The 72,089-nt window shown below is 43.2% G+C and overlaps 2 protein-coding genes across 2 annotated transcripts; one reads left to right on the top strand and one right to left on the bottom strand.

Annotated features, from left to right (window-relative positions):
• Window positions 1–3,557: 3,557 nt before the first annotated feature.
• LOC138247164 (olfactory receptor 5V1-like) lies at window positions 3,558–4,553 on the top strand. The gene has a single exon (XM_069201904.1). It carries the CDS (start codon window positions 3,558–3,560, stop codon window positions 4,482–4,484), a length of 927 nt encoding a protein of 308 aa, XP_069058005.1. The 3' UTR covers window positions 4,485–4,553.
• A 32,326-nt stretch (window positions 4,554–36,879) lies between these two features.
• Window positions 36,880–58,242, bottom strand: LOC138247163 (uncharacterized). Its single transcript, XM_069201903.1, has 3 exons — window positions 58,142–58,242; window positions 44,754–45,092; window positions 36,880–37,539 (listed from the first exon to the last, which is right to left on the bottom strand). The coding sequence occupies exons 1-3, from the start codon at window positions 58,200–58,202 to the stop codon at window positions 37,205–37,207; spliced, it is 735 nt and encodes a 244-aa protein (XP_069058004.1). The 5' UTR covers window positions 58,203–58,242; the 3' UTR covers window positions 36,880–37,204.
• Window positions 58,243–72,089: the final 13,847 nt, after the last annotated feature.

Raw genomic sequence — 72,089 nt, 5'->3', positions numbered from 1 at the left:
CCAGCTCTCCACTCCATGACGCCTGTGGACTCCGAAGGGGCTTGGGGGTAGATCGTCCCTGTTCTGTGGGAGGCTGGCGGCAGACCCACATCCTCCGCTGGGTTTTCTTGGTGGCTCCAGGGTCCTAGGGGATGCAGGTAATGCTGGAGTTTGTAGCTCAGGATGGGAGCTTTCGTGGGACAAGTCTAGACGGCCATCTTGGTAAGTCCCCCTTCCGATATTGGATGTTAAAGATGACAAGCCATCAGGTAATAGTTGAATCTATAAATACTTGCATAGTAGAGAATGTTAGCTTTGGTCAAAATGACTTGTTTTTAACTATATTTGGACAGAACATCCAATACAAGATATACTCATAAATATCAGCTACCTCATGCTGTCTGTGTTTTGTCTTCCCTATCTCTCCTAGAATCTAATTCGCTCTGTTACAAGTGGTTAATTATTTGAGAGAGCGAGAAAAAGATGTTTCATTTTCTTGGCCTTCCCACAGAACCGGTCAATATCCAACCCTTGCTCCGGTAGAAAATTCACCTCAAATCCTTCCAAAGTCTTTTATATTCCTCTCAGGGGGGAGGTGACTCTTTCCACAAAAGAGCAGGGGTGGACAGTTCAAAGCCCCATGCAAGAATTTCTTTGTGTATTTATATTTCCACTTTATGCTTTCTGATTGTCAAAATTGCTTTCAGAATCCATTGTTCCACAATATGGTCTTTGATGTTTTATTCTGTAATACTATTAAGTGACAAGGGTTCCTCTGTGACACTCAAACTTTACTTTTGCAACTGAAAAATTCCCTCTATGATCTCTTTCCACCATTTGTGTCCTGGAGAGCGTGATAGAAGCAGATGCTTCAGTGCTTTTCTGTTTCTGATCAGAGCTTGAGAGATGTAAATGGTTCAAAAGGTAATCCTCACTAGGGTTCTTGAAAGGCAAAGATTGTTTTCCTGTATTCTCAGGCCCTTTGTGTTGTAATATTCCAAGCCCTGCTCTAACCACACTTTGAGTACTGCAAGTGATTCAGACAAATAATACCTGCTAATTACCAGACACACTAAAGTCTACACCACCCCAGACAGGTTTCAGCAGATGAAACCTGCTGGAATTTAATAAGTGAACAAGGCCCTGTCTTTAGTGGGACGTGCCAATTTTAGAACAATAAGCACCAAAACCTGCAAATAAAAAATAGGAGAAAACTATCACACCAAATAAATAGAGAACCACAAAGTGTTTTGTTTTATCCAGTGTGATAATTATTGCCAAAGTGTTCCATTTAGCGCTGTGCAGTAAGGGAGTGTGTAAGAATAATCATCAGATCTGCATCAATCCATCTCTTAACACCTCTCCAAATTTGTATTTGGACTGGGGGGACTGCTGTGTTTCAAACAGCAGAAACAAGCTTGCTCCACCCTTAAAAGCACCCTTTGCCACAAGAAAGATTCCTCAGGACCACTGGCTGAAAGGCAAAGAAAAAACTGCCCAATTTGTTTACTGCCAGATCACTGTCCCAGAAAGGATAAAAAAACAATTCACCCCACATGCCTAGAGAAAACTGTTGTGATCTGCAGCCTACCTGTTTGAGTTTGTCAGGCATTTAAGCTTCAATCTTTGAAGTTACTCATGTGGAGTCTGGTCAATGGGTAGGAAAACTAGAGAATGGTCACAGAACATTAGTTCAAATTGGAAAAAATTCTTAGAATCTTTGAAGAAGTTACTAAACATCAGTGGCCAAACAAAAACTACAGTGTCCATAGAGCCTGAACTCTCATGTTATTTGGAAATAACATTATCCGTTTTGAATTATAAAATTATAAGTTTATTTATGGTAAAAAGTGTACTTGCTAGGCATTCAGAATACTTTGGTGTTGCTTCAGGCTGCTGCTTAATGAATTTGAGAAAACTTAAAGATTGTATTTATTGTATTAAACTAGTTTGCAAACTGAGACAATTGAGATAAGAATGATAAGGACTATGTAATAATGGAAATAAACCCCCAAGTATTTGAATTATTGCAGTTAAATTGTATTGAACTATTCTTTCATCACACTCATTCTTGTCTTCAAGACTTGAAATGTTCATGCTCTATATAACATGTTTACGTTATTGATAATTTCAGGAAAAGTGATTGATGTGTATTGTAATACCATAATTTTGATGAGTGTTCATATAATTAGGTTCACTTAAAAGACAGCCTGATAGCTGTAAAGAAGCACACCAGTGTCTGAAAGTGTAGTCACTGCAACAAGCAGTCATTTGGCAACAAAGGCAGAGGGTTTGAATCAGACCTGTTGTAACATATGTCAAAACATGTTTATATTTCTCTTTGAGGAATGTTTGATGTTCCACTAACACACAGAATTTAGACATATTCTGAATGAATAGTGTTTTCTGCAAATTAGCTTAGGAATAGAGTAGTAATCACAGATTCTAAATGTCATACCTTGTTGTAGTTCATGTATCGCAAAATGATATGCGTGAGTGGTTATAGTCTGCATCTCTGTATTCTCTTGCATTCCTTTACTCTTTCCTCAGAACTGCTTTTAGCAAGCATATTACTGTTATGTGTGATTGGTTGTTAATAAGGAAAGGCATGAAAATAGTCATTGCTCCATTGTATGTGGACTACAAGGTTGGTTCCTTTTGACAAAAAAAATGCAAAATTCTTTTAGCAAGTCTGTCATGCTGTTTTGAGATCGTGGGCCAGCCAGCATTTTTTTTTCAGGAGAACTCCCATGTCTGCAGGGGAGCTACTGTTGATATTTCACCTCCAATCTATATGATTCAAACTATTCCTCACTGACGAGGCCTCATAAGGCTGAAGCCAGTCTGGGGTTGCATGTGTTCCCACCTGTTAGGGGCCTTGTGTTGCAGTTGGAATCGGACTGTACCCATGAGGAGTAGGCTCAGCACTGATTTGCATAAGGCGGACACTTTCTAAAGCTTCACAGTAGATGAATGTTGATGGGTTGGAACGCTAGCCAGAGTGATTGTCATTGAATTTAACTGTTTGCAAGCATTCCTTTTACCACGTTTTAGTATTTATTTTTACGCTCTAAGTAACCAGGGGATGTCCAGACATATGTCCTTTCATGTTGTACCACGGGATCTAAGCTACCCTGTAGTGAACTTTCTTGTGAAATAAAAATATGTCATTAATATACTCCCTGACTTACTGTGGGTAGCCTTCTGTTCATACCCATGTTGTGTGCTAGGAATGTTTTTTGTCTGTTGTACAAGTGTCAATAGCATCATTTAAAATATATTACACAAACAACCAACACAATAATCTGAAATATATCTAAATTAAAGGTAGTCATTGCCACTATGAAAAATAAAGGAGAAACCATAACAAAAACTACTGCATCAGAATTGTCATACAGCTGCATATATACGTGTTGATAAATTGATAGATTTTGTTTAATTAGAAATAAAAGAACTGTGATTTCCAGCCATACACATCTCCTCTTCTACCCACCTCTATGCATGCCCCATATTAACACAGCTCGCCTTTTCCTTTGCAGTCTTGGTATCCGAAACAGAGAAACTGCACCACACGGTAAATGGAAAAGGAAAATCAAACGTCCGGGAATGAGTTTAACATCACTGGTTTTTATGATTTTCCACATCTTCGACTTCCACTTTTTTGTGCCTTTTTGCTAATTTACTTGTCAACACTGGTGGGAAATCTTCTTATCATGGCAATTGTCTATTCCAACAAGCGATTGCACACACCAATGTATTTTTTTGTTACAAACTTAGCCTTCCTCGATATCACTTACACTACACTCATTTTCCCGAAAATGCTTGCACAGTTTTTTCTGCCGGGAGCACTCATTTCTCTAGCTGGATGCCTAATACAGATGTATTTTTTCATGGCTATGGTGTCTACAGAGTTCCTCCTTCTAGGAGTCATGGCATATGATCGGTATGTGGCCATCTGCCATCCCTTACGGTACGTGACCATCATGAATGAAGTCGTGTGCATCAGACTGGCTGTGGGAACATGGATGGCTGGCATGATAGACCCAGTACCACACACTGTGCTGCTGTCTGGACTCTCCTTCTGTGGTTCTCACACCATCAACCACTTCTTCTGTGACGTGGCAGCTGTAATGAAGCTTTCTTGTAGCAGCACTCGTGCTATTGAGGGAATGAGCTACCTTATTGGTATTGTAATTGGAATGGTGCCTTTTGTTTTGACTATAATATCTTACATCAACATCATCTCAACCATCCTGCAAATCAGGTCTACAAAAGGGAGGCTCAAGACATTTTCAACATGTGGCTCTCACATTACTGCAGTCATTTTATTCTACGTTGGTATCATCTCAACGTACATGCGTCCAACATCAACATTTAGTATGAAAGAAAACAAAGTTGCATCCTTGTCATATGTGGCTTTAACCCCTCTATGTAACCCCATTATATACAGCCTGAAAAACAAAGAGTTTAAAAACACCCTTAGGAAGTCAAAGAATACTACATAGTTGATGAGACTCTGAGAGGTGGAATTTGAATCTTATGGTTTGAAAACATATAGAATAGAACATAGCAACGTATAGTACTCCTCAAGGGTTGCTCAGGGTAACACAATAGCATTATGGATTAATCTTAAAAATGCAATATTGTCTTCAGAATCCCTCTTTTTAATTAATTCTATTATTATTTTGGAGGAACATCTTTTTTTTTTTTTTTTGGTCTTTTGTAATAATGTTTTGTGTTTTTTTTTGTTTCTTAAATAATCATTGCTATGCTGAGTTCATGATCTAAGGCATGATCTATTACAATTTTAAAATATTTATTTATCAATGGAATATGTGAACCTCATTAATTCATTAGTTTAATTAGTTATATTTCTTACTGTATGCATTTCCCTTTTCAGATTAACATTGCATATATAAAGATACTTGTGTGTCATTGTTATTTTGTATATTGCTTCTGATCTACATAACAAAATATATTCCAACAAACTTGGGTTGTCCTACTTTTCACTGAGATGCAAAGCCATTGTACTTGGTGCACTACCTTATTAGTAAATTATCCCACAGTTTTAAGAGAAGAGGTGACACACCGGGCATTTGTGATGTCCAAACTTTAATCCTTTAGTAATTTAAACACAGTAGGAAGTCACAAGAAGTGAGTCTTTTTCACAGCTGATAAAGTCCTTTCTTTGTTTCGGAAAAACATATTGGAAGCGCAAATTACCAAAAAGATGTGTTGCAGCAATAGTAATTAAAACATGCATTACTAAATGGCGTCTTCAGTGCATATAAAGAAACAATTTATAGAAAATCAGGGGTGAGTAGAAAATGTCATTTCACTTGTGAAATCAGAGTGGTTTGTGTCACTCAATGTTACTCTTTAATGCGGAGTTCTGACCAAAGTTCCGCTAATCGCCACATGGCAGAATTTCACTTTTGTTTGATCAATGCAGTGACAACGGGAACAATGTGGGGCTCCAGCAAGCAAGCTGGCTAACGCAAGTGAAACTTGGAATCCTCTAATGCGGTTTCCAGTTGCTAGGAAGCCTTCCGGTACCATTTTCCAACACAGAAGGTCATGAGTGGTTGCTCTCAGAGGGCTGTTTCTCAAGTAGATTCACTATACAAGAAGCAGCAAAATCAACTCGAAATTGGATTTACTCGAACAGACAGTTCAGGTAGTTTTTTAGTGCACAACACTTCTTTTTAGTTTACTTGTTTTGATAGGAAGGAAATAGCACAGGGAGTCCAACTTCCTTTTCCTGTCTAGAAGGCTCCACTCAGCGCATTGTCTATCCCATGGTCACTTTTGAGGTAAAAGAATCACTTGCACCTTTGTCTGCGATCCCTGCTGTATATACCGTTGGATTTTCAAGGATTTTTTTTTGTGAGATCAAGTAAGTTAAATAAATTTAGGATCAGTTTGTTGTTTGAGGGCATGCACCAGTATCTCTTACCTTTTGTGTTTTTCTTCCATTTTGTATTTTGATTGTGGGTGTCCAGAAGTTGTAGTAGGGGGCAATTTTTAATTAACTTAACTTTAAGTAAATATTTTTTTCCCAAGGGGAAATGTTTGCAAAGGTTTGCGAGGGCTGAGGGCCTTGTTCTAAAACTTTTAAAGTCATTTTTCTCCATTTTCTTGTGTGTTGTTTGAGAATTTTACACTGTTGTTTTTCAAATGTTTACTGTGAGGGCCTAGTCTGCCCACACCACAGACCAATGCCAGCCACCTATTATTACTAGGCATTGGTTGTATATATACATTACACAACTGTTGTTTATGTGGTATATGTTTTTTAAACATCTCTTCATTTAGAAATTGCTTTGGATTAAATGCAAAATGTGTTTTTCTTGTATTTTATGCTTATCTGCAAAGTGTTAAACTATTTTGGTGGGTACTTTTTGATGTCTTCTTGAGATGCTTGTGGTGGGTGAATTTTTCAAGTTAACAGATAATTTTGTGCCTGATTATGGCTTTGGCGGGCCGTCTTGTGGCCCACCAAAGCCGTGGAGGGGAAGCTGCCATCTGTCTGCATGACTCATCCCCATAATATGATGTTCCTGCCGGTAGGACTGGCGGGAACATCTATAGCGGCATTGGTCTCAGCTCCTCATGGAGCTTAGGTCAATGCCCTTTCATTAGGGGGCCTGCAGAACCCAGGAAATGTGCACTGTCTGCTGGAGCAGACAGTCGCATTTCGTGGGTTCTACTATGGAGACTAATTTGCTGTTCACAACATGGTTGTGGACAGTGCAGGGGCACCCCAGCGGATCACTTTTTGCCTTTCCTCCAGCATTTCTATGGCGGGGAACTAGCCATGGAAAAGCTGGAGGAAAGGCAACTCCAAATCAGCATGGTGGTGCTGAATTCAGCACTGCCGTGGCTGATTTGAAGGAGAGCCAGCACCACCTCATCTGGACCTATGGACCTGGCAGTGGTGGTGGTCCCTTGATGGACCTACCGTCAGATTTCTAATCTGTCCATCCTCCACCATGGCAGAGGCCAGACCACCATACTTCAAATTAGGCCCTTATTCTTGTTTTTGTCCTTTGTGTATTAATGGTAGTGTTTTCTTCTTTGTTTGCCAAGACTCCTTCCTTTGCTGGACAAGTGGCCACATTTTTGTGTGGCCATTGGGCCTGTGCGTTTGCCACTGGCTATCACGGTGGCCATTTTATTTTGTGTAGTCAGTGTGCTTTGCTTTTGGCATTGACCTGAAAGTGGTCTTTGTTACTCATGCCTTCCCTCTTGGTGGCCATGTGGCCGGCAAACATTTTGTGTAGTCAGTGTGCTTTTGCCATAGGCCTGCATTTTTTCTTTGTTGTCCATGCCTACACGCTTCATAGCCATGTGGCCAGTGACTTTTGTAATCAGCGTACTTTGCTTTTTTTATAGGTCTCCATGTGTTCTTTGTTGTCTATGCCTTTGCCCTTGGTGGCCATGTGGCCAGTGGCCATTTTGTAGTCAGCCTGCTTTGCTTTTGCCATTTGGTCTTCATGTGCAGTTTGCTGTCCAAGCTTTTGCCCTTCATGGCCATGTGGCCAGTGGCAATTTTTTTGTGAGTATACTTTGCTTCTGCCATAGCCCGGGATGTGTTCTTTGTTGTACGTGCCTACACCCTTGGTGGCCATGCCACATGGCGAGCATTTTGTGTAGCCAGAGTGATTTGCCTTTGTCTCAGGCCTGCATGTGTTCTTTATTGTCTATGCCTTCGCCTTTGGTGGCCATGTGGCCGTTGAACATTTTGTGTAATCGGTGTGCTTTTGCCATAGGCCTACATGTGTTCTTTGTTGTCCATGTCTTCACCTTTGGTGGCCATGTGGGTGGGTAGCCATTTTGAAGTCCGTATGTTTTGCTTTTGCCAGAGGCCTGCATGCATTCTTTGGTGTCCATGCCCCACCCTTGGTGGCTATGTGGCAGGACGAACATTTTGTGGAGCAAGTGTGCTTTGCATTTGCCGTAGGCCTGCATGTGTTCTTTGTTGTCAATGCATTCTTGAATGTTATTCTAAACATGATGCTGGTGACTATTTTGTAGTCAGTGTGCTTTGCTTTTGCCATAGGCCTGCATGTGTTCTGTGTTGTCCATGCCTCCTTGCTTATTGTTCTGAAAATGTGTCCGATGGACCTTTTGCGTAGCCAGTGTGTAAATCCTTTTCTTCTACTTTTTTCTAGCCATTTTCTAGCCATTTTCTAGGGCCATTACTCAAACAGCCTTATGTAGACAACACCACTTTCATTACTTTTAAGTGTTTTACCGCACTAATAAAAAGCAGGGGTTCCTATCTAATCATTAGGATCCTCTTGTACACTGAATTCATGTGGCACATATATATTAGAGCCTGAATTGTATGCCTTAGTTTTGGTGGTAATCCTTGAGTTTACAGTCTTGAAATTGTCATCATGGATGAAACATGTGTCAGCTGCTTTCTGCCTGTGGAATATATACTTGATATTGAATCACTGAATTTCATCTTTCTCATCATTAAATGGATTGGATCTACGTTTTGAAGTTTAATGCTAACGACTTTGTTGTGCTCCAGGTGTTTCTTACATGTTACTGTTATGTGTGAGTTCTTCTCATATACAGTGGTCACTATTCTGGTAGTGTAGTGTTTTCAATTGTTGAGCCCCTTACCTGGTATATGTTACAATTACCTTATTTTGTGGGACGTGCCGTATTTCTTGTAGAACTGCCACCATACGCATTAGTTTTAATGTTTTTGTTCACTTTTGCTTTTTCCATAATGTGAGTTTAATGTTCTTGAGAATGACTATAGAATGTATGTGCTGTTTTTTAATGCATTTTCTATTTTCCCCTGCAGCACCGTGCCTTTCATAGGATTTCTTGTAGTCTGTAGGAGACACAAGCAATCATTTGTTTCTCAATTATTAAGGATTATTCCTTTTTCTCCTGGCCTGACCTGGCCTGCACCCGCCGCCTGCCACACGCAATAGATGCAAAGAAGCAACCATTTTTTAAAGGATTATTTCATTCCCCCCGCACCCTCCCCCTGCCACAGGAGTCTTACAGGTCTTAGAGGCACATAAAGTAAACCTTTTAATCTGCATGTTATTGAAATGTTATGTTATTATGGTTTGGAATGGATACACTATTGTTGATTATTTGAGATGTGATCTTACTAAATTATATTGTCTGTAGATTCCAACTGCAAATGCCGCATTTCACTGAATCTTTTTCTTGTTTGTTTCCTTTTAGGAGCAGGAGAGACATCATCACACACAGTACAGCCAGACAGAAGGCCATCAGCAGTATACTTTGTCTGCTTCCTCATGGCAACTGCCAGTGCTAAAAAGAATCTGAGGATGGTCTCAATGAAGGTTGTTCCTGCCAAGAAAGTGGCCAGTGAGGAAGGGAAGAAGGATGTTGCCACCACTGGTGTGCTGGCCTCCACTTTTTTCAGAACACGTGGTGTACCTGTTGCACCCTCCTCTGGGCAGCAAAAGGCTGGAAGAAACACTCTTGCATTATCACCAGCACACCCCAACCATGTGCTAAGCCCAAGGCCATGTCTTTCACCAATGAAGCCAGTGCAGTCATGGTGATGAGCAGTGATTCTCAACTGGATTTGTCTTAGCTGCAAACTAGTAAACAGTCAGTGCATGAAAGTGGTCAACAGATGCAGCCAGCAACTGTTCTTCCTGAAGTAGAAGCAGAACAGGAGGGTGATATTGCTCTTCAATCATTGGCTTCACAATCTCCAACAGGAAAAAGAAAGAGTACTCCGTCATTTTCTCCAAACCTCCCTTCTGATGACCTGGACATGGATTGGATCCCGTTCATGCCCAAGACCCACATCGAGAGACAAAGGAAAATGAAATTTCCTGAAATCCTTAGAATTATATTAAGTGCTCAGAGGGATGTGATTCCACAATGTTAGTAATATAGTCAAGTCCATGGCAGATGGTGGATACTTCAGGGTCATTTGTTTGGCACATTGCATGAACCTGATACTGCAGGTCTTTCTCATAAAAGATATAATCAGTAACATACTGGCCAGCTGCCAATGAATCTGCACTCATTTCAGTCAATATTATAAAGTCTGAAGCAGTTGAGGATCATTCAGCATGCTAATAGTCTATCGGTTAATGCCCTTATACAGGAGGTGCCATCAGACTGGAACTCGACCTATTACATATTGAAACATCTGTTTGAGCAGTACAGACCGATCACTGAGTATGTCCTTCAAAGAGGAGGCAATGCAACTGGGAAAATCATCACCATGGTGATGGACAAATGGGGGTTAGTCAACTGCCTGATACAAGCTTTTCTTCCTTTTGAGATATTCACATGGGAAGTCAGCAAGGAGGACTGTACAATGAGCCAAGCAAATCAGTTGTTGCATCTGCTACAGGACCAGTTAAAAAAGGTTTTGCAAAAGTTAACTCCCAGAGCTTAATTCTTCAATTAGCTGGTAAAACAAGGCTGCAAAGAGAGACTGTGTCCTCCAAAAGAGTAGATATGTGCTACAATGCTTGATCCACTGTACAAAAACATAGTGGTCACTTTCATTCCTTTTTCAGGAGGGGATGTTTTTACAGTACAAGGCTTGTATTGTTCACCAAGTGAGAGCACTGGAAGAAGAATATCTGGAAATTAGAGGCCCGGGCAGAAGTTCTGAAATGCAGCCTTCAACCTCCAGAGAGGGAGTGCTGTTGTCTCATAGCCATCCACATCATTACCATCAATGCCTGCAACAGAAGAATCTGCCCCAACCTACGCAAGGGCTTGGTTTCGAGTGGTGGGGCTCAAGTCAAGTGCAGAGCCAAAGAGAACAGAGGTTTAGCAAGTGGCAGCACCAATGATCATTCAGAAGATGCTTCAAGACTATCTCAATGACCCAAAAAAGGTCTACCTGGATCAAAACTCATTGGTCTGTTGGTATGGGAAGATATCACAGTGGCTAGAGCTCAGGAGGCTGGCAATAAAATATCTGGCTTGTCCGGTTGCCAGTATGTTTTCTGAGCACTTGTTCAGTGCAGCCAGCCCTGTTGCCACAGTCTGAAGGACCAATCTCTCAACTTAAAATGTAGAGAGACTAACCATGATAAAAATGAACCAACACTTCATACCACATGATTGCACTATTCCTCATATAGCACAGGAGGAGGATAAGAGCAAGAGATCAGACTGAATGTTAGCTGATGAACTTGTGGGGGAACCCCCTAGGTTTAAGGATTAACTCTACTTTTCTGACTAAGAACGCCACAACAGAACTTTCATTTATTATCAGCAAACAATTTTGTAAAAAAAATGAAGGGGTAATATACAAGAACATTTATATATTTGGTATCTAGCTTATGCAGTCCCATTTATTCACATGTATGGAGATGACCAGGGTGCACAGAAGAAGTCTCCCCCATTTACTGAAAGACTTGAAGACAATGCCTCCCACCCCTATCCTTTTTAGTTTTCATTCCCTAGCTGGGCTGCATTTGACCAATAAAGTTCATTATTAGTATAAGACAGCCAGGACTTGTTGCTTCCATTGGAAACAAGAAGATAAAACAGATAAATGTGCAGTGCTCCACAATTAGAACAGATAACTCTGCAACAATGAGTGATATATTGAGTGGCTGAAGAGTCATGTGGTAGTTGGGAGGGTGGTCTAAGTAATTTGTAAACTTTATTTGTAATGTTTACGGCCAAATAGATGACTCTTCCTGAATGATTGCCTTGCATTCACATTTCACTATAATTAATTATATGGTCCTCTCCAGTCCTTACTTTTACTACTTTTTTACGGGTTCTTCAAAGACCAGTCAGTTTAGTCTACAAAACTACACAAATTGCTCAAATTCTTTTTCTCGTCTTGTGTCTCAAAACTACAGGCAGGTCTATCTCATTCAGTCGGAGGTGGCTCTGAATTGCATCGATATGGGGCTACCCCAACAGTCAGAGGAAGGAGGTTACAAACAATTCCTATGGGAAACTAACAACATGACTCAAAGAGGCCTACTCCTGTGGATAGGCGAGAGGTCCATTGACTTGGAAAATGCTGAGTAGTGTGCTGGCTCAAATGGCAATCAAACTCTCAGTAAGCAGTTGCGGTGGTCTGGATAGACTGTCAGTGGATATGTGCCACATGATGGATGCACACAATGGTGTAATTGATCAACCAGGTACATGCAGCTACTGGGGTTGGTGGTAAAAGATTGTTCTTACTTTTGAGTTAATTACACATGATTGTACCAGCCTATACTCTGCCCTTTTAAGCCTCATCCACCATGAAGATTACCTTCTGCTTGACTCTACAATGTTGACATTTAGGGGCATATCTATAAAACAAATCATGCAGCCAGCACGTCACCTTGCTTGCTGTGTTGCATAATGGCACAGAGCAGGAATGCGCCATATTTAACATAATACAGTGCATCCCTGCCTTTTCTCATTGCTAGCACACAATGTGCTGCTAGTGCCTACGCAGGTGTCATGGTGCAAAGGTATCTGCGTTGTAAGCAAGATCATTTTTGTGCAGGAAAGTGCACCTTCCTGCACAAAAACAATCCTCTGAGGCATTTCCTCTTTCTGCAGCACACATAAGCAGAGGAAGTAACGAGGAAAGATATTTCTCCTTGTTACGCCTCACCTGGGGAGACATACTATTTTGATGCATTCCAAGGTCTACCAATAATAGTAAATCTGGGAATGCACCAGAATCCATGTGTGGGACCACCCACACTCCACCCATAGAACACCTTCCCAAGCAGAGTAATGCAACGCAGCGATTTACGCTGCATTGCGTCACTCTAGATTTATCAAGCCACACAAGGCCACGCAAGGTGGCCTTGAGTGTTATGATAAATCTAACTTAGGAGTTGCGTGCTCTTGCCTCCCATTGCGTAGTGTGAGTATGATGTGATTTAATAAATATGCAACTTACTTTTTTGTATTGCACAGGCCTTCTGCTGCACGAAAGCAACATAATACTCCTGCTCACTGGACCGGTTCAGTTCTGCACCCAAGACGGACATCCAGAGAAAAAAAATGCAGATGTACAATCCATTTTGACATTTATGCCTACAGTATCATTTATTATTTCTTAACAATAACATTTTGTAGAACTGTGTGGGTCCTCTCTGTATTGTATTCTTTAAACCGTAGGTAACATAAAACCGTATGTAACATAAGATAACTTGAGACTATGGGGCTGAAGGACTGTTTACAATGCATATGGTAACTGAACTGTGTCAGCCATTCCACATCATATGTGATGATTTTCTGCTTATCGACTTGATGAATGTTGTGCTTGTTGTTTTCTCACCTTTTCACAAATTCCCCTTTCCCATCCTTTCGATAAAGCTCTAATCCTCTTCTCCGAGGTTGTGTGATTTATTGAGGTGTGACTCAATAATTTACACCATAAATAGATCACACACTTGTCAGGGTGATGTCTTGAACACAACACCAACTTACTGTTACAGGATCTTCAAAATAATAGTCCACACCAGCTCTACTACCCATACCCCGGCATGAAAGTGATATTGTCATCATAGTGCAGAGTCTTACTTTGAACACTGTCTGACCCAGGTAGCGCTAGCATACATTATGGCCTGAGTCATAAAGGTAAAGTAAAGTTACACTTAGTGAGTAGTGACTAATTACTAATATTAACAGTAACCTCTTTAAAAATGATAGGCGTTACTTACTACTCATAAAGTAACTATTCGTAAAGTTAAGTTACTGATGGAAGCATTACTAGGAGTAAACTTACTATGCAAGAGGAACACAACACCAAAAATGTGACTTACTTTATCTTTGTAAATCAGACCTTGTGTTGCTTACAAAATCGACAAAATATGCTGTAACACTCATCTGAATTGTGACTCACTTTTTGTGTTGTTGTAGTTTGAATTTTCTCTCAATAAATTAAATAGTTACCAGCTCCCCAGATTGCTTGGAAGTATTACTGCTAGTTGTTATTTGCATGACGTTTTTGTCATATGGTCTCGGTCTTGGATTACCCACATACTCTATGTTTTCTTTCAGTCTAGTTGCTTGTGATGGGTAAACTTTTAGAATAACCCTCCAGTTGGAGTTCACCTCGTAAGCATCACTCCGAATGGGTGGGAGTGGGACCTCACTTTGAGAATGTCCTCCCGGTAAGCGCTAGCCCACTACTACCACCAGCATTACAAAGGCCCTGTAGGAAGTCCTGTAATAAGGTATGGGAAGCTTGAGAGGGGTAGCAGTCATCACTTAATCTATTGAGGCAAAAACAAAGAAGTGAACTAGTTAAGAACATATTACTGAAGTTGTTCTTGGGAAGCAGAGATAGCTAAGATTAAGATTCTTCTGTATGTTTTTAGCATAGCCCACTAGCGGTCAGTAGTTACATAGGGTAGGACAAGCGCATTAAATAACTACTATAAACTTTGATAGGTGGTTGGGTGGAGGCATGCTGGTGGGTCTGCTACTATGCAGCATATTTAAGGAAGCTGTGATAGCATGATAATTTATAAAGTTATTATTATTAATTCCAATGGTCTGCTCTCCTGTGACTGCCTCTTCAGTTCTGCCCTAACTCCAAACTTAAGGACAGATTAGATACTCCCTCACAAATTACGTTTAACCGATATCCCATCTGTTGTTAGTAGTGCACAGATTATGAACAATTTTCTGTAATACAGCAAACAGATATATTTTAATTGGCATTTTTATCACAGAGTATCCCGTCTGCCGATCTCTTTCCAGGCACTTAGCTCGACATTACACCTTAGCCTCTATCACAAATTCCTTTCAACAAATACCTTCATTGGGCAGTGGAGAAAATGATTCTACTGGAAGGTATGTTAAAAGGATTATGCTAGGTAGAGGTTTAGCTTGAGTGGTTGGTTGTCACTGATCATGTGCTACACTTTTGCTTAGTCACATTGGTTGACAACTTGACCGAAGAAAAAAATTAGAACAGTTGTAAATCTGTCATGGAAACCATGAATTATAAGTCACTTGGGCAGAAAAATGTGACACATACTGAAATGGAATTTACATTTTTTGCTAGGCTGGGACTGAGTGAAAGAATAATGAATGAAGTACTAGTAGTAAGTGACTGAGTGGTCGCTGGAAAACACACCTTGTGTTTGGTGTGTATACATTTCAAACTTCATAATGCGAAGCTGTCAACAAAAGCAGATGCACATTTCACCGCTTACACTGCAGATCCAAATTAAACCATGCTGAATTTTTAGGTGGCAAAATGCTGTAGGCAGGGAAGTGAGGGGTGGGATATCAGCCTCACTTAACAAATAGAGGCCCTCATTATAACCCTGGCGGTCGGCAGAGAAGTGGCGGTATTACAGCCAACAGGCTGGTGCAAAAAATATGGAATTATGACCATGGCGGTTACCGCCATGGTCATCCGCCACTTCTCCATTCCGACCGCCAGAGCGGAGATGACTGCTGGGCTGGGGACTTCAGTCTCCAGCCCGGCGGCCGCCACAAGACCGCCAGCGGTATCACGACCCGGCTGACCGCCATGGATTTCATGGGGTTGGGAACCGCCATGAAATCCATGGCGGAAAGCACTATCATTGCCAGGGAATTCCTTCCCTGGCACTGATAGGTGTCTCCCCCACCCCCCACCCCCACCCCGAGTCCTCCCCCACTCCCCCACCCCCTTACCAACCCCCAAAGTTGTCAGGACCCCCTTTCCCACCCCTACCTCCAACATTGCTACACAGACACACACCGTACACGCATGCATACACCACCAACACACATACCAACAAACATGCCAACAGACACACACACAGTCATACACGCACACCCACATACAGACATACACGCACACATCCATACAGACATACATACAGACAGACATGCACGCATTTCTGAACACACTACACCCCCGCATGCATACACGCACTCACACATCCCCTCTACATACTCACACGCACACCTCCATGCATGCACACAACACACAACACCCTCCTCCCTAACGGACGATCAACTTACCTGGTCCGTTGATCCTCCGGGAGGGGACAGGATCAATGGGGGCTGCTCCACTGCCAGCACCCCGTCACCAGAACACCGCCACGCCGAACCGCGGAATGTGATTCAGTGGGCGGTGTTCTGATGACGGGCGGTGGAGGTGGATCAACCTCCACTTCCCCGCTGACCGCCAGTATGGCTACTGGAGGCTCTCCATCTAAAAAAGGACGCAGGGCTGGCAGCAGTCATAATTCGCAGAGTGGAAAACCACCTGCGCTGGCAGTCTTCAGCACGGCAGACCCTTGGCGGTCTTTTAAAAAGACCGCCAAGGTTGTAATGACCACCATAGTGTTGTCAGTAAGACAGCAAGGTCACTTTTCACTTGTACCTGCCACCGCTGGGACTGCTTTCCCTCCGACTGCCTGGGCCTTCCCATCCCTGGCTGGCTGCTGGCTCTGGCTACAGTCCAGTGGTCTGTGCACCTAGAGCAAAAACAAAAAGCACCCATTTTTGATACTAGGTTGTAAGATGGATGGGTGGAAATATAGCTTCAGAGGCCTGGTTGATTTCTGAATCTCAGCCTTTATTTGGCTACAACAACAAAATTATGACAAGATTTCACAGGTAAGTCTGGTCCCTTCTGGTATCGATCTAATGTCTCTGGTATCCCCCTTTTAAACATGTCTGGCATGATGGCTTTGTCTCTCTTCTATCTCTTTGAAGGATTTTCCCCAGTTGGGTGCCACCACCAATCCCCTTAGAAAAAAGGAGCACATACAATGTGGTAAGTATATTGTTTTTATATAAGTGTGGTCTCCCTCACCATAACACCTGTGGTTTCCTGTTGGTTCTGGATCACTTCTTCTGTGAGAGTTGACAAAAGCAGAAAATAGTGTTTGGGGTCAGGGGTAGGAGTATGGCATTGAGAGGAAGGAGTGCTACATGCACGCAGTGTTGAAGGGAAAAAATAATAATAAACATAGGAGTAATGCTACTTTGTATATTTTGAGAATGCCCGGTTAACTTAAATCTCCTTCAGTTCAAGTCTCCCACTGCCCTTTTCATTTAAACACCATACTTGTATGCAAATCTCATTGTGTCCCACCTCCCCCTGCTCATGTGTGCTAACCACAACTCTCCCGAGTTGTGTCAGGCTCTAGTGCTTCACCTGGTGATGTCCACACCACATTTCCATCACCTCCTCATTCTCTGCCTTAGTCTCAGCTTCTTCATCCTGGGAGGTAGTGCAGGTGGCGCTTCTTCTCTTTCTCCACCTCGTTTCCAGCTCTGTGCTCTGATTCTGCTTGTTGCTCCACGTGGGGCTCTTTCTCCATCTCTTTCTCCACACATGGCTTCTCCAGCAGCAAGCCAGGGAGTGGGACCTCTTCAACCAGCTGACTTGTTCCTCTTTTTAGGTGCTCGAGTCCACCAAACGTCTCCTGAAAGGGCAAGACCTTTGTTACTGTCAGTGATCTGGCACTTGTTTGCTTCCTGTTGTGTAATGATTTGTTCTTCATTCCTTTCAGGTGTTCCTGACTGCAGGTCGCTGAGGAGGGAAGATGGGAGGTCAAGTCTGGACTACCAGGAAAAGAGGGGGGCATGGGAGGGGGTCTCTTCACACAGGTAAACCACCTAAGTGATTATTATGCACAAAGTACAACAGCAATAACTCACTAAAGTTCAGTTAGTTATCTTTCAGTATCTTCTATCAAAACTATCGCTTTTGAAAGTTTGTTGTTTGACACCATGTTAAAAAAGTCAGGAGTCAAGTCAACTAAAAACTTTTTTCTCCAAATATAGAGATAAGGCAACGAAAGGATAAGAGTGAAAGGCAATGAAACGGTGGAAGAAAATGGTCAATGACAGACACAAATCTGAACATTTTTGTAACTTTAATAAAAGCTGTATTTTACTTAGTGGGACTGTATTGGTGGGAGGTCTTATTCTTTTGTTGTGCAGCATTTCAAATTGCTCAGCCCTTCGCTCCACTGCAGCCTTGGCTGATTGAGGTGCAAGGGCTTGCTGTAACCCTTAGTTCCTGGTTGCTCCCAATCGGGTGCCATTTTTGGAGGTATGCGGGCTAGTCTTCAGGCAGGCTTTGCATATTTTAGACGCATGCTGACACGGACACTCCACCAACACAGACTCTCCACATATTTGTAATTTAAATTATTGCTGCCTTTTACTCAGTGGAGCTGGGTTTTGGGGATGCTTACTCTTTAGTTGTTCTGCATTTCACATTGCTCAGTCCTATAGTCCATCGCAACCTCAGCTGATTGTATCTCTCACCTCCTGGTTGCTCCCCATTTGGGCACCATTTTTGTAGGTTACTGGGCTTGTCTGTGGGTTGGCTTCACCTATTTTAGATGCATGACAGCACGGACACATAGAGGACGCACGCAATAGGTGCTCCACTAGCACTCTGAAGGCACACCTAAGGCAAGCCAGTCTACACCTGTCAATACATTGATGGGGCCAGGGGCCAGGGATGTTGCCTGTTCCTGCCCAGATTACCCCAAATCCACCTTAGTGTGTCACTCTCGGATGCCCCTCCTACAGCTCCGTCCAAAAAGGAAGGATATTGATTGCACTAGGGTCAATTTCATAATAAGAAATTCTTTACCTGCCCCTGTTGTATCTTTAAATTTAACCTGCTGGTAGGCATTTCTACTAGGCCTTGTTTGATAGGGAACCTCAAAGTGAGAGATGTTAAACCTACTAGCTTCCCCCAAATTACTTGTGCGCCACTTAAAGCACGCTCTCAGTGGAAATATAAAACTGAAATATATGAGCTCATTACATCTCTCCATCTTGACCGACTTTTTGTCACTGAAACCTGGGCCTCAGACATCTCAAGCGCAGATCTGGTAGCCGCTGTTCCAGCAGGCTATCTCATATACCAGAAAGACTGTCTTGGATGCAGAGGAGGTGGCCTGGTGATTATTTATAAAATACTCATTTAATTGCACTTTAGAGGTGGTTACGCTGCACACTTCAGGAGTCATGGAAATGACGTCTTTTAGATTGAAAAGCACAGCCAAACCTGTATTCACAGGTCTTTAAATGTATTGTCTTCCGGGCCCACACAATGATTTCCTTGAAGCTTGGTTTCAAGTGCTTGAGCCCTTTCTGGTCCATTAGAATTTTGCCATGCTTGGCAACTTCACTTTTCATTTAGAAATCCATCTAAGAAGGACTTGATATCCTTAACAGAATCAAAGCAGAACTTTTCTCAGGTGGTGAAAGCCCCCACTCACATAGCCGGGCACAGTTAGAATGGCTCCCACATAGATATTCAATGAAGCCACTCTGCTCAGCTGGGTCAGCTGGGTGGCTCAATATGTAGTTACCTTTAAAGTGAGCGGCCGTTTACTAATGGCTAAGGGGGTGGGCTTGAGACAGTCTAAGCCTAAGTATGTCCTTGGTAGGAACTGGAGGTGAATCACTTCAAAAGGCCTTGAAAAGGCACTTAACTCGCCACATGGTTCTGCAGGTACCTTGCTTGTTCTCTCAGCTGAAGGATGTCAAAATTGGATAGGGGCTTCCCTTGACATTGTTGGTACTTTGAGAAGTAAGTGCTGCACCAGATCCAAACCTTCTGTGCCCTGGTTCACAGGCAATCTTAGAAATTTGTGGCAGGTGTTACATAGACAAGAACAGAAATAGCAATTGCATTGCTTCCTTATTGTTAAATCGACCATGCTAAATCTACCTTCTATACAGTTATAATAAGAAAGGCAGGTAGTTTCTCTAAGGGACCCTATAGACTTGTCAAATAACTTTGTCAGCCTTCCACTTCTGGCCTCAATGACCATTTTTTTTAAATAACTTTATTTATTGTTTTTTTTTCACTTTTGGTATCAGTCATGATTTAACAATACAACAATATCAGAAGTATAACAATTAGTGCATATCGATAATTCGAACAAGGGATGGTCTCATAGGTATGGTCATGGGTGAAGGGCAATACAAACATCCAAGGTCACATTGCCGACTGAGCAGGGCCCCTTGCGCTTCACGGCACTCCGATGCCCAGGCAACCCATCGACCCACATTGAAAGGGTCCATCTAGGAACATTGTTAGTCATCAAAGATCACAGTGTCAAAAACATAGTGGTGCCCAGCATCACGCCCCTTCACGAGGGCCGTCCAAAGAATCATGTTCATCCTCCTCTGTAAAATTATAGAGAAGATACCCCCACAACGTGATTGCCTCTGAGCCCCCCGTCCCTACAGGCATTACACAAATGTACCTCTTCTGCTACTACCCATTCAAGGAGATCCCTCTGCCATGAGACACTTTAGGACTCCGGGTGCTCATCCAACAAATGGCCAGCATCAATGCCAGTTGGGCCATCCTGTGATGTATCTGTCGTCCCCTGGGCTTAGGCACCACTCCCAAAAGGCAGGCCAGCCGGGCCAAGGGTATCGCAATGCCAGTCCCTGCTGCTGTCTTTGGCACTACAACTTCCCAGGATCCCTGAACCCCCGCGCAGGTCCAGGCTAGATGCATAAAACTAGCACTTAGCTCCCCATATCTCATACACTGCGCATCCCTGTCTGGAGTTATTCTATTGAGGCACCTACGGGTCACATATGTACGTTGCAAGAAACTAAAATGGAGCAATTTAAATCTGTGATTACAGGACACTTTCTTCACCAGCATGCATGCTTGCGCTCAATCTGTGTCTGTTACCGGCTCCCCCAACTCCCTCGCCCACGCACCTCGTGAAACACACGTGTAGCACCTTGTTACCTCTGACAGCCTTTTAGAATAATGAAATGAGATGTGCTCCCTCTCCCCATCAGAGCAGACCACTCAACACTTGGGATGGCTGCAGGGCAGCCGGGAACCCAACCTAAACATCCTGCGCCACACTTTCCAGCAGGACATACTGTAATAACTGGCATTGCCCCATCTCAAAGGTTTCCTGGGCCTCCCTGGGGTACAGGTCACCACTGGTCTGACAGCATCCGGCTCTCCAACGTTCAAAACCCCTAAATGGGGTGAGGTCCCAAATGCGCAGCTCTCTGTTTAATGGTGCCCTGCCTAACACTTTACCCACAAAAGCCTAACAGCTTGAGGCGATCTGCTTCACCAAATGGAAAATCTTCTCCTTATATCTCCTTCCCTGAATCAATAGTTGTGCCAATGTATCACCACCCAATGTACCTAGGAAAAGCCTCTTCTCCCAGTTGCCTGACACTGTCAGCCATCGTGCAGCATGTTGTAAATTGGCCCCATAATAGTAGTGTTGCACACCGGGTAGGGCAAGACCGCCATCTTCCAAATCGCATTTAAGAACCGACAAAGCCACTCTTCTACGGCATCCGGCCCAGACCAGGGAGATAAGTTTGTCTAACTTCCGAAAAAAGGGAGAGCGGAGTGTAAACATGGCATTCTGAGCCAGATAAAGGCAACGTGGGAGAAAAACCATCTTTACCACAGCAGCCCTAGGGGAGTCGACTCCAGAATGCCACGGCCACTTCAAGCTTTGTTATAACGACTTTGTCTTTATTGAAGCGTCTACATGTGTCCTCTGTATCGGCCACCCATATCCCCAGATATCTTAAGCCTTCTAATTCCCAGTGGAGGCTGAGCTCAGGCAATCGATCAATAGGAACCCCCACCAGACTGCCCAATGGAAACAGGAGCGACTTCCCAATACTGACCCGGAGGCCCGAAACTGCGCCAGAGGTCTCAGGGAGCCCCATGAAGACTGGTACTGCCTGGACAGGTGTATGGACATATTGCAACGCATCATCCACATACAGAGAGATCCATCTCCTTACGCATGAGGATTGCCAAGGGCTCAATGGCAAGGGTGAACAGCAGTGGCGAGAGAGGGCATCTCTGTCTGGTACCCCTCCCGACCTCCCACTCCCCTGAGAGGTCTCTCCCGATTCGAACAGAAACCGAAGGCCTGGTATACAAGAGGCTCACCCAGCCACAAAAAACAGGACCAAATCCCTGCGGTACAGCCATGAGGTATGGCCACTCCACCATATCAAACGCCTTTTCCAAGTCAAGTGATACTAAAGCCAATTCAGAGGCACTGTCCATTGTCTCATGCAATACATGGGTGAGTCTACGGATATTAAGAGTGGTGCTGAGTGGCGGCATAAAGCCACACTGGTATTCATGTACTAGTGTGTGGACAACTGTTGATAACCGTGATGCCAATACTTTGCATAGTATTTTAACATCAGTATTAGGCATCATGAGAGGCCTGTATGAAGACGGGTTGGTACCATCTCTCCCAGGTATGGGCAACAGGCAAATAATACCCTCCCTCATTGTGCGTGGCAGTATCCCACAGTCCCGAGCCTCACAAAGGACCTCTACTAATTTCCCTCTCAGAGTGACAGAATAGGCTCTATAAAACTCTGCAGGCAAGCCATCTCCGCCCGGGGCTTTGGATCTGCTGAGGGCCTAGATTGCTACTCCCAACTCCTCCATGTCTATCTCACCCTCCAGTTCCTGCAAAGCCCGTGGGCAGTCTTGGTAACCCCACTCTATTTAAATATTCCTCAATCCTCCCCGGTGGACTCACTGCACAGGCACTATACACTCCATGGAGATGCTCCACGAATACCCCCGGGACATCTTGACGATTAGTTACAAGATCCCCATCAGATGTATGGGCCTGCAGAACAGGGGGGAATTCCTGCTCCCGTCGTAGTATCCATGCCAGGAGCTTTCCTGATTTGTCCCCCTCTCTATGAAGCCGCTGGTGATGCACTCTAAGCATGCACCTTTCTAGTGAGTCCCATGTCGACTTCACTTCCCGTTGCACCTGAAGAAGCTCTTGTTGCACCTCCTATGATGTCTCCCCAGAGCCCTGCAGAATGGCCAATCTGCATTCCCTTGCCCCCAAAGTAGCCTCCAGTTGGTGCTGCACTTCTTATGTCGCACTCATACAAGCCCCATGCACGACAGCCTTAAGGGCCTCCCAGCCTAATGCTTTGGTGGTAGCAGAGCTCCAATTAGCCTCCAGATAATCCGCAAGGGTACCTGCTAGAGCATCATGGCATGCCGGATCCATAAAAAAATCTGGGGGAATGCACCAGCTGCGTACACGTTGCATAAGTGGACCCCATTGCAACCCCATTAACACCAGCGCATGATCAGAAAGGAACCGCCCCAAATGTGTCAACTCCACCAAGGATTGTAGATCAATGCCACTCACTAATATGGAAGCCAAAGGACTATAAGTGTTATGTGTCAGTGAATGGTATGTATATTGGTGGCCCTCCGGATGCAGATCCCGCCAGCTAGCCCTGAACCCCAGATTATGCATAACTGCTATGAGTGAGGCCTAAATCAGTGGTTTGGTGCCCAGTCGGGGCGAGTGCCGGTTCAACTGGCCATCCAGGATACAATTGTAGTCTCTCGCCCAAATCATCGGTGTCCAATAACTCTTGTATACACATAAAGAATAATTTATCGTCCACATTGGGTGCGTAGGTATTAAGCAGTATAACCTCTCTGTTGTCTAACATCCAGTGGGCCAGTACAAAGTGTACCTCTAAATCTGCCTCGTTATATATGAGTCTGAAGGGTACCCCAGGTGCGATTCAGATAGCAACTCCCTGCGCATAAGAGGAGTAAGTGGCAGAAAACAATTTCCCCTCCACTTCTTCCCTAACCGCTAAACCTCCTCTCCCACAAGATGGGCAATTTGTATCTTATTTGTATCTTATTGCGATGAAGGAACAAATGTACCCTGTAACGTTTAGATTAGCCCTTTAAACCCCGGACATTCCAGGTTAAGATATTCATATGTTCAGCCATGTCAACCTGCTATCTTCACTCAGCCCTAAAAGTCCGTTCCGCCCACCTGACCAGCTGCCCTCCCATGCCCTTCCAGCTATCTGGTGTGTGTATGAATTCACGTATGCACTGTATGAACACAGACCCTTTTTAAAAAAAGGAGCAATATTGAACAATTCAAAACCCCCAACACCACCCACCCTGGATAGCAGTATAACAATTGAAACAACAACCCCTGCTCATCCATAAAATACCATGTGGTCAAGACCCACAGCCTAACCCCAACTCTCTGAAACATGGTCTACCATGTCTTAATCCTTTACTTTAATCAGTGCAGTAAAAAAACAAAAATGACCTGTTTCGACCAACCGCGTCAGTTTTATTGTTACTGCACTGATTAAAGTAAAGGATTAAGACTCAACAGAGTGCGTTGCCATTATCTTTGTGCTCTTGATATATATATATATATATATATATATATATATATATATATATACCGATATATATACACATTATAATCAGCCATCACAAACGTCACTTACTTGTGATAATGCTGCTTGAATAAAAAATATTCGAATTTTCAGAAAAAAAAAATATTACTCATGAGCATTGCAACCTTGACATCTAGCAGGCCAATCAGGTCCTGTTCCCAGTCTAGGATGTTGGCTGAGGGTGCTTCAGCAGCAGGTGGGTTCACTGGATCCCTTTGCTGTATACACACACTGCTGTACTCGCCCCCAAAGCAGCACACACTCCTACAGGGCGTAAACCTTACTGGGGATGCTGCCTGCTGCCAACATTCTCGGGAGGTGGGGCTGCACCCACAAGATTAGTGTGCCCACCTCTGCCTCACTGAAAATAGGGGGGGAGGAGGTTTGTGAGGTTTGCAACCCTGCTCGCCTACATCGCCACAGGGGGTGTCTACTTCTACCATAGTGGAGTAAATGTCCATAACTGGAACTCACGACCACACAGTGCAAGGTGTTGTAATGAATGATGTCATTCCAGATGTTGCAGTCATGTTATCAATGATGTCATAAAACATCATGAGTGATGTAATATGTGAGGTAAATAGGCAGTTCCTGGTGAGCGCACAAGGTATAGTTACTTTAGGGCACCAATCATAGTTACTTGAGACAAATATAACTGGTGAATTTCAGTAGTTTTGTTAATTTAAAATGGTGTGTCTTAAATGACATTTTCAATTAACTATAATGCTCCTTCAACCTTTACATTTTTCAATGAAAGTTTTTTTTAGTTTATATAAGATGTTATTTTAATTCCTAACTATAGTGACATTTTAACCTTTGGTTTTATTCAGTGAATTTCTATGTTTAAAAAAAAATGTGAACTAAGATGTTCTTTGCTATGTATAGCATGTGGTCGGGTACCCACCTCTGTGCCCCCCAGGGCCTTCATGACCAGGCCATGCTCCTAACCGCTGCAGCCGAACACAAAGTGAAGTTGCAAGCAGGGCAGGCCTGTGGCAAAACCCTCTGCCCAACCCTCAGCAGACATCCTACCCCCTGCTTGCAGCCAAACCCTGTGGCAGTGCACGGCCGACTATGTCATGGAACAATATGAAGGGTGTCATTTTAAGTAAGGCAGACTAACTGACTTTGTCAAAGGGTTAGCACACAAAAATATAAAAGGCAGGGGTCAGTATATCAACATATATAAAACCTACCTACTGCCTTTCTCAAAAAGTCGCAAATAACTGTAATCATATGGATAGTTTATAAATTCACACATTAAAATGTTTAATTCATTGTCTTGAAATATTTTTAACAAAGCATTATTTTTTTTTTTTTTAAATCAAAATGTCTTTGATTCTTTTTTTAACATTTTTCAGCCCATAGAACCAACCAAAGTGGGCCCAGCACTCCAGCACTCCAGCTGAAGAGCATGCGGCTCGAACTCAGAGTGCTTTAAAAGCATGTGTTCAATGACCCAGGAAACCTATTAGTTTTTTATGTTACTGAGTAGTTGCTGCACTTTTTCAGCCCCCACAAATTAAACAATTGGTGTGTATCCCTACCCCTTCTAGGGACACCACCACAAACAAAAATATATAATGAAAAAAGCACTAGGGCATTAGGGAGTTGGTACCATGGTGCAAACCTGGGGCACCCACAACATATTCAAATATTGTGATTGTAAGAATGCCCATACCAGGTTCTGGCAGAAGCCACCATTTGTTTCACAGTATCTGCCCTGGTTTTCAAATGGGGCACCTACAACAGCTTTGATCAGTGGGAGCTGCGGATGGAGCCCTAAGGACCCCAAGGACTTGGTTGGCTCCCTAACCAGCACCAATACTAGGTCTCCGCAGAGTGGCGATTCTTTTCACAGTGCGCAGCCCAGTGCCCATCTAGGGCACCCAATCAGCTGTGAATGTTCCAGGCTGCTGATGGATCGCCAAGGCCTGTGCCAGTTCCAAACCAGCACCCATTGTAGTGCTGGCAGGAGCTGGCTCTTTAACCTTCCTCCCTCTCTAGTGAGAGAAGCATTTTTCTCTTCTCTCAGCCAGGCAGGAGCAAAGCTATTTTCCCAGCTTAGTATGGTATGTGCAGAGTATGCCTGCACTTTCCCAGGCAAGAAACTGCAGTGTTCTGGGGGATGGTGTCCCTGGGATACTGCAACAGTCATTGGACCTCGGAGTATGGGGTCCCTAAGGCTGATGTTCACCCAGGGAGGGGAGTTTGTGTGACCCCTCCCCTAAATTAAAATCACAGCTCCTGGTTTAGGGTCCCACAGGGCTCAAGAAGGCTTTGGAAGGGGGCATCCCCTAAAAACACATGAATCCACTGAAGGTTGGAGTCCATGGGACCTCAAGAAGCCTCATGGGAGTGGGCACCTGCTTGCCTCTACTAAACGTAGAATCAGCCCAAGGGGATGGTGTCCCCAGAACCTCAATAAGGCTCGGGGTAGGCCCACTCTCCCTCCCCCTCCCCAATAATTTACTAATCGGTTTCAGGGATGGGGTACCCAGGGTATCAAGAAGGCTTAGGGAAGGGTGGCACATGCCCCCAGCAATAAAATTAAATGCATCAACCCACTGACACAGGGCCCACCCAAACAGGGCTTCATTTTTAAAAGTAAGAAAGACTCTGTTTTTTTCCAGCACCTCAGTTCTGCAGATCCTCCGTGGAGCTGCAGTGCTGCTTAAAGAAAAATAAGATTTTGGCCCAATGGGTGGTTCATCTGGGACAATGAGACAAGACATAGATTTTATTTAGTTTTTCTACAGGATAGGGGACTGAGTTCTCAAGTCCTAAAATAGATGCTGCCACACCTTTATTAATCTTGTGGCAGCCAATCAGATCTTATCTTGAGATCTGTCACCTCTGTAGACCCCCCATGGCTTGGTCCTTATGAATAAAGTTAAAACAAAACACAAGAAAAATCCCATACCAATTTAGGAAAACAGAGTAAAGTTTCATACATTTTTGACAGCAAAATCGGAGATACCCAATTTTATAGATTACGTAAAACTAGTGCTTAAAAGCATAAAGCGGCAACAGTGGTTTTCTTGTCACACTGCACCAGGATGAAGATACAAGTGCAGGCCAACCACAATGGAGAGTGGGCCAGATGCAGGGCCCAAGTTAGCCACTGATAATGGTATCTTTATTGCTTGATGCAGGGGTTTCTGCTGTGCAGCAGCTGTTTCAAGGGGTCATAAGGGGCCCTGCTTGAGATGTGTCACGCATTGATTCGGTCGAGGGATGCAGGGTTCTGCATCAAGTTGTGTCTCGCCAGTTTCAATGAGAACCTGCAAGGGCTAAGATAAGAGGTCCACATCACACTACTTTGGTTCCAGTGAGGAGCTGCGAAGGGTGCATTGCATTGGGTTGCGCCACACTGCTTCAGTTCTGATGGGAGTAAAAGCTGGGCTGGTTGAGCACCTTTAGTTCCACTACCAAGGGTCAAGGACTTGGGAGGCACCACTCGGGGGAGCGTCAGGCTTCACAGCAGGCAGAGCCCAGGTGCAGGGTTCAAGATGATTAGAGTATTTTCTGTCCCTGAGTCTCTGATCAGGAGGCCAGCCAACTACTCCTAAGAGTCACTTTGGTGGTCCTGGGTTCAAGGTGCAGGTCCAGTCCTTTTTACAGGCAGTAGGGCAGCATAGCAGTCCTTCTTCCAGCAGAGCAGCAGAGCAGTCCTTCTCCTTTGTCTTCCACAGATACAGAGGTAATCTGAATAGTGCGTGCGAGAGTCCTACTTTTATACCTAGTTTCGTCTTTGAAATAGAAGATTTTAGAGGTTCCCCTTTCAAAAGTGCTCTGAATCTCCTGACTCCCCGCCCTGACCAAGTCTATCGGCAGGGCCCGAAGGCTAGCATGAAGTTCCTTGTGTGAAAGCAGGGCATAGTCTATTATCATTTTTTGAGTCTTTATCATAATTGTACATGTTTGTTGTATTTTGATGGCTTGTACTATAGCATGTTGGGTACAAGGCACAACACTAGCTTATCTCTAGCTCAACTTTTCCTATTAGTTTTATGCTTGCCCACCACTATTCCTGAATCCATACAGGATTACTTTACTGCATTCTGCAAGGTGCCAATACAATATTATTTTTACTAGCTTATTGGTTATTTGTATAGAACTTTCTATACCCCCTTGTGAGGTCTAAGGGTGCTACTCGGTGGTCCAGTTGCATTAAATTATATTGTGCTTCATATATTTGGGAGAGTGTTCAAGTGATTCAGATTTGCATCATGTTTCTGGCACCATTTGCTGTAAATAGTTCAAAGGGTGTTTTTTGTGGTTTCACCTATATGGACATGTTGATGAAGTGTGTGATGCTTGATCAGGGGTGAATGCACTGTCAGCTGAGTGTCCCACATATGTGCATCAGTGGGGGTTGATCATGGTGTACAGAGCTGGCTCAGTAGCATCCATAGGAGCAAAACTGTTGGAGGTGCTGCCACTCTGTAAGTGATCATTATGTGGAGTCCACCACGAGTAATGCACTCTTAAATCACTAAGGAGAATAATATGGAGTTCACCAAAAGACACAGAGGAGCAACCTTGAATGGGCCCTTCAAAACCATCATTGAGTATTATCTGGATTCCACTCGGGACTGACAGAGGAGCAACCCAGTGGAGGTGCTGTTAAACCACCATTGAGCAACACATGATATTTAGCAATGAGAGACAAAGAAGTAACAGGTTTGTACCAAGTATGATTATAATCATTCCTTACATGAGCAACAGAAAAACAATCCATTGGAGACATTATTAAATCATCAGGTAGGTTTATATGGAGACTGCCCAGGACTGACAGAGGGGCAACACATTTGAGAGATTGTTAAAACACCAAAGCAATTATGTATGTGAATGAAGAGTACGTCAGAGAGGGGCAAGAGAAAAAGAAAGAACCTATGATTCAGAGCCTAGGCCCCACCTGGCCTCTATAGGTGCACATGGGAAATACTCCACAGAAAAATACCCTTAAACTTCCACTTCCTCGCTGCTGTCCCTGGCTGGGTACCCCCATAGGAGAGGATCAAGATGCAGAGGCAGAGGATGGATGGAAGGGTTGAAGCCAGAAGGCATAGAGAAGTTCCAGGCTGCACTGGAGGGAACAATTGCGTAGTTCAAAAGGGGAAAATAAAAGGAGAGATGGGTAAACTAGGATACAGATTAAAAACTAACCCAGAATGAAAGGAAAATGGAGAAAAAGAAGAAAGTAAGAAAGAGTAGAAAGTGAAGTGAAGGGAAAGGAAGAACAAGAGAAAGAACCTAATACTAAAGAGAGAGAAAATAGGGAAAAGAAGGATGAAAGAAACACATGTAAGAACATTAGGAATGGTTAAGAAACTTTAAAGAGCTGTTATATGTTATAGTCTCTTTCCCAGGCAGCAAATGTGGCTTTTTCCCTTTAGGATGTCAAAAAGGTGGCTTGGTGTAAGAAAGTGAGTCATTAGTTGGGAAGGATATGGACCTTCCCTTCTACTGCAAGCCTTATACCCTGATGTAACACTTGACTATCTCAGGGTATCGCTGCAGAGCAGTCCAAGGCCTCCTTGGGGGAGGTGATGTGGACTAATACCACAGTCCTTTGGCACGCAACAAACAGCACACAATAAATCATTGTCCAGCCACTGCTTTTATTTATAAATAGAAAAAGTACTTTATTAAGAACATGCTAATCAATACTATGAATCAATGTGCAAACATGTACATGGTATCAGATGGAAATATCTCTAGTTGACAACACAGCAATCCCTGGACCCCACCACCACAATCCCCTCCTACAGATGTCAAACACAATACCTAAGGGTGTAGTCATTATAAATTAGGCATTATGGTTTTGTTACAACACAACAATAATAAAAGCAGAAATATGTACTAAAAACACAATGCAAAAAACATAACAAAATCTCAGGATGGTACCATCTTACAGTAGCAGTCATTACCATGGAGAATAATTCATTAGTAATGTTATCACTGCCAAAAAAGCATACACTGAGTATACAGTGTGCACAGGTCCTTTTCTACTTTTACCCTGCTGCAAAGCAGCCTCAAAACATAATAATCAAGGGACCCACTCAATAGAGCCCTGCAACTGCAAAACACAAACTTATAATGCTTGGAAGCAATGAGAGTCTTTTCTTGTATCATCAATGTGGACCTTAGGGAGATGTAGGGTGCCAAGATATGCTTTTATGGGACTTTAAGGAGTCTAACACTTCCAAACTGGCACTGCTGTGCCCCTGCTTTTCAGGGCAACATGCTAAGTTTTCAAATTAGCCTTCTGGAGCATGCTTTTGGACTATTTCCTTCCGAAGCCGCCATGCATTGTGGGCAAATGCCTTTTTGTTTTTTTTATCCTTTTATTCAGGTACCCAGTCCCAAATATACACCTGTAGCAGTGTTCCTTGCTAAGCCATGGAGAAGCCACAAATCCCTTGCTATCCTTGCAGGATACCACCTCTCTGCCTTAAGAGCCAGTGAACTTTGCCTTCTCCTGTCTGCAGGAGATCCACAAATGTTTTGCCTCTCCTGCTCCTGCGGAAGATGACCAGTTCACTGCATTGGCCCAGGAGAGCTCCCTGTGTCTGGGGCACAACACTCCAGAGACTTGGCCCCTGTCAATCAGACTACAGTCGTGCTCCATATTTCCCTTCCTACTGCGTTAGTGTCCAAGAAATAGGGGGCCCTAAGGGACAACTCTTTAAATGAGGGTGGCTCCAAACACATCCCTAGGGCATTTCTCTCCTCAGAGCCTTGACCATGCCTGTGGATTTCTTAATTTTTTAAAAACTGGAAACCACAAACAGGAACTCCTCCCAGAGGCACCCCTGGGGGAACAAGCAGTCATCGCCTCCTGCGGTTGCTTGTTTTGTGGTCTGGTGGCTGTAAGACACCCACTAGACAAGCTCTCGACAGACAGCTACAACAACTGCACAATTCTCTGTCCCCTTGGGCCACTTTGGATGAACGTGGGCTGTTTTTTGCATCTGGTGGAAAGCTGTAGCCACCAGGATGATTCTTGTCAGGCTTCTGGGACTGCACAACCTTTTAGCTTTCTAAAAGCTGTTTCCTTCAGTGCACTCACTCCAATGAGGAAGGGCTCAGGGACTGCTGTCCTGTCCGTTAGCTCTTGGTTAAGGACCTGGCCTCTGTCCAGTTCCTGGTGTGTTGGCCTCAGCCCAGGGTCACCTCAAGGGATACTTACCACCCTCAAGAAAGAAAACTCTCTCTTCCTGCACTCTTCAGGTCCCACTGCCTTCTGTAGCTATATGTAGGCCACTTGTGTTAGCAGGAGCTTGGAAACCACCCTTTGATGACTGTTATCCACCTACAGAGCTATCCTCAAAGGTTCAGGAGGGGTCCCTTCTCCTCCAGAGTCTCACAGCAGGTCTAATGCTCTACTATTCCCCAGAAGGGGGAGGGAGCAACTCCACTAGCCCGAGAGAAGTAGAGACCAATTCAGTCCAAGCCCAGAACGTCACACAACTCCAAAAAGAGGTTCGATCGACTTCAGGGTCCAGACAAATCCAACTTCTCACCCTTCTCTTCCTTGTGCAGAGCTTTTTAAATGGGGTGATAAGTTCCAGAAGAGATTCACCTCTGCCCATTAGTAGGATAACACCTTATCTTTCCACCCCTGTCACAACCCACTTGCACAGCATTTTGGGCCACTCCAATATCACAATGTGAAAAGCTGTGCTGAAAGACTTTCCCTGAGAGCCTAAACACACACTCTGCCAGACTACTTCCCTCCACAACTTCAGAGTAGAGCCCCGTCATGTGATTAGCTCAAGAAATCTGGATACACTCTTTTGTTCTACTTGGGATGAGCCCTCCCAGCCCTTGTGACATGTGAAAAGTGAATCAGCAAATTCTGATTTCCCCCCATGACCTTCTACCAGGATCAGATTAAATTACTAACAAATGGTCCTCTTGTGTGGGGATGACTTTTGTCCCCAGCAGGCCAGGAAAGTAATCAAATTGGACAAGCAGGGTAATCCAAAACCAGAAATCTAATTAGGGAGCTGGCTCAGAGATTTATGAAGAAGCTGAATTGTGAAAAGAAGTGCAGCAATAATTAAACCTACATCATATCTGCATTTGTGATCCTTGTTTACCATAAATTAGTGCATCAACCTAATTTCTATGCCTAACTATATAACATGTTTTTGTTTTTATGCACTGCTAAATATTTAACATTTCCTGACATCTCATATCTCTTCGTCAGTATTTATGTCTATCTGTAGTTTCTGGGCTCTCTCCTGTTTATGGTCAAGTACTGTGTGATTTCTCATAATCTTATTTTATGGTCTTCCATTTAATATGGAAATCAAGAAAGGCTAAAGAGCAGAGTTACTCTTGTGATCTAGTAGCCCTTAGTATTACTTGCCTTAAAGCTTGTGAGCCATAGATATAGAGCCTCAGGCACATGAGCGATGATGTGAGGAATGAATACCACTATTCACAGTATTTAATAATGAAGGAATGTACTCATTTTGGACTTGTATGTGTTTGTTCAATTAGAGGAGCACAGTGTTGTGATTCAAAAGTTACAATTCATCACTGAGAAATGATATATCAGTAGCCAATCATTTTCAGGACATTTTACTCTTTTAAACTAAAATGTAGCAGAGTATCCCCAATGCAGCCAGCCTTATGACTGTATTTCTCTTTCTATTGAATCTGTCACAAGGCCAACCCAGGCATTCATCATTGTGAGAATCATAATTTGTGTATTGCTAAAGTCAGTAATATTAACACCAGATATTTATAGCACTCTGGATTTGAAATAGCAAAACTGCCATATTCGGTGCAGTTTTATTAAGCATGAAAAAAGCAGAATGTTTTGACTTGCACACAAAATCATCCACACAAATATTGACATAGATGAAATATACATACAACTACACAGACATAGGAAAATATCACAGACATCCATGCGCATAGAACAGCGGGCAAACATGAGCCCGTGCATCCAGACTTACACAAACATGTAAACCACCTGATACGCAGTCACCTGCACACAGAGATTGTAAGAGGTGTTGTGTTAATTGCTTGATTAGTGTTTAGGAAAAGGGAACACTAGTGCTAGACGTGACAAACATTTGGAAAGAAGGGTATGGGGGGGTGGAAGGTACCTAATGAAGGACACACTGGTCTTCAAAATGGAAGATAGAATTACTTGTTAAACAACATGGTGTGTCTACTTGCCAAAGAAGAAGGAAGAAGGAAAGGAAAATAGACCCAGGTGTAGGAAAACAGAACCAAGTGAGGTTTGGTAGTGGAACTCAATGGGGTGGGGACTTACAATCTAAAGAATCTGGGGCCAATAGATATTTAGAATAATAGACTGTGGTTGTCACAGTACACTTAAAAAAGAGGGCGAGGTAGTGAGTGATTGGCGCTCCTATTCCAAAAAATCTGGCTTTATATAAGTATATCACCACGGTGCACAGAACTCAGGTATCCACCCTCCAAAATTACCTACACGATATACCCAAATGGGATATCTGACAATAAACTAAAGAGTAATGGCACACATGAAGTATTTAAATCTTAAAAAACCAATGTTAAAAAGTTTTTTAAGTCAATGTAATCCAAATATTACTATTATCTGGTATAGCACAAAACAGTAGTCTTTATATGAGTTTATTAAACCTTTATCCAAAATATTTCTCTCTCTAAAAATCCACAACACTATAGAAACTGTTCACAATCCTGAGTCAAATTCTATTAAAATGCCTATACATTATCCAATGCACACTAAAGAAAACAATAAATCTCAGTATTGTCCAACTTAATTATTCATATTCACAATTTCATAGTTAGTCCAATTATCCCATTTGTATAACCATAATTTCCAGCTTGCGTGTCCGTCGTCAACACGTGTTTCATCCGGGGGAGTACCCCTGGGATTTCCTCAGGACTTTCTTGTCATTAAAGTTTCATCAAAACTCCCTAAAACAATATTGTCAAATATTATAAATACATTTCGGCTATACAGTATCTATTTCTAACCTAATCTATTTAATCATGTGATATCTCTTAACGTGAGCCTAAGTGAAAACGTTTGTTTAATTTTAACCCCCTTAAAGTGTAAACTGTCTGATAGTGCATATAAAGCAGATAAGTGCAGCCACCTTGTAAGTTAGATTGAGGTAAAACGTTATTGATGATAGTGTATATCTTGCTCCTTATTATCTGAGAAAGACCCCCCTGTGCTTCCTTATACCCCCAGTGGTTAGAGGTGTATCCCCTTAATCCATTGAATTTTACCTTACTAGCTCCGTTGTCACTTATTCCTTTAGTGTTTCATAGTATCTCTTGAGTTTCGAAGAGTATAATCTGGTTATATGTATAATACGAAATAACAAATACATCAGTATTTCATCGATTTAAGTTATTTTCATAGCAAATTATAGTGTTCATTTCAAACTCGTGGGGCGCTTACCATTTCCTTGTTCCCTTGACAAAATTTTGAATCGTCTCTCTCTGGTTCTCACAGTAGTCTAGGAACCCATGTCCACTAACAAACACAACCAAGCAAGCCATAGGTAACACACATTCATGCACACATTCGCAGTCAATCTCAACATAAAGGCAAGGCAGTACACAAGAATGCATATATAGGTAAAGGGAATGAACAGATAGAAGAAAAAAAGGTTTATAGGTTTAGGTCCACATAATCCTTAGACACATTTCTGACAAAAACAAATGTATGGTAGAGGAAAGATTTATGTCAATGATTAATCAATCTCTCTTTGTGTAATTATTTTTATAATATTTTCTTAAAGGTGTATATTTATGGCTATGTATGTAGAATTGTGACTGGTTTTATGAAACATATTTAGAACATTTGGAGAACATCAAGAGAGTGGTCATCAGCGCTGATGTTGGGAAGACAGCATAATATGGGGCACATCACAAATACTTAAAACAAAATTAATCGACTTCTATTTTCTTGAGTATTTTTTTTCTTGAAGTTTCTATTTATATTATTTCATTCTGGTACACTGTCCATGTTTTCATTACCTTACTGCTTTCTTTATAGGTCTGGCGAAGGCAAGACGTGCTGTTTTTAATACTATATTTATATATACATATATATATATATATATATAGATCCATACATAGCTTTATGGATATATATCTATCTATATATATAGATATATATCTATATATATCTATTTTTTTTTATATATTTATATATATTATACCTATTTGCTTACAGGAGCCTTCAGTCTCCTCTATTGACAGCTTGTTCCTGCAGTGTCATTCCCATTTCTCTTCCTTCCACCCTACCATACATCATGGGGCACTGGATCGCCTACTTCAGCCATTGGCATACCTGACTCTGAATGATGGAATTCGACTCTTGCACAATGTGCACTTGTGCACAATATGTATTCCCCTTCAGTCACAGGAACTATGGCCCATATTTATACTTTTTGACGCAAACCAGCACCAGCGCTGGTTTGCGTCAAAAGTTTTACTGCCGGCTAACGCTATTCCTACGCGCCTTGCGGGCACCTTGTTTAAGGAATGACATTAGCTGGCGCTGCGGACTGGTCTGAGTAAAAAAAAATACTCAAACCAGGCAGCGCCGTCGTAGGGGAAAATGGTGAAAGTCAGGTTTGAGGCAAAAATCATGTCTCAAACCAGACTTGCGCCATTTTTTGAGGCACAACCCCCATTGAAATGACTCCTGTCTTAGCTAAGACAGGAGTCATTCCCCCTTGCCCAATGGCCATGCCCAGGGGACTTATGTCCGGGACTTATGTCCCCTGGGCATGGCAATTGGGTTACAGTGGCATGTAGGGGGGCCCAAATTAGCCCCCCTATGCCACTTTAAAAAAAATTTAAAAAATACTTACCTCAACTTACCTGTACTTACCTGGGATGGGTCCCCACCATCCATGGGTGTCCTCCAGGGGTGGGCGAGGGTGGCAGGAGGTGTCCGTGGGGGCAGGGAAGGGCACCTTTGGACTCCTTCCATGGTCAGAGACCATGGACATGAGCCCACAGGTCCCTTAACGCCTGCCCTGACCCAGGCTTTGCGCTGTTTTTTAAGGCCTTTCCCCTCCTGTGCATCAAAATGACGCTGGAGTATAAATAAGGCGCACAGGCCTTAAAGTCATTTTTTGGGCGGGAACGCCTACCATGCATGTCATTAATGCAAGGCAGCTTCCCGCATCCCAAAAATTACTCACACGGAGGAATTTTTACGTCCACAGGCTCAGGCGTCAAAGTTTAAATATGGTGCATGGTTTGCGCCAAATGTGCGTCAAACTTTTTGACGCACATTCGGCGCAAACAGAGTATAAATATGCCCCTCTGTGTGCTATGTGTGCTTTTACATAAAAACGTTATTAAAATATTCAGCTACTCCTCTGTTGCCTTGTTCCTTTCATATCACTTTTTTCTACACACTAGGGCCCATATTTATACTTTTTTAGCACCGCACTTGCTTCATTTTCTGATGCAAAAGCGGCGCAAACTTGCAAAATACAATTGTATTTTGCATGTTTGGTTGTTTTTGCGTCAAAAAGTGGCGCAAATGCGGCGCTAAAAAAGTATAAATAGGGGACTAAATGTCTGCATTTAGTAATTATCTCTTTCAGTTTTTTTCTTTCTTCACAAAGCTCATAGGGCACAACCAATCACTCTGAAAACAAATAATATGCCCAAAAATGCACAGAGGGTTATGAGATCATGCCTTCAAAATACAATGTTTATTGTGTTTAACTTCATGACATAACTAATAATCATATCAAGATATCAACTTCAAGAATATTAGAGAAATGCACTTATCTGGTCACTGCCCTCCCCTACCATATCCCTGTTTCCTAGCTTTACCTTTTTCTTCCCCTTATCTTTCACAGCCACATTTTCTCCTTCCTTTTCCTCCTTCATTCTTTTCCATTGATTCTCCAGCAAGTCGTTTCTTGTGCTAGTCACTACCAATTCTGTTACTACCACTATTGTGTTCTTCTGTGAGTGCTGGTTCCCCTTATGCTTAATCCTGATTTGGCGAAGATTCTTCTACTGCATGTCCCTCTTCTGGTGCGGGTGCCTGTACAGCATATTGCTGATTTGGCGATGGTTTTTCAACTGCATATCCCTCCTTTGGAGATGGTGTCTGTGTTGTATTTTGCTCCTTGGGTGATGGTTTCTGTCCATCATATTCCTCATTTGGCGGTTGTTTCTGTACTGCATGTTCCTCTTTAGGCACTGGTTCCTGTTCTTCAAGTTTCACTTTGGGTCTCTTTGCTCCTCCAAGATATGTCCCTTTACCTTCTGTATCATCCTTGTCAAATCCTCGCTCTTCCTCCTCCATCAATCTGCGGTCTTCTGAAATAAAGAATAGAGCAATCAATTAACAGGATAGGGCTCACATATACCACCTTTATGAAGCTAGCCAGCCTTGTGCTCTGGTGCTTGATCACATGCTCCTACTGAGCCTGCATGTACATTCCCTCATTCACACACCTGTTGTCTGTAACAGACCCAGCAATTCAGCAAGTCCCATCACGTTAATGTATTGTAAGCACAATCTCAACAAAAATAATATAGCTACAACCTCCTTAACCTAACACATCTAGACTATGGCCCTCATTACAACCCTGGCGGTTGGAGGAGAAATGGCGGTAATAACGACAACAGGCCGGCAAAAAAAAAAATGGCATTACAAGCATGGCGGTGACCGCCATGCTAAACCGCAACTTCTCCACTCTGACTGCCAGGGTGGTAACGACCGCTGGGCTGGAGACTTCAGTCTCCAGACCAGCGCCTGTCACAACACCGCAGGCGGTATCACGACCCCGCATACCGCCATGGATTTCGTGAGGTTCTGTACCGCCACGAAATCCATGTTGGTAGGCACCATCAGTGCCAGGGAATTCCTTCCCTGGCACTGATAGGGGTCTCCCCTACTCCCCTCCCCCTCCCCAGAGTCCTCCACCAACACCCCGACCCCCCTACTACCCCTTAAAGGTGGCAGGACCCCCCCTCTCCAGCCCCCCAACATCAAAACACACCCCCACCCTACACGCATACAGACACCACCATTACACATACCGGCACACATACCAACAAACTTACAAACAGACACACACAGTCATACACGCACACATACACACAGACATACAAACAGACAGACATGCACACATTTTCAAAAGCACAACACCCCCCCACATGCATACACGCACTCACACACCCACTCTACACACTCACATGCACACCCCCATGCACGCACACAACACCCCCCAAATCCCCTTCCCTAACGGACGATCACCTTACCTTGTCCGGTGATCCTCCGGGAGGGGACGGGATCCATTGGGGCTGCTCCGCCGCCAGCTCCCCATCACCAGAACACCGCCACACCGCATCATGGGATGTGATTCGGTGGGCGGTGTTCTGATGACGTGGCTGTGGAGGTGGAGCACCCTCCACTCCCCGCCAACCTCCAGTATGGCTGCTGGCGGCTCTCCATCCAAAAAAGGACGGAGGGCTGCCAGCAGTCATAATACGCTGTGCGGAAAACCACCTGCACTGGTGGTCTTCAGCACAGCGGTACCACGGCGGTCTTCCAAAAAGACCGCTGAGGTAAAAATGAGAGCCTATGAGTGCATCATGAAACAATATCAAACTGTAACAGCGGCGGCTACTCCCCTATGGCAGAGGAGCGCCGCTCCCCGCCAGCAGCTAAAAATATTAAAATAAAAACCATAATAAACAACGTTCATTAATGTGTTTTTTTTCAAGGGGAGGGGCTATAGGGGAGTCGAGCACTGAGGGGAGTCTGCATGGAATCTGGCTCAGAAGATGGTGCAACCCCTGCTGTGGTATTAGTATTTGTTTTTTGGGTGAGTGTTGTGTTTCAGTACTGCTGTTTTATTTTACTTTTCCAATAGGGATACTTGCAACAATCAATAAGTTCTGTGTAGTGACTTTGTCTTTACACAGAGGTACATAGATCCTCGGCCAGGATTACAAATTGTACATACACGATTCTACTGGGAGCTAAATACAAGCCAAGAAAAAATTCTAAAACCATTCCCATGATGCTCTGAATAAACAACTCTAACAAGTGGGGCAGACAGCTCCTGTCTGTCACAGGCAGCACCGTATACAATACTTCACAGAGCAAATCCTTTTATGATTCAGGTGACTTTTATGTTAATCCCATTTGCAATGCTAATCTTTATCGCTTTCCTCCCTTTCTGTGTTTGTACTGCCCACAAGAGCTTTTTGGTTTTGCCATTGATAGCTTTGTCATTGGTCCTGCTCCAAATGCAACACTGCATCTAAGAAGACACAGCCCCAGTAAACATCTGCTTGCTGCATCTCAGTGCCACCTTGTTGTCACTAGACAAATTGAAGCAGAAATGTGGAAGATACAACCTTATCGTAACATTGACGACTAATGTAAACAAGCATTGGCAATGGCAAATGGTTTTGCGTGTACATAGAAAGTAAGTGAGACTGACTGGCATTGCCAATCCGTGTGCTAAAATTGAGGTCAAGAAGTTAATATTACTGAATAATCTTTTTAATATGTTGTGTAACGTATGTAGGTTTCATGGGCAGTTCTGAAGGGGAACTCAGTTGCTGTAGTTCAGGATGAAGTACAGTAATCATGAGCATTTTTCTCATCACTTTTTTTCTCTTCCATCTGCAAACTCGTACTGTCTAACGTGCCACGTAACACATATGTGGCACATGACGCTGTACTTAGAAAGCTCAAAGTAATTTTTTAGGCTCAGGGGCCTCCTTCAAACCTTGTATAACTACACTTAAAAGATGGCAGTAGGGTGACCACCTAAAATTTAGTGCAGCAGCTCAAATGTCTATCCTCCAGAGGCAGCACCTCCAATGGTCACACAAGCCCTCATAGCATTTATGAATTTATTTTTATAGCTTTTTTATTTCATCATATTTCTGGTCTTATTGCACTTACGCAAACCTACAATATAAGATCATGTGCTGATAATACATGTGCGACATACAGTATTGTGTGAAGATGTACTAAACACTGGTTGTGAAATACTAGTCGCAATTAGCGACCAGTATTTTTGGCATCCAGGGCCAGATGTAGGAAACGTTTAGCGACTCGCAAACGGCAAAAATTGCCGTTTGCGAGTCGCTAAACGCGTTTCCCAATGCAGAAATGCATATTGCGAGTCGGTACCGACTCGCAATATGCATTTCGGAATCGCAAATAGGAAGGGGTGTTCCCTTCCTATTTGCGAGTCTGAGTGGTATGCAATACCATTTGCGACCTCGTACGCGGTCGCAAATGGTGTCGCAGTTACCATCCACTTCAAGTGGATGGTAAAACACTCGCAAATTGGAAGGGGTCCCCAAGGGACCCCTTCCACTTTGTGAATGGACCCAAAACAATTTTTTCAGGGTAGGTAGTGGTCCAAGGGACCACTACCTGCCCTGAAAAAAAACCGAAACTAAAGGTTTCGTTTTTTTTTTTAAGTGCAGCTCGTTTTCCTTTAAGGAAAACGGGCTACACTTAAAAAAAACTGCTTTATTGAAAGCAGTCACGAACATGGAGGTCTGCTGACGACAGCAGGCCTCCATGTTTGCGAATGCCTATACTCGCTATGGGGCCGCAATTTGCGACCCACCTCATGAATATTGATGAGGTGGGTCATTGCGACCCCATAGCGAGTCGCAGTCGGTGTCTGGGACGCCGTACTGCATACCAATTTGCGAGTCGCATGGACTCGCACTTTGCAACTCGCAAATTTTGTATTTGCTACATCTGGCCCCCAGTGTATTGCTTTGCGAACCAAACTATGTACTAATACATTAGACTGCAAAATACTAAAGTATACTGGGTCACACCCTGAATATTAATGAAGTAGGTCACAAATTGTGAGCGACTACTTTTCGCCGCCATCACAGGGATAGTGGCTTCTCTGTGACTGCTTTTACATACAGCGCTCATTCTCGAAAATGCATCCCAGTTTCCTTAAGGGAAAAAGGTATACGTTAAAAAACGAAAAAAAGATTCAAATGTTTTTTAAAAAGTAAGCAGTGGTCCAAATACCAATTTGGTATGGTTTCCTTAACCTATTCACTAATTCCTAAAAAAAAATCTGAATTGTGAAATTGACTTAGTACATCTGCTAAAGGGGCATTTCATTTACCAAATCATTTGCCGAACCAGAGGGTTTGCGAACGCTAAAATCCTTTGTACATCTGGCACTAAGGGGGTCATTTTGACCTTGGCGGACGGCGGAGGCCGTCCGCCAAGGTACCGCCGCTGAATGACCGCACCGCGGTCAAAAGAGCGCGGCGGCCATTCAGACATTTCCTCTGGGCCGGCGGGCGCTCTCCAAAAGAGCGCCCGCCGGCCCAGAGGAAATGCCCCTGCAATGAGGACGCCGGCTCAGAATTGAGCCGGCGGAGTTGCAGGGGTGCGACGGGTGCAGTTTGCACCCGTCGCGTATTTCAGTGTCTGCTTAGCAGACACTGAAATACTTTGCGGGGCCCTCTTACGGGGGCCCCTGCCGTGCCCATGCCATTGGCATGGGCACGGCAGGGGCCCCCAGGGGCCCCGTGGCACCCCCTACCGCCATCCTGTTCCTGGCGGGAGACCCGCCAGGAACAGGATGGCGGTAGGGGGTGTCAGAATCCACATGGCTGCGGAGCGCGCTCCGCAGCCATGGAGGATTCACAAGGGCAGTGGTAAACCGGCGGGAGACCGCCGGTTTACCCTTTCTGGCCGCGGCTGAACCGCCGCGGTCAGAATGCCCTCGGGAGCACCGCCAGCCTGTTGGCGGTGCTCCAGTGGTCGGTGACCCTGGCGGTCACCGGCCGCCAGGGTCAGAATGACCCCCTAAGTTCTTTATCTCATACATGCATGGTATGGAGATGGAGATTGAGAGGGAAATCCTTTTTCTTCAGTACTGCAGGTTTTTGTTTATGTTTTAGTAAGCAATCTTGTGCAAGTTGCACACCCATGCATAAAGTACTTTAATCCTGCTGCTTAAAACAAAACAGGCATTAAAGCCAATACATCTGGCTTTAATGCAGGAGCACATAGAGAATATCCACATGAATACACCAATGCCTGATGTTTTTGGGCTTTCCCCTTTTTTATGTATTAGAGCAAAAACGGCGTATGCGGTTTGCATGTAAGACTTGCATGCACCATTTTGCCAAAATTACTTTCTATTTTTCAGTTTCTACTACAAGCAGGTGGCAAGTGTAAGCTGGAGCCATAAGCAACATTTTCACTCAGCTCTAAATTGGAGTGTGTGCTAAACCAGGCGAAGGACAATTTAGCCATTGAAGCACTGTTTGAGGTCCTTGAAGGCTGGCCACCTGACATTACTTGACTGTTATCTGTGAGGTGTGTAAGTTTCGTCGTGTGCTTCGTGGTAAAGTATGTTTTTCTGATGCAGTTGGTCAGTGCTCCCATGGCTGACTGTGGGGTATATTTATCAAGATTTCATGAAATGAAGGGCAGCAAGAGTGGTTGCTGTGTTGCGCTGCATGAAAGGGAGACAGCTGAACTGTGCTATGTGTACAAAGATATGGTGCAGTTCAGCACACTTGTGGCTGTCTAGCACCAACGCAGGCACCCTTGCACTAAAAAAAGGAATAACGAGGAGAAATAAACATATTTCTCCTCACTACGCGATGGTCAGGGTCTTGTACTATTCTGGCACAATTCCAGGTTTACTGCCTGTAGTACAACTGGGATTGCATCTTATTCCACGGGTGGATGCACAGGAAAGTCCATGCTCCCCAAATGGAACAACCACTATGAAATAAAACTCAAGTCAGCTGCGTGGCTTTGTAAATCTTATTTAAGCCATTTCCTTAGTAAATCTGGTCCTGCATTTTTAAGCATGCATCTGTACAGGCAGCCATTGGGGGTTATATTGATTTAGAGACTTTTACACCCGGGTGGTTGATATTTGAATGTCAGCTGCAGGTGTTCTTTGTGTGGTTCCTCAATGGTATGTAGGGATCAAGCTTATGAATGTACCCTGGACCTGTTTCACAAAACTCCTCAGGCATGTCACAGTCAATGACTGCTGGCTCTCAATACATGGGATACACATTGGTCCTATTTGTAGCATGTTCAGAGCCAGGCTTCTGCTAGAAGGAACATCTATTGCCAAGCTTTCTTATCTGCACCGTAGGACCAATAATTCAGGCTTCAAATTCACATCTATCCTTGATGCTCAATGAACATTGCACAAAACAATTATCCTACATTCCGGAAGGAATCTGTATACGAAATAAGGATGCTACCACATTAAACTTCTTCCTGCAACCTACTCATCACTAAAATTCTTCTTCACAAACAATGGCGGTGGTTTATCCCAGGCCTAGCATTGGGTATCTTCAGTGCTCTTCCTTGAGGTATTCAGCTTAGGGAAAACCAATGGGATGTTTTTCAATTATTTCTCAACTTTTCTAACTTCCTCTTCTTGTCCATTGGCCCCCTTCTCCTACCCAGAGTTCCAACCAGTACCCTTCTGGACTAATCACTGTCCCTGGAAGGCAATTTCTCTGCCAGGAGATATGGTTGTGAAATGAGAGTTTGCTCAGTGCCAGAAATAAGTCCAATGCCTCGGCTTCTCCCATTTATGGCTGAGCACAGTCTACCGTGGGGTGTGCATAGAGCTCAGATTAAAAAAAATGAAGCTGAAGCAAAACTGGAAAACATTTTACTCAAGCAATAGCATACCCGTAGTTTATTTGGTGTTACATGTTAATTTGTCAACACAAGATCTTTGTTAGCAGAGAAGCTTAATAACATTTACATATTACACTTTCATTCACCAAATATGGAAAAAATATCTGCAAGTTGAATAGACATGTCAAAGGGTATGCCATTCCTCTTTGCTTTTGGACAGTGCATTGTTCATCATTCAGTCAATGTCATCAGGGCAAGGTTGCCCATTTTAACAATGAATTAGTGCCATATGTTAGACACCAAAGATCATTGTTGCATGGGAAGTTGATATGAGGGACCAACGTGAGAGTAAATAATGGATCGAAAGGGACATTCATAGCAGGTGAAGGTAAGCTGATAAGTAGGAGTATTGTGTGAGATGGGGACACAAGACGCACAACATGAAGGAAAGGGGACAAGGGCACCACAGAACTAGCAATACTGCTTTCCATCACAAACAACCGGGATGCACAGTGAGTACTTTTAAGATATGAAAATGACCAAGCCCCCAAAGCGATCTGTGTCCCTCGCTGAGGTTGGTGAAGATACATCTTGAGGGGCCAGAATAGAGCTTTATGTGGGATGCTTGTAACTGGGGGTCCTTCCATTCTCTGCTCAAGGCTCTGGTCTACAAGGAGGCACAGTGGATTGCCTGGGATAAAGTTGATTGTGTGTAGGGATCATGGATTTGGCCTCTTTAGTCACAGCACCAGACTGTACATAATCCCCACCCAACTCAATGCTCAAATATAACACCCTTCTACAGTCCGACATATGAAGAGAGATATGTGCAGCCTTGGCATTGACAGAGGTCAGTGAAAAAGCATGAAATAAAGAGACAATAGTCATTTCTTACCAAACATTGGCTTCATGCACCTCTTGCCACACATGGTGTGGCAGCACTTCCACATGCCATCACAGTCCTTGTCCAAAGAGCAGCTCGGCAGCTTGGAGAAATCTAGTAGATGCCAACGTTTGGGCTTCCCATGAGGAAAGTGGTCATCTTTCTTTTGTGGTTTGGCCCAGCCTTTCGTCTCAGTTGGAGCTCTCCTTTGGTGTGCTTTGTAAACAGAGGTCTCTTCAGATGATTCAGATGTTTCTGTCATCTTCGTTTTAAACAATTCAAGCGCTTTTGGGTGCTTTGCAAAAAATTCCTCCAAACACATCCCAGGCTTCTTCATATCACCTTTGTAACCTAAATCAGGTTAATGCAAAGAAGATTCTCTTGGTAATCACAGAAACTATCAAAGTTAACAATGCCTTAACATGTCAGTACATCTTCTCTGTGTTCCCTAGACTACAGCTACATGTCTGGGCAACTCTGAAAATTATCCCCTTCTTCAATGTCACACCTTGTTCAGCTTCTGAGATGAAACCCATCACCTCCTCTGCATCTCCAATGAAACACATAGATGAGTGACTGATATTATTCAATTGTTTGCTAGGTTGATAGATTGCTGCATTATTGGCTGCTCTTTCACAGTGCATATTATCCTATAAGCTCTTTGTGAGTCATGCAGTCTTTGGGGTGGTAAGACTGCTACAGGAAAATAGCAATACCATGAGATAATGTTTGCATGAAAAGCTTTCAAAACGATTATAGCATTAAGAGGATCAGAGTGTATCACTGGTAATGATATTTACAAAACAAGTTTAGACAGGTATAATCACAGCTCAGTTCATACTAGATAATCACAGTTTAGTACATCTCTGCATTGCAGCACTCAGATTAAATCCACACACTTCCAAGGTGCCTTTGCTCTTTAGTTTGCTTACATCAATAGGAAATATCCCTTAAAGCAAGTGCCTCCAAAGTCCGCCTCGAGGAAATAAAAAAAAACCCTTGCATCCTTTACTCGCCTCCATATAATACATATATTAGACTGAATCCTTTCGCTTTCCTGAACCCATCTTTTGCATAATTTATGCATCACTTTAACCCTGAAAGGGTTTTGTTTTGACATATACTGGGTGCTTTCCTGTTTCTGGACAAAGATAAACCTTTCTGAAGAGCTTTCAAGATAGCAAAACATTTGTCATGGGTTGCTTTTACTTATTCCAGGTTGGCTTGGACGGTATCGTCCCAATTCAAAGCTGAAATACTGTACCTGGACTCGTGAAAGGCTTTTGTCATTTACAGCTCAGCAAGGATGGCACTCTGGTAATCCTATGCTTAAAGACTTTCTTGTATAAATGCCATAAAACTTTGTAATTTTCTAGCTCATCATGGATGGCACTGTGCTAATCCTATGCTTAAAACCTTTTCTAAATATACAAACATTTGGGGTGAGCAAATCTAGATGTCACTGGTGTTGTAGAATGCTTTATACTGGAGCTGCTCTTCACCTAACCTTGAGAAATGGCCAGAGTTTTCTCTCCTCTTTTGTATATATATTAGTAGGTTTTGAGGGTCACAAAATGGAGAGCATTTAAAGGGTATTAACACATTGTAATTACAATATAAATCATTTGTTGATAGTACCACACTAATTTTAGGAATTGTGGTGTGTTCTAAGGTGATTTTACCCTGTTCGAATTACATGAATCATGTTTGAGAGAAATATGTTTTCTCATGATTTTCCTATAGATGTTATGGGAGGTACTCCAAAGCTAAAATAAGAGCATATTTTCTGTAAATTCCCATCTTTCTCAGCCATATGTAAATGAAGTCTGACATTCTCAGTAAAACATTAACTTCTAATAGGAGCAGCCCGTCAGTTGATTCCTCTGTGTTCTACTGCAGCCTGGCAGAGTTTTCTAAAGAACAACTAGAGCACTAGCAGTCTATGATTTTGTGCATAAAAAATCAGAGCCAAAATATAGAGGAAGATAATTTTTTTTCACTAATATGTTTGGCACCGTTTGAGTAATCTTCACCAAACTTTTCAAAACTGATATAACATTTTTGTTGAAAAGTTACCCCAACAAATAAGTATAAAAAGCAAACCTATGTAGCCTTATTGTCCCCCCCAAACATTATACACACACACACCCACAAATGCGCAAACCCACACACGCACAAACATACACCCCACACACACACCACACACATACACACACACACACATATAGAAAGAGTGTTTTTTTCAGTAATATGTTTAGCACCTTTTGAGTAGTTTTCACCAATCTTTAATTAAAAAAAGGCAATCCAGAACATCCCCTTCCAAAATATTTTCAAGGGACCCCTTAAGCAGAGGCAGAGAAAAAGAAGGGTGCCAAAACCTAGGACAATTTAGGACACAGTAAAGAAAAATCAACTGAATGGAATTACACCGAATTTGGCAAAAAGTTAGAACTTTACTCTGAAAGCATGCTTTTCATGGTTTGGTATAAATTAATTCACCAGTTTCTGAGAAATTTCCGTTTAAAGAAGAGCTAGGCTGGTCTTGAAGAAGTATGATCTTATTAGCCGTTCTGATGGAGACTAGTCAAACGTAATTAGTTGGTCACTACCTGAACAATATGTGAACAACATGTTGTGGTAGCCAATACAGAACCAATTGAGATGGTCCCTGCATCTAAAAGTGCATTAAAAGTATGTAAGGGTGCAGGGTGAACACACCCTGACCCCAAAGGGCATGCGGGTTGTCCCAAAGGGACTTCCCTTAATTGGATACCAAAACATGGAGAACATGCACATATGCCAACATTTTCAAACTAAGAAGAGGCAGATTTTGAAAAACAACAGGGTAATATATTTTACCCAAAGGCTGATATCCAAGCAAATGCCATTTTATGCATAGGACAGCTAACGTTAAGCCGTTGTGGGGTTCAGTATATTGTGAAAGCCTTTACAGTACTTGAGGACATGGTCCCAGTTGAAATGCGTTGTAGTGAATGACAGGTTTTGAGGGTCACAAAAGGGAGCACATATAGAGGTAGAATGTTAGGTACAATATAAATCATCTCTTGGGGGTACCATATTAATTTTGGGAACAGTTGTGTGTTGTAAGGTGATATTATCCTGTGAAAAATGCTGCTATTCTTCTGGGATGTGCTGAACCATGTTCGAGAGAATACTGATTTCTCTCAGATTTTTCTAATAGAGGCTATTGAAGGTGCACAAAAAGCAAAACTGAAAGCTCATTTTCTATATATTCACACTATCTTCCTCACCCATATGAGAATAAAGTCTGATATTCTGAATAAAACATGTACTTCCTAGAGCAGCAGCAGCCTGTAACTTGACTCCCATTGTTCTACCGCAGCTTCACGACAAAATTCTAATAAACAATTCGATTGTTAACATTCTGTATTCATTACAAATGCATGGCACACTTGAATGCCATCTCGATGGAATGAACGGTGTGAAACTGAAAGCATTTCCTTTAGAAATGAACAAGGGCTTTGTTTTCTCATATAAATTATAGGTAGTGCTGTAGAAATTAAGAATCAAGGCACATGTTCTATGAGTTCTCAAATATGTTTCTCATCCTTTTCAATTAAACATTCTGACATGCAGAGTTAAACGTAATTTCAACAGTACCTGCAGCCTGCCTCTAGTGATCAACTGCAGCTTTACCACAGTGTATTAATGAATGCCGAGGGCGCTAATCTTCTGAATCTATGACCACTTGCACTCCTGCCATGCACTGCTTAAGACCACGCATATTACATCACTCATTGCATGTTAAATGACATCATTGATGATATCACCGGTGACAGGCTGAATGTCATCATTGAGTGTATCTCTGTAGACAATATCCAGTGAATATAACAGTTAGCTGTACACATTTCATATTGCAAAGTATTCAGCGAGCTACACCCAGACTCAATTTTCAATGACACTATAGTGCTTTCTGGGTGTAACATTTCACAACATGCAGGACATAAAGAATATATGGGAAAGCACCGACATTTAGTGGAGATAATGGTCTTTTTACTGGTCTTTAGCTGCTCTCTAGACATTAATGCGGTCAGCAATTTCTTAAGTATTAAATACCGTTCAAAAGAATGTTTGGTCATTATTTATCTTAATGAGGTGTACCTGTAAGTCAACTGCTTCCCATCTATGCTTTAATCACTTAGTTCGAAATGGGTTCTCTACTTGGCAGTCAGTTTACACTCTGCCTGTTAGACCTGGCATCCTTGGCATGGTCTCCCCTGTCTTTTTTCCCTCTGCTTCCCATGTTTTGACTGTGTGCTGGACTCTTTCTTTGCTGTTTTTGGTACTCTGGGAACTTTACCACTGCTATCCAGTGCTAAAGTGCAAGTGTCCCTGTGTAAATTGTATGTGTGATTGGCTTACCATGATTTGTATATTTGATTTACTAGTATGTCCCTAGTAAAGTGCACTATAGGTGCCCAGGGCCTGTAAATCAAATGCTACTAGTGGGCCTGCAGCACTGTTTGTGCCACCCACATTAGTAGCCCAGTAAACATGGCTCAGACCTGCCACTTCAGTGTTTGTGTGTGCAGCTTTGAACTGCCAATTCGATCTGGCAAGTGTACCCCCTTGCCAGGCCTAAACCTTCCCTTCCCTTTTGTACATGTAAGACGCCCCTAAGATAGGCGCTAGGTAGCCCCATGGGCAAGGTGCAGTGTAGGTGAAAGGTGGGACATGCAGTGATGTGTTTTACACGTCCTGAAAGTGAAATACTGCCAAATTCCATTTTCACTGTTGCAAGGCCTATCTCAACCATAGGTTAAAATGGAGGCTGCCCTTAAAATAATATTTAAATGCAGATTCCCTTTGGGAGCAGAGGGAAATATAGAGTTTTGTGTCCCTGAACTCACAATTTAAAAATACATCTTTTGGTAAAGTTGTTTTTTAAATTGTCAGTTTGAAAGTTTTAGAAAGTGAGCATTTTTTTGCTTAAACCATATTGTGGCTCTGCCTGCTTGTGTATTCCCTGTCTAGGTCAGACTGAAAGTTGGGCTGTTTGTGAATCCCCTCAAGACGGTGACACAAAGGGAGCTGGGGTGTAGCCTGCATATCTTGATGGGCCATCTGAGCTACAGTAGAGGGAGGAGTGGTCACTTACACCTGAATGGGCTGTGCTTCCCCTCACACAATGCAGTCGCCAACCTCCTGGTGTGACTCTGGAGCCAGGCCTGGGCAAGGCAGGATCTTGTGAACACCAGAGACTTTCCTTTGAAGTTTGACAACTTCAAAGGCAGAAACGGGGATAAGTAGTGGACCCAAAACCTGAGATTTTCAGATTACTTCTGGATTCAAGAGAAACCTGTGCCAAGGAGAAGAGATGAAGAGCTGGAGGAGAAGTACTGCCCTTTTGCCTGTGACTGTGCTTTGCTGGGTTGGCCTGCAGTTGCTGCTTCTGTCTGAAATAGGACAAAGACTGGACTTTGTGGATTTATTTTCATGCTTGTGAAGAATTTCCAAGGGCTTGGACTCAGCTTGCCTCCTGTTTTGAAGTCTCAGGGCCTTCAAAGACTTCATCTGCCCGCACCTGGACTCTCTGCTGAGACTCCTGCCCTGCCAAGTGGTGCCCTATCCAGTCCATGGGCCCTTGAAAGGTAAAGCTGGTGGAAAAGAACAGAAATCCACACACAGACCGCTGCGCTGGGAACTTTTCAACACACCATCTGCAACGCGGCTGATAAATGACGAGCCACCCCCTTAGCTGATAAAATCAGCGCTCCACCTGCATCGCGGCTGGAAGATCGATGAATTGTGGCTGGAGAAACGATGCAACACTCGCTTGCAGCTGCTGATAACGATGGAGTCCCACGCAGCACAGTTTTCCAACGCTGTGCAACCAGATTTCTTGCACATCATCACTGGGCGTCAAAAATCAAAGCAAGCCTCTGCAGATCCGAGGTGCCCATCTGGAAATCGAAGCATCGCTCTCTTGCAAGAGAGAAAAATGACACATCGCCAACTCGACCGGAGAAGAAACAACGCACTGCCTCACTTGCAAGTATGGAATCAACACATCGCTGACTTTTCCAATGCAAGCTCACCCGTGCTGCTTTATTTTTTACGCAAAACAACATTTCCATTGTTTTCTATGGAGTAAGACTCTTATTCTTTTGAGAATTCATATCTTGACTTGTGTGTGTTGGATGTTTGTCATTTTGGTCTCGTTTGATTTAGATAAATATTACCTATTTTTTTTAACTGATGTGGTATCCTTTTTGTAATGTATTCACTGTATTACTGTGTGTGTTGGTGCAAATACTTCATACATTGCTTTTGAGTTAAGCCTTTCTGCTCATGCCAAGCTACTAAAGGGGTGGCAGATGAAGCCTTTGATGGTTCTGAGACTTCAGAACAGGAGGCAAGCTCAGTCCAAGTCCTTAGAGAAACTTCACAAGCAGGATTTCAGAAAGCTAAGTCCAGACCTTCCCTCCAAGGACAGAAGCAGCAGCAGGCCAGCACAGCAAAGCGACAGGTAGAGTTGCAGGTCCTCTTCAAACATCAAGCTCTTCTCCTTGCAGAGTTTCTTCTTTAGCCAAAATTAATCTGAATTTGTGGGGTCAGCAGACCAATACTTATACTTCTTTCTGCCTTTGAAGTAGGAAAAGTCGCTGTACTGCATTATACCCTGCCTTGTCCTTGACCTGCCATAGCCACACTCTAAGGGGATGGAGACTGTGTGAGGCACAGCTCTTTCAAGTGCAGGTGTCAGCTCCTCCCTCCCACTCTAGCCCAGGAAGACTCATCAGGGTATGCAGCAGTCACCACAGCTCCCTGTGGGTCGCTGTCTAGAATGAATTCAAAACAGCCTAATTGTCAGTCTGACCCAGCCGTGGATTCAGCAGACAAGTAGAGGCAAAGAATAGTTGAGCAAAAAAAATGCCAATTTTCTAAAAGTGGCTTTTTCAAACTTACAATCTGAAAACTAACTTTACCAAAAGATGTATTTTTAAATTGTGAGTTGAGTGACCCCAAACTCCTTATTTATATCTGCTCTCACTAGGAAATTACACTTAAGAGATATGTGAAGGCAATCCCTATGTTAACCTATGGGAGAGACAGGCCTTGCAATAGTGAGAATCAACTTCAGCAGTATTTCACTATCAGGAGATATAAAACACACCAGTGCACGTTCTAGCTTTTAAATAAACTGCACTGTGTCCATGGGGTTGCCTTGGGCTTACCTTAGGGGGGACTTACGTGTAGTAAAAGGGTAGGTTTGGGCCTGGCAAGTAGGTACACTTTTTCCAGGGCGAACGGGCAGTTAAAACTTCATACACAGACAGTGGCAGGTCTGACACATGTTTACAGGGCTACTCATGGGGTGGCACAATCAATGCTCCAAGTCCACTAGTAACATTTGATTTACAGGCCCTAGGCACACATAGTGCACTTTACTAGGGACTTACTAGTAAAACAAATGTGCCAATCATGGAGGAACCAATCACCAATACAATTTAGACAGAGAGCACATGAACTTTAGCACTGGTCAGCAGTGGTAAGGTGCCCAAAGTCCAAAAGCTAGCAAAAGCGAATTTCAGCACAAGATCATAGCAGGAGGTCAGAATCCAAAAAGACAGGGGAAACCACCCCAAGAGCTGACAAATCTAACATCACTGACATGGTATGTTTGTAAACATACCTTACCCGTATTCTTGAAATGAGCAGAATAGTGTTCTTCATTGCAACAATGCTGGAAATAGCCGTATCTGCAGGGTCACCACCAACGTTTTTGCCTTTTCCTTCCACTTTTTGCTGAATTTGTTTTTGTTGGCTTTAGGGCTCGAGGCACTTTAGCACTGCTAAACAGTGCTAAAGTGCTTGTGCTCTCTCCCCAAAACATGATTTGATTGGTATATACCTAATTGACTTATTTTAATTTATGTATAAGTCCCTAGTAAAGTACACTATGTGTGCTCAGGGTCTGAAAATTAAAAGCTACTAGTGGGGCCTCAGCAATGCTTGTGCCAACCACCTAATTATCACTTTAATACAAGTCCCAGGTCCTGCCATTGCAGACTCAATGCAATATCAATCTGCCATGTCTACTTGGTATTTAAAACCCCTTGCCAAGCTTTAAACTCTGCTTTTATTACATATAAGACTCCTTTAGGATAGACCCTAGACCCTAGGTAGTCCAAGGTGATGTGTAATTAAAAGTGAGGACATTTGTGCTTTCGAGTTTTACATGTCCTAGTAGTGCAAAACTCCCAAATTTGTTTTTCACTATTGTGAGGCCTTCCCTTCCGATAGGATAATAATGGGGATTCCTTACTACATTTAATAAGCTGTAATTCCTAATCGGGAGGAGGTAGATATGTTATGTGTAATACCTATGGAATTGTAATGTTAAATCCTCTTTATTGGTAAATTCAGATTTATTGATACAATTTTGAAAATGCCACTTTTAGAATGTTGCTATTTTCCTGTTCTTAGCATTGTGGGCCTGTAGCCTATTTCTGATCACTTGTCTGGGGTGGGTGATTGCTGGGCTATGTGTATTCTCTCTAGACATCCACACACATTGGGATCTTAGGTGTGACTCGATGAGCCATCCACATACTGATGGGCCATCCTGGGCAGGAGGGGAGGGAGGAGCTGGGCACAGCCTCACACTTACTACTGAATAGGTTGTGTTTTGGCCCCACACAAGGGGCTGCATAGCCCCCGTAGCGAGTTTGGAGCCAGAGCAAGAAGGTAGGACTTCTGTGCACTTCAAAGGCCCTGGTGGGTATAGGAACAGGACCTCAGACCCTAGCAACTCCGAACACTTCTGGACCTGTGGACACTCTCCTAAGAAGAAGGACTGCTGTGCTGCTGAAGGACTGCAACTCTGCTGGACTATTAGTCTGGAAGAACTGTTTTTTTTGTTGTGCTGATCTGCAGCCTGCTGCCCCCTCTAGCTTGGGTGAGAAAGACTTGACCCACTTCATTTAAACCCAAAACCCAGAGTGACTCCAAGAGCCATGTGGCTGGTCTCCAGTTCTCTGAAGTGTCAGGGACATCAAAGACTTCTAACTCACCTACACCTGGATTCTGCCATCTTTGAGTCTGCCCTGGCAAGTGGTGTCATCCCAGTCCGGAACCCTTGGAAGTGGGCCTAAGGTGTTTGCTGCAGCTGAAACGTTGCATTTTCACCTTTGCCTTGCCTTCGGAACCAGCACATAGCCATCAGAATCAATGCATCATCTGCTACAGGAACGAAACTGACACATCGTTCCACATTGAGGACTAGGGCATTGCCCTCTGAACCGATGCATAGCCAACTTTGTGTGGAGAAAACCAATGCATTTCCTTTTGTTGTGGTATCAAAACAAAAGCATCATCCTGGCTGCCCTTCATATCTTTCTTCTATGTCGACCCAACCAGGATGAAGGTACTTTTGATCAGCTGGCCTAAGTGTGTCCCTGTATCCAGCCCCCATTCCATTGTGGTTGGCCTGAGCTCTTGACTTTGTCCGGTCCGGTGCAACTAGATATCCCTGATTGGCGCTTCCTGTTCTCAGCACTTTTCTACAGATAATTGTTTAAAAATTCGTAAATCAAGTTCTACTGACTGGATGTTTGTCGTTTTGGTCTTGTTTTATTTATTAAACTAAGTTTGATTTTTTTAACGGGGTGTGGTATCTTTCTGTGTGGTGTTTTTACTGTTTAAAGTGTTGCACAAATACTTTACACATTGCCTCTTAAGTTAAGCCTGACTGCTCAGTGAGCAGAGAGTAGGCCACTGAGTGAGCACAGGTTACCCTAGGGTGTGTTTGTGACCTAGGGCCTAATTACAAGTACGCGTCATACTGACTGTGGCGGTGTGGCCGCCAGGTTCTGTGGTAGTCTTACTGTCTGATTTGGATAGTAGCGATCAGACTGCCAAAGGACCACCGCTAACTCCTGAACCACCGTGGGGGCGGCGGTCAGGATAGCGGCAGAAAATGGAGGGACACTGTAATGAAAAGGTTACTGAAAGGCAGAGTAGGGGCCACAGAAGGGGGCCCTGTACTGTAATTGCCCATGTCTTGGGCAGTGCATGGGCCCCGCTGGCAGCACAGTCAGTGGCACACTCTCTGCCATGCACCACATGGTTCATGACAACAGTGTGCCCGTCTGTGCCGGCGGCCCAGGCAGTGCAGTTTGCATTGAGCCAAAGCCAACGCCGCCACACAGACTGCGCTGCCAACCCCACGGTAAAGTCCTAATGTGATGGTTGGGAGGCCACCGTCTTTTCGGGATCCACCCTACTGCTGCGCGCTGGCAGTCAGGCTGCCAAATTCATAATCAGGCCCTTACTCTGACTAGGATTGTGGTTCCTGCTTGGACTGGGTGCAGCCCTATGCCAACCAGAAACCCATTCTCTAACAAACAGAGATTACAATCATTCTGCAACTTGAACCGTTTGCTAATCAGCTATAGAATATATATTCTTCAACATTGCTTAATGTTTTAGGTTTAGAATTTTCACTGACCTTCCAGAAATAAATACCTGTACCTTACAAATCTCCAGTTCATATAGAAATTGTTGATAGCACTACATGACAACGTTTAATGTCAGCATGCGCACATACTTCAACAGGTCAATAATGTATTTAATTCACCCTGTTTAAATGAAGTACGGTATGCTCTTAAACTTTTACTAGTTGTTAAAATGTGCTGTATATGAATTTTACCACACTGAATTGGACTTGTCCCCATTGCTACACTATTTGTATTTAGTAGATGCACACATGGACATGAGGCCTATGTAAGCTGTACAAATTTGTGGGCCCTTTACTACTTACTTTCTTTTCTTAAATGATTGGGTGGTTTATGAAGTAATTTGAGGAGCAGTAGTTTTGATGATGTCATCAATAATTCATTTGAGATGTCATCAGTGATGTCATCAATGATGTCATCTAACATGTCATGAGATACATGTGGTGATCAGCACTGCATGGCAGGACACAAGTTATAATTATCTCACTGAAGAATAACCGACAAACTTTTTTTTTTTAAGCTCTGGTTTTTAACTGAAATCATCAAATAACTATAGTGTTGCTTTAATCTTTGCCTATTTCAGTGGATTTCAAGGCTTTGTTAGATCTTATTACTGAACATACTTTAACATCACTTTAAACCTTTAACATTTGGTTAAGTATAACTTCAACCACTATGGTGCACTGCTTTTGACCTCACATATTACATGACTGAAGACATCTGAAATCTATGGTGGCGAATGTTATAGTTATGTCAATTATGTATAAGTGGTTTTAGGTTTTAAATCATTAGTTTTTATTATTTTAAGACCTATGTATAACTCTGCTGAATTTCAAAGTTTTTTTTCACATAAGTTAAAATCTTATCACAATACTTACATATAAATCCACTTCAACCTTTATATTTTCAGTGAATGTGAACTGTTTATTTAATATGGACTGGCCCTGTGTCCAATGTCCTGTGGGCGGCGGTTTGGTAACACACCTCCACACAATTTCCTCAAGTCCCTGAGTCCTGTAACAGTGGCTGCAACAATTTTATTCATTGTGGCCAGCCAATGGAATCACTGACATAATATCGGAACCAACAATATCGTGAACAAAATATTTGTTTCAAAAATATCAATTACAAAAATATTGTTTTCTTATAATTATAATGGTAAGTACAAAAATATTGAAAAGTAATATTGTTTTACACTAATATTGTTAAAAACATGCATACATATTGTTTTTAATATATATTAACATAGTGAATTTTAAATACTTTAATATATAACATTAATATAATGTACATTGAATAAATGTTACTAATATTAAATACAATATAAAAATATATATTTATATAAACACAGATACTTGTGTAAAATTATATATAAAGTTATAATGTAACACTAATATTGAACCAGATTCTTTTTACATTTTATTCTAAGTTTTTTAAAGTGTACAATTAAAACATATATAAAATACAAATATTAACAAATAAAGGGCAAAACATTAAATGAATTACTGTTATCTAATAAGAATATATATAAATAAAAAAATATATATATATATTTATATTTATATATATATATATATATATATCTCATACAAATAATTTAAAAGTTAAAACTAAACAAATAATAAAATAATAACAGACATATTTAAATAATATTAGGAAAAGTCTAACAATAATAGATATACTATTCCCACTCCACCCCGTGCAACATCAGGGAAAGCGCTGGAGTTCGGAAGGGTTAAGATTAACTGTCCCACTCCAGTCTATACAATAGTAGGGAAAATGTTTTACTTCTGATGGGTAAAATTTACTATGCCCACTCCAGTCTGTGCAACAGTAGGGACCGAGATGGACATAGGAGGCATCAAATTGATTATTCCCGTTCCAGTTTGTGCAACAGCAGTGAACGTGCTTGACTTCAGTGGAATGAAATTGACTATTTCCACTCCAGACTTTGCACAATAGGGAAAGTGTTGGGCTTCAGAGAAGTAAAATGCATTATTCTCAATCCAGCCTGTGTTGGACATCGGAGGGGTTAAATTTATTAGTCCCACTCAACTCTGTGCAACAGTGGGCAAAGCGTTGGATTTTGGGGGTTTAAATGTACTATTCTCACTCCAGTCTGTGCAACAGTAGGGAACTGATTGTACTTTGGAGGGGTTAAATTTACTATTCCACTCCGGTCTATGCAAAAGTAGGAAAAGTACTTCACTTTAAACACAAAGCATATGTAAATAACCCTACTAATTTACAAAAAATAAAAAACTCCAGTAATTAAATGAATTTTATATAAAAATAAAAAACATTTTAACAATTTACATGATTATTAAACAATGTACTAATTAATTAGCAGTAAAAAATACTTCCTCCAGGTACTGCCTACTCTAAGTGATGCAGTCACACAGGTGCATATGCTACACAATTCCTAAATGAGAGGAGTCTTGAAAACCGAGCCCCCGGTAGTCCACACAAATATTCTAAGGATAACACAAGATATATTCAGCTCGGTGTAACCCACTGTGGGTATGAAGGATGTGTCACATGCTACCCTGCAGTACTTAATTTTAGCTGCTGTTTTCCGGTGCGTGGCACCGGCACTTATTTTTGAGCATTGGCACTTATTCTTCTGCCTCAAGCATTTCCTGTGAGATAAAGACACATATGGGAAGGACAGAGGAAGAGAAAAACGAAAAAGTGTCACTAAGGGAGAAAGCTACAAGAGTGGGTTGAAAGTGGCTGTAAATAGATTGAAGAGGCCCGTGATGGCTTCAGGATTATGCTGCCTCAGTATTCTGTGCTCACACATTTAATAGCAGCAGCCGTGTGTTCAAGGAGGGCTTTGGGCACCGGCACGTTTTTATTTACAAATTAAGCACTGCTACCCTGAATCTAGGAACCTACCTTTGGGTAACTCATGGGCAGTTGCCAGGGCCAGCAGCACAGAAAAAGTTAGCAGCCTCATCTCGTGGAGTGCCTAGCACAGCCTGAGTGTCTGCAGCCAGCAGCAGGAGGAACTGAGCTCCTGTCACTGATCACAAGATCACCTGCTACTTATAAGACTCCAAGAGCATCATTAAAGTGGCGAAATTGGAGCTGGTCCAAGGAGGATTGTATGCGGTCCAGCTCAGCAGAGGATTATAGGATTATTCCAGATCACTGCATTCAGACTGCAAGTAGTGAGTGGTCCATTGGCTTCTGGATGTGTGTGTAACCTTTACAACTGCCAGGAAGTGTGTGGAACGTGGTATCAGTAGTCACGGTGAAGGACTAGATGTGGAGATGTAGTAATGGCAGAATGCTGCAACTGTAGTCTCATTATTCCCACTGTTTCAGGTTTTATGTATTGTTTTATTATCAGAGGTTGTCTGCGGACATTCACCGAGAGGAACATGACATGTGACATCTATGACAATATAACAATAGGCTATACGTTTTCTCAGTTATTACTCCAAACTTTTGAATTCTCACAAAAGACTCTTAAATAATTCACGGTCTAAAGTTCTAGACTAGTTTTGTACCTCACTCTGAAACAATCATAACTACAGTATTTTATTTTACTTCAAATGACTTATACTTTTGTGTAGCACCAATCAAAGTATGATGAGAGAGGGAGGTAGCTATGATCAACACGGTTGATGAAATTGGCACAGTATTCAGGGTGCATGGAGGTTGCTGGGAGGTTTCCCCTGACCTATTCTTTGGATGTAACACTCCAATCACTGAACCACATGAACCATAGCCAGGCTCTTGTGAAGTCGAGCACTGCTTATAATTCATGCGCTTGATGCACATAAATGAGCACTGAGGCAGAGGCGTCAAGAACCTTGAACTGTCCTGACCGGGGTTTCTCTGGGTGTATGGGAAAAGTGCTTGGTAGGCCTAATTCTATTGCTACTAGATTAATCACCTTAACTACTCATCTGATCTGATGTGCTAGTAATGAAACCTCACTCATTACTTTTGATGGATATATTTTCTTGAAAGACAGCCTCTGGTGGGAAATTTACTAAGGTTTTGCATCATGGTTGTGTCACTTTTGCGGGCACAGCCCTGATGCAAAATCCTTTTTGGCATTTACTGAGCCACACAAAGCCACTTTGTGTGGCTCTGCATGATTTAGCATATACAGAGTAACACAGTGCATAGTGCAACCTTGCATTACAGTAATTTGGGAAGGCATTCATTGGGTGGAGCATGAATGCTCCTGTGCATCCACCCACAAGGCGCATTTCTAGATTTACTAGCACTAGTAAACATGGGAACAGTTAAAGCTGGCATAACAAGGAGAAATATGCCTATTTCTCCTTGTTACCTCCTATTTCTATGAGTGCTGCAAATGTGTCTGTGTTGGCTCTAGGCAGTCTCAGGGCATCAGTGCAGGGAGAGAAATGAAGAGCACCATATCTTAGTCAATATGGGGCTTTTTAGTCAATCACATAACAGGACAGCAACTTGCTTTGCTGCCCTGCCCTGCATTGAATGAATTATTTATAAATCTGCCCCCACTTTGTAAATAAATTGAGTGCTGGTAGATGGTCTGAGGATGCATAGGCTTTTTACCATGTTATCCCTTCTGTAAATCACTACAAGCCTGTTTCTTGAGTTCCTGGAGTCTTTGAGTGAGTCTGTTCTTGAAAAGAAATTTTGAGTGCAGAGTTGTCAGTCTATAATGTGATGTAATGTAATGTAATGGGAGTCAGAGGAAAGTTAAAAAGACAAGAACCCAGAGCATGAGAGTGGTTTGCAATTGTAGGTTAATTATACAAGTCAAAGCACTTACACATAATCATATGTGTTACATGACTTAATTGACCCGTTCAGTCTGTTAGTATATCTGACAATGGCAACTGGATGACAACCTTGTATAGCTGCCTGTCTGATAAGACACACAATGTGAGCTAAAAATGTGTCACAAACTGATACCTTCTGTCAGTGATCAGAATATAGGGTATGCCATGAAGGTGCACCACATCCTGCAGGAAATAACAGCTACAAATATAGTAGCACTGGGAAAGCCCTTTAAGTGGGTGACATGTTTAGGAGAATGGTGTTTAATCCTCCTGTGGAAGTTGGAAGGTTGACAATAAAGTGCAGTTAGACTGTCAGCATGGGTGGGGGACCTTGAAAGGGTTGCAAAGGACCAGGGAAGTTGGAGAAGCTTGATGAGAGGTATTTTCCCTGGGTATAGACTCAACATCCTGGTTGCTGAATGGATTCTGGTTGCTGGATGGATTGTTCTTCTTGGGGTCTTAAAGGAAGAATGGGACATGATGGTTTGAAAATGTTATCCTTGAGGGAGCAATGACGGGGGTAGATGAAATTCAAAAGTTGCAATGGTGTAGTTGGAATAGGAGCAAAGATGTCTGTAGGTGTTCTGTTCATCATAATGCCAACTTTGTGAACTTTCAGGTAGGCACTTGGTGCCCGAGAGAATGTGAAGTTGTTGGTATGGAGGGCTGCTGTTGTAAGGGAGTCTTTAAGGTCAATCCATGTCTCAGAGAATGCAGTGACAAGTAATGAGGCGCAGTAGGGGTGAAAGTGACCAGTAATTAACTATGTTTTGTTATGAAAGTTCTGAACTTTCTACAGGCAAAGAGAAATAATGGCCTATCTGGGTTTGAAGTCAATGTATTCAGAGGTCTGTTTAGCTTTCACTCAAGGTAGATAGACCAAATGATGGGCATGTTTATGAGAGGGCATCTATTCAGTTTGATTCGATGTGGAGTGAGGGGAGTTGGGGTAGAGATGCAATATACACCGGTGTGTGTTGAGAATGCCCAAGTATACCCTTGGTTTTCTGGAATGCAGTCTGTTTTATGCAATTCAATAATGTTAGTTAAATAATCATTTTTACACAGTATATGGTTGTACTTTGTAGGAAGGTGGGACAAAGAATGTATCAGAACAGTGGTTTCTTGCCATACAATGGGTTGACCAACCTGACCCCGGTGTATAAAGGATGACCTTGGTGATGGATTGTATTGTGAAGATTTCACTCTGCACTTGGTTTACAGGCTGCCAGACGTATTAAATACGAAACCACGATATCTTAAACAGATAAAAAGTTGGACAGTATGCTTTGATGTACATTGTGTGTCTACTTGAATCTAGTGTCAACCATTAGTGGTACTATTTTGGCATTGTTGGAAATTGGGTGTTGCATCATTGCATGGTATTGGGCCAATGGATAGCGTTAATTGTTGAAGACAACAGTGTCAGCAGCCACTCTTAAGACAAATAGAGGGCCAAATTAGAAAGTAGTCCTTTACCTTTCACCCATACCAAGATGTCCAGGTGAGGACTCCATGTAGCAGTCACATTTAAGGAGGAGGGATGAGAAGTGAGGTTGGGAATTGTGCTCAGAGGCAAGTTGAAGGTGAGCTCTATGGAGCTGGCTCCAAGATATCTCCTTCTCTGGACAATGTCTGGACAATGTCTATGATCATTTCTTGACCTGGTTTTAAGACATGGTGAAGGAAACAGAGGAACTGCATGCTCAGACCTTTTCAGACCCTCTGGCAGGTGCTAGGAATGGTGCATTTCTATTGCGTGTAATAAAAGAATGATCCGAAAATGTTGCTTTTCCATCTGATAGACAGTCTGCACCGGGCAGAGAAGGATTAGTCACTCAAAGGTTGCTATCCGAGAACACTCTAGATTCTGTAATAACACCAGTGTTACTCCAGGCTCTGTTTTAGCCCTTTTGCTTTCAAAGATGATCCTGAAGCCCTCTGTAAGAGAACATTGTCAGCAGTTGCCCACCTCTTAGAATGCCTCTTCTTTGTGAACTTAGATAACTTAAGAATTGACATACAAAACCTTTTGTGGATAGAAAATGTGAGAATTATGAAATCACAGGCTTTATGACTGTAAAATAGAAATCTGCCATGTGCAAAAAGTGCTGTTTGTCTCATTTGTCTCATTGCAGATCAGAAGGTGTCAGCATAAAAGAGGCATCCCCATCTTCCCTCCAAAATGCAATAGCACGCATCAGTAGTTTGGGTCCGATGTACTAAATACTGGTCGCAAAAAACTGGTGCTAATAGGTGGATGCATAAAATTCTGATTCATAGTGCGACCTACTTTAGGAATTTTGTTGAGGCAGGGTGCAAATTGCAACTCACTCCAAATGGTGCCCAGCACATGGATGGTGGATTGCTAGGATCAGTTTGACCACAAAATCTGTGATTGCCTTCAAATAAGTAAACCTTTTTATTTTTAAATTGTTGCCCATTTTCCTTAAAACAAACATGGATGCATTAAAAAGAAGTTTGCTGTTTAAAAGTTCATTAGCGAGGACCACCACTAACCCTCTACTAAACCTTTTTTTACATGCACGTTCCTTTTGTGGATGGCTTACTACCATAAGTCTGGTGTCAGTAATTTTTCAATGTTTTGCGACTGGATTTCAATCACATTAAAGGATTCATGGCATTCACTGATGGACTTCTCTAAGGTATTCCAAGTTTTAGCTTCCCAGTCTAATTTCTTCTAGTGTGCCCATTTTGTGTACTATGTCCTCTGAGCATGTGACTCCAGTTGACAATCACCACTCCTTCTACTCCTAATCCTGTGATGCTGCTTTTCGCCAAAGAGTATTCTCCATCATACTAACTAAAACTCTTCTTCACTGTAATGACTTTCTCTTTCCTTGTGCATGTGAAAAATGAAATTGCAATAATTAATTAATTGTGGACATTAGAGGCTGATAATTTGTAATTTCAATAAAAAATATCCACAAATAATGCAGGGAGTTTCTGAGCTCGGTCAAATAAGCACCTTTTGATTATCCATCACATTAACCCTATGTAACTAAGTTAGGTAACCTAAAGCTGGAGGTGCTCTGAATGGACTGTAATTTAAAGATGATATTAGGTGGTAATGGTCACTTTCTATGTGTTGGTGGAATTTAAGAACTTTGCTCTCATTAGTACAGTGAGGCTAGCTGCAACCACTGAGGATTCTACCTTAGACGGTCCTAACAATACGTCTGTCTGACACTAATCATTGTCTCCTTTGAACACAGGGACCACATTTGCCAACAACTTCCTATCCACCTGAACTCCACGTGCAACTTCACCTGAAGTCCAACTGCACTCAACAATACCAGCAACGCCCCACAATCATATATCACCTCACATCCTGACCAGAATCACAGATCCACCAGCCCTTCACATTCTCATTCACATCCTACATACCACATCCCACACCCAACATACCACATCTTATATTCCACATTCAACGTACCACATCTTACATCCAGCACACCACATCCCACATCCAATATACTACATCCTGCATGCAGCAAACCACATCCCACATCCAACATACCACATCCCACCTACCACATCCCAGATCCTACAGCCAACATCCCACCATCAACTAACCCTCCTCCAGACACTTCTAACTCCATCTCACGTGTTTCATTCATTTGAACTTGGCAGAGCTGATAATTATCTTCCACTTTAACAAACTTGCTGTTCTTTACTGAGGTCCGTTTGAAGCTGAAGCCAGAAGTGCTTCCTGTATCATGTTTTTATGCCAATGACAACGAACTTTATATGTAATAAGTGTAGCATTGTTATTAATGGCATAATCATGGTTCATAAACCTTGTGGGCTTTATTGACTCGTGTTGCGGAATACAGGGAAGGGAGATAAGATCGGGAGAACCCTGGCAAGGGCAGAGTCACGTAATTCTGCAACTGTTGACATTTGATGACATTTTCAAGTTATATCTTATCTTCACTCATTTATGCTTGCTGGCCGGCCGCCATGTTTAGCAAACACCGCCTGCCTGCCCTGGAGCCCTTCGCCTTCAGTGTATTCTCAATGCTGCGGCTGCAAGCAAGGCACAGGTAAATGCTTAAATCCCATTTACCATTCATTGGTTCATTTTTCCGTAGCTGCAACTGGCTATTGGAAAATGAAACGCATCAACCTTTAATCTCAGGGCGTTTTCTCCCTGCACACGGAGGACCACTGTTTTAACTACCTAAGTCAAACATGCCACACACCACAGAGTTGGGAAGCAGCACTCATTGCGGGTACTAGGCAGGGCTGCTCTCAAAGGTTCCTGAGAGCAGAGCAAGGAGAGGCTTTGGCAGGAAACCCGGTGGTTCGCTTGACTCTAGATGAGGCGGACCTGGCGAGAGGTCCCCGAATTTAGGAGGCGCCAGGTCTTCTCAACCTGTAGTGACCAGTTGACCGGTTGTTGTGTTATTGCAGGAGGTTTGCTAACCCAATCTTTGAATGAGAGTGTAGACATGCACAGTAGAACCTCCTCTGTGTAAGCTATATGCAAGCCTCATTTACTTAGATCGATTAGACTTACACGTTCCACAATTCTTTTGACCACTCTGGCGTCTTAAAGATTGTGCATCTTTTGGGCAGTACACCTTATAGAGTGAGTCTTGAAATGTTATCACAGCCTCAACCACACTCTGGCACTCTTCACATCTTTCGTTCATTGCTCCTCTAAAGAAGCAACGCTGAAGAGACTGTAACTCGGTATAATATTGGCACACAGATCACACCTTGCTGACCTCCAATTCTGGGAGTCCAAAGTGGTCTTATGCAATGATGTAGCTTTCTGCTTAATAACACACACTACTCTGTAGGTTTGGTTACCTCCTCTCGCAGCAGCCAGACTGTTTTGCAGCAATTGTGGACAAGTGTGAAAACATTGAACCGAGGATTTCTATTAAAGTGTTTTGCTATCAGTAAGGTGAACTTGGCTGTCATCCAGGCATCAACTCTGGTTGACAAGCATTCCTTTGAGTACACTTCTGATTAAACACTCCCTTGTCCTAAAATTCTTTTTAATTAGGAAATCAATTACGGTTATTGTGTCCTTTCCAGGCTCTTCACCTGGCCCACCCTTTGAGAAGATTTATATTTCTCACAGCAGGTTAGTCTCATTCCTGAACAACCTCCAACACAGGCAGAAAGAGCCAGGGCATTTAGCAAGTGGCCGCCATCACCCCAATAAAAATGGACAGGCCGCACCAAAAGGTATATTCACCTTGCACAACACAGTCTCAAGTCCGACCCCTAAACCTCATTTTCCACAAAAAAAAATTCTCTTGAACCCTAACCAGCTACTTGCTGATGATCAAAAGGCCTCAAAGATTATTTGGTTTGCATACACTAGACTAAACGTGTGTGTTCATCTCACTTCACTCAGGACAGTCACACACACATTTCTACTTCATATTACAAAGTTGACAACTCCATATTACACAAAAAGCAAACCCAAGTGTTAGACCTGTCGTCCTTAGGGTAGCATTCCCCCAAATGTTTTGCCTTTTTGTAGGAGGCTCGCCTGGCTTGTAGTGGGTACCAAGGGGTACTTACACTCTGTGCCAGGTCCAGTTATCCCTTATTAGTGTAGAAGAGGTGTTTCTAGCAGCTTAGGCTGATAGAAGGTGGCTATGGCAAAGCAGCTTAGGCTGAACTAGGAGACATGCAAAGCTCCTACTATACCACTGGTGTCATATGCACAATATCATAAGAAAACACAATACACAGATATACTAAAAATAAAGGTACTTTATTTTTATGACAATATGCCAAAAGTATCTCAGGGAGTACCCTCAGTATGAGGATGCCAAATATACACAAGATATATGTACACAATACCAAAAATATGCAGTAATAGCAAAAGGAAGTAATGCAAGCAATGTAGAATCACAGTAGATTGCAATAGGAGCACATAGGTATACGGGCAACACAAACCATATACTCCAAAAGTGAATGCGAACCACGAATGGACCCCAAACCTATGTGAGCTTGTAGAGGGTCGCTGGGACTGTAAGAAAACAGTGAGGGTTAGAATATTAGCCCACCCCAAGACCCTGATTGTAGGTGTAAATTGCACCTATATTCCCCATAGAGCACAGAAGTTGTGATAGGGGAATTCTGCAAGGAAGACCAACACCAGCAATGCAACCAAAGTGGATTTCCGGGCGAGAGTACCTGTGAAACAAGGGGACCAAGTCCAAGAGTCGCAACAAAGTCGAGATTGGGCAGATGCCCAGGAAATGCCAGCTGAGGGTGCAAAGAAGCTGCCACTGGATGGTAGAAGCTGTGTATTCTGCAAGAACCAAGAGGGCTAGAAACTTCCCCTTTGGAGGATGGATGTCCCACGTCGTGAAGAAGCTGTCAAAGGGGTTCCCACGCAGAAAGACCGCAAACAAGCCTTGCTAGCTGCAAGGGTCGGGGGTATGGTTTTTGGATGCTGCTGTGGCCCAGGAGGGACCAGGTTGTCGCCACTTGAATGAGGAGACAGAGGGGGTGCCCAGCAAGTCAGGAAGCCCTCACAGGAGCAGGCAGCACCCGCAGAAGTGCAAGAACAGGCACTACAAAGAGGAGTGAACCGGAGCTCACCCAAAGACACAAAAGGGAGTCCCACGATGCCGGAGGACAACTCAGGAGGTTGTGCACTGCAGGTTAGAGTGTTGGGGACCCAGGCTTGGCTGTGCATGAAGGAAATCCTGGAAGAGTGCACAGGAGCCGGAGCAGCTGCAAATCACGCGGTACCCAGCAATGCCGTCTAGCGTGGGGAGGCAAGGACTTACCTCCACCAAATTTGGACTGAAGAGTCACTGGTCTGTGGTAGTCACTTGGACAGAGTTGCTGAGTTCCAGGGACCACGCTCGTCATGCTGAGAGGGGACCCAGAGGACCGGTGATGCAGTCTTTTGTTGCCTGCGGTTGCAGGGGGAAGATTCCGTCGACCCACTGGAGATTTCTTCAGAGCTCCTGGTGCAAGAAGGAGGCAGGCTACCCCAGAGCATGCACCACCAGGAAAACAGTCGAGAAGGCGGCAGGATCAGCGATACAAGGTTGCAGTAGTCGTCTTTGCTAATTTGTTGCGGTTTTGCAGGCGTCCTCAGCAGTCAGCGGTCGATCCTTTGGCAGAAGGTGAAGAGAGAGATGCAGAGGAACTCTGATGGGCACTTGCATTCGTTATCTAAAGAATTCCCCAAAGCAGAGACCCTAAATAGCCAGAAAAGGAGGTCTGGCTACTTAGGAAGGAGGATAGGCTAGTAACACAGGTAAGAGCCTATCAGAAGGAGTCTCTGATGTCACCTGCTGGCCCTGGCCATTCAGAGCAGCCCAGTGTGCCAGGAGCACCTCTGTTTCCAAGATGGCAGAGGTCTGGAGCACACTGGAGGAGCTCTGGGCACCTCCCCTGGGAGGTGCAGGTCAGGGGAGTGGTCACTCTCCTTTCCTTTGTCCAGTTTCACGCCAGAGCAGGGCTGGGGGATCCCTGAACCGGTGTAGACTGACTTTTGCAGAGATGGGCACCATCTGTGCCCATCAAAGCATTTCCAGAGGCTGGGGGAGGCTACTCCTCCCCAGCCCTGACACCTTTTTCCAAAGGGAGAGGGTGTAACACCCTCTCTCTGAGGAAGTCCTTTGTTCTGCCTTCCTGGGCCAGGCCTGGCTGGACCCCAGGAGGGCAGAAACCTGTCTGAGGGGTTGGCAGCAGCAGCAGCTGCAGTGAAACCCCGGGAAAGGTAGTTTGGCAGTACCATGGTCTGTGCTAGAGACTCGGGGGATCATGGAATTGTCTCCCCAATGCCAGAATGGCATTAGGGTGACAATTCCATAATCTTAGACATGTCACATGGCCATGTTCGGAGTTACCATTGTGACGCCATACATAGGTAGTGACCTATGTATAGTGCACACATGTAATGGTGTCCCTGCAATCACAAAGTCAGGGGAATTTACCCTGAACGATGTGGGGGCACCTTGGCTAGTGCCAGGGTGCCCACACACTAAGTAACTTAGCACCCAACCATCACCAGGTGAAGGTTAGACATATAGGTGACTTTATAAGTTACTTAAGTGCAGTGGTAAATGGCTGTGAAATAATGTGGACGTTATTTCACTCAGGCTGCAGTGGCAGGCCTGTGTAAGAATTGTCAGAGCTCCCTATGGGTGGCAAAAGAAATGCTGCAGCCCATAGGGATCTCCTGGAACCCCAATACCCTGGGTACCTCAGTACCATATACTAGGGAATTATAAGGGTGTTCCAGTATGCCAATATGAATTGGTAAAATTGGTCACTAGCCTGTTAGTGACAATTTGTAAAGCAGAGAGAGCATAACCACTGAGGTTCTGGTTAGCAGAGCCTCAGTGAGACAGTTAGGCATCACACAGGAAACACATACATATAGGCCACAAACTTATGAGCACTGGGGTCCTGGCTAGCAGGATCCCAGTGACACATAACAAACATACTGAAAACATAGGGTTTTCACTATGAGCACTGGGCCCTGGCTGGCAGGATCCCAGTGAGACAGTGAAAACACCCTGACATATACTCACAAACAGGCCAAAAGTGGGGGTAACAAGGCTAGAAAGAGGCTACTTTCTCACACAACCCCCCCCCCCCCCAAACGAAGGACAATAAGGCTAACCTTGGCCAGTTGAGACTTTATTGTCTAAGTGGTGATAAGTGGAGAGTAGCTCTGCAATAGACTGGTTACTCCCTTTATCATCCACTATATCGTTACTTCCCTGTGGGGATGTAAACCACCCTGTTTGACGTTTTTTAGCTAACCAACAATGTGAAGATATATTTTAATAGTTTCTATCAGTAAGTTTTAGTTTAGAGCAGTGGGAATTGTCCACTGGACCTATTTCTAGTGATGAGAATGCCAGACAGGGATGCTGTCTCAGTAAAGCCATAGCTGGGCAAAAACGTTGTCCATATGGCTGGAAGAGAGAACAGGGATGCTGTTTCTCTTTAGTTGGAGCAGGGCAGGGATGCTGTCCTTTGAGCTCCACACTAGGGCAGGGCTGCTGTCCTAAGTGTTGTGAGGCAGTGCAGGGTTTCTGTACTAAAGTTTCTCTGGGAGGGTTGGAGGGATGCTCCATGTTAACTAAAATGGTGCTCTTTTTCTCACCAATATTAGTTATCCCACAGAGAGGATCTTCTACCTCAGGGAGTACAGCCATGCCAGCTGATTATTCCCTTGGTACAGGTGCCACCCCAGGAGAGGTTTCTCCCACCACAGGAATGGTATCCTGAATGGCAGGGTGGTTAGGGGATACTGTGATACCCTTTTTACCTGTTGTTGGAGAAGGATCCTGAGTTTTCAGGTCTTTTTCTCTCCTTTGCTTTTTTATTTCAGTAGAAATGAGAGGGAACAATTCCTCAGGGATACCCAGCATGGCTGCATGGGTATAAAACTCTACCTCAGCCCAACCTGAGGTCTCTAGGTCATTACCTAAGAGACAGTCTACAGGTAAGCTAGGTGATACCACCACCTGCTTAGGGCCAGTAACTCCACCCCAACTAAGTTGAACTATAGCTAAGGGAAGAAACTTAGTGGAGTTATGGACATCAATAATCTTGTACTGTTGTCCAATGATGTGTTGTTCAGGAGGCACTAGGTTTTCAGTCACCAAAGTGATACTGGCACCTGTGTCCCTGTAGGCCTGGGCCTCAACACCATTTATTGAAACTGTCTGCCGGTACTTATCCATTGTAAGGGGACAAGCAGCCAGTGTGGCAAGGCCAATGCCACTAGGTGTGACAGAAACTGTCTTGGGACTGACTACCCCAGTTTCTATGATGGACCCATAAGTGAACCCAACTACACCCTTAGTTTGACTGTTGCCAGCAGTCCCACCACTATTACCACTACTGCTAGGGCCACTAGAGTTTGATGTATTAGTGGTGGTTGGCTCAGGGGGTTTACCTGGACAGGACTTATCCCCTTGCCAATGGCCTTTATTTTTACACACATAGCACTAAGGCTTTTTAATGTGTGTATGTTATGAAGAAGAGGAAGGATTTGATTTATCCCCACCCCCTGAAGAGTGTTTAGGATGTGAAGAAGGATCTTTGGTTTTACCCTTATCCCCATGCTTATCCTGAGATTTCTCACCATCTTTCTTCTTGCCATCCTTGTCACCCCCTGTATGAACTTTTCTGTTCACTCTTGTCCTGACCCATTTGTCTGCCTTCTTTCCCAATTCTTGGGGAGAGGTCAGATCTGAGTCCACTAGATATTGGTGTAACAAATCAGACACACAGTTATTCAGAATATGCTCTCTCAGGATTAGATTGTAAAGGCTTTCATAGTCAGAAACTTTCCTGTCATGTAACCACCCCTCCAAGGCCTTCACTGAATGGTCAACAAAGTCTACCCAGTCTTGTGAGGACTCTTTTTTGGTTTCTCTGAACTTAATCCTGTATTGTTCAGTGGTTAAGCCAAATCCATCCAAGAGTGCATTCTTCAAAACAGTAAAATTATTGGCATCACTTTCTTTCACAGTAAGGAGCCTATCCATACCTTTACCACTGAAAGATAGCCATAGGATAGCAGCCCACTGCCTTTGAGGGACCCCCTGTACCATACAGGCCCTCTCAAGGGAAGCAAACCACTTGTTAATTTCACCCCCCTCCATGTAAGGGGGAACTACCTTATGCAGATTCCTAGAATCATGCTCTCTCACAGGAGTGCTATCTGGAATACTGCTGCTGCCACCATGGGGTCCAAATCCCAACCTCTGTCTCTCTTTTTCTAAGTCTAGGGATTCCCTGTCTAGAGCCAGCTGTTGCTGTTTCAGCTTCAGCCTGGACTCTTCCACTCTCAATCTATTGAGTTCCCTTTCTAACAATCTGTCATCAGGGTGGGTGGGTTGGGCATGCTTTGACACAGAAGAATGATGATAATGCTCAGAGGGAGATCTGCCCCTAACAGTTGGCACCCTAACAACTTGGCCTGCAGGAATAAAGTCATCCCTACTGTGATGTGAGCTCACATTAGTACCAGCTATGCTAGGTGGTCTGCTAAGGGGCAGGTTGGGAAGGTTACCTTCTAACACTTTGACTGGGGGCTCCCCTGAGTCAGAGTGTGAACTATCTCGTAACTTCTCAATGGAAGTGCCAGCTAAGGCCTTATCATTCTCAATAAGCATGTTAGACAATCATTCTCTAGAGGGATTCTTTCCCACCCCTAAACCTCTATCAATGCAGACACTCCTTAAACCCTTCCAGTTAAGGTGGTCATAAGCTGAGCTGACCAAGTTAGTAGAAGTTCCTACATCAGACATGATAGAAAAAGGTTTAGGGACAGATAAAAGACAGAAAAAGTTTCAGGACTTTTTAAGGAAACAGAAAAAAAACTTTTTCAACTTTTTAGAAACTGTTTGAAAGTTTAGAGGTACTTTTCAGCACTTAGCAGATAGTGTAAGAGAAGAAAAGCAAAACTTTTTGGTTAGGTGTACATACACTGAACTTGTTTTGTATATCATTCTCTTATGAAAAGTACACAATGACAAAGTGGTAAGTGGTTGCAAGTACTTATCCCACCGCTGCATAACCAATGTAGGAGGCTGGCCTGGCTTGTAGTGGGTACCAAGGGGTACTTACACTCTGTACCAGGTCCAGTTATCCCTTATTAGTGTAGAAGAGGTGTTTCTAGCAGCTTAGGCTGATAGAAGGTAGCTATAGCAGAGCAGCTTAGGGTGAACTAGGAGACATGCAAAGCTCCTACTATCCCAATGGTGTCATATGCACAATATCATAAGAAAACACAATACACAGATATAATAAAAATAAAGGACTTTATTTTTATGACAATATGCCAAAAGTATCCCAGGAAGTACCCTCAGTATGAGGATGCCAAATATACACAAGATATATGTACACAATACCAAAAATATGCAGTAATAGCAAAAAGAAGTAATGCAAGCAATGTAGAATCACAGTAGATTGCAATAGGAGCACATAGGTATAGGGGCAACACAAACCACATACTCCAAAAGTGGAATGTGAACCACGAATGGACCCCAAACTTATGTGAGCTTGTAGAGGGTCGCTGG

The sequence above is a fragment of the Pleurodeles waltl genome, chromosome 7 (genome assembly GCF_031143425.1).
Source record: "Pleurodeles waltl isolate 20211129_DDA chromosome 7, aPleWal1.hap1.20221129, whole genome shotgun sequence".
NCBI classification, from domain to species: domain Eukaryota; kingdom Metazoa; phylum Chordata; class Amphibia; order Caudata; family Salamandridae; genus Pleurodeles; species Pleurodeles waltl.
This window is presented reverse-complemented; position numbering and strand designations above follow the sequence as displayed.

Coding starts and splice junctions, on each gene's coding strand:
- LOC138247164 (XM_069201904.1), top strand. CDS start 3,558: ATGGAAAAGGAAAATCAAACGTCCGGGAATGAGTTTAACATCACTGGT.
- LOC138247163 (XM_069201903.1), bottom strand. CDS start 58,202: ATGAGGCTGCTAACTTTTTCTGTGCTGCTGGCCCTGGCAACTGCCCAT. Junction 45,093..58,141: donor TGCCCATGAGTTACCCAAAG/GTAGGTTCCTAG, acceptor AACCTGATTTAG/GTTACAAAGGTGATATGAAG. Junction 37,540..44,753: donor GTGCATGAAGCCAATGTTTG/GTAAGAAATGAC, acceptor TCTTTATTTCAG/AAGACCGCAGATTGATGGAG.